This window comes from Rattus norvegicus, chromosome 13 (assembly GCF_036323735.1).
Source record: "Rattus norvegicus strain BN/NHsdMcwi chromosome 13, GRCr8, whole genome shotgun sequence".
Lineage (NCBI taxonomy): Eukaryota > Metazoa > Chordata > Mammalia > Rodentia > Muridae > Rattus > Rattus norvegicus.
The window spans coordinates 34,883,350-34,955,438 of NC_086031.1; the positions used below are offsets into that span (position 1 = coordinate 34,883,350).

Consider the following 72,089-nt stretch of genomic DNA (forward strand, 5'->3'; position numbering starts at 1 on the left):
AAGTAGAGGTGACTTAGATCACCAGTAGGCAGACCTAGTTAGCTTTGGTGAACAGATGTCAGAGTAGGTGGTAAATACATTGATCTGAATTTCAGTGTTTTGCATGCAGTTAGCCACAGTGGAACCAAACATGCAGGGTCAGCTCCACTATTGGCCTGAGTTTTCCATTCAATCCAATTTAGCCAAAATAAGTAGAATTTCAATAACCAGACAGCCAATTTCTCCAGGATAAGAGTTCATGTTTTATTCACATAGCAAGTGAACACCACCCTGCTGTACACGAGGTGCTCACAAAATGTCTGAGGCAGGTTGAATTTAATCACAGTAGAAATGTGCCTGCCAGGTGCAATACACAATACCCAGAGTCTACCAGACCCTTGGGGAGGTATAACTCATGGGCCTGAATAGATAGGAATGGCCACATAATCAATACAGCCTTCCTGGGCTGTGTAGGCTGATCTCCCTAGGCCCTGCTTATCCCTGCTGTGGGTCTTCCCCATGCTGGCTGTCTCCTCACAACAACCACCCTCTTCTCATTTCTTTAACCAGCTCCCTCCAACCTGGAAGCCTTAAATCAAGTCTCCCCACCATAAAACTTGTTTCCAATTCTGGCTAACCCACATGGATATCCCTTTCCTTGTTATCCACAGCACACAGAGATCCTCTGGGGGTGTCCAACAGCCTGTGACTTCCCCACCCTAAGATAGTGTAAACACTGTGATTTTAGCTCTTCCTGAGAAGACCCCTCCCACTGCTGTTTAATCTGAGTCAGAAAGTCTTTAGATACTGGGACGAAACAGCCAGAGGCCAGGTCCTCCCTGCACCACTGAGTACGTGTTACACATTGATCACATTAATACCAAGACAAAACCACTAAGAGATATGGATGGATCAATGCTTGGATACGAAGGGAGGAGGGTAGATAGTTAGACTGACAAAATAGATACATACATGGATACACACACACACACACACACACACACACACACACACTCCCCACTGCCCTACACAAAAGGTAAAGAGATCTGGGTCAGGGGAGGTGAATCAGGCCCACCTCCTGTCTGACCGTGATGAACTGAGCCCTCAGAGCTGCATCCACATGTGCCAGCTTTGCAATACCCACTGCCTGCCCCATCCTCGATTCTCCTTGCTAAACCTTACACGAGTGTTTTTCTCCTTTGCAAAATTTGCTTAGTCTAGCCAAGCTGAGACATTTCAAAGCCACTACAACCACACAGGCTTTTGTGCCTCGGACAAGTGGCTTTCCAGAGATTTCGTTCTCCTATATCTAAAACAGAAATAACACAGCAAAACCTGTCATGGAAATGAAATAGGATTTTAACTTGCCACATTTCTAGCGCTAAACTATGTTGACTGTGCTCAATAAACGTTAGCTATTGAGATTAATCTGGGTTCACTTCTTATTCTTGTAGTTTAGCTGGAGACATTAAAACTTCATTTTATTCAGGTTGGGGAGATGGCTCAGTCTGTTTCAAGCATGAGAAGTTGAGTTCATTAAAACAAACAAACAAACAAACCACCAAAACCAGGAGTGGTGTGCTCCTGTAATCCTAGTACACTGCGGAGGTAGAGATGGGCACATCATCCCTGGCACTGATTGGCTACCCAGTCTTGCCACTCATCAAGCTCTAGCATCAGTTGGAAATCCTGTTTCAACAAATAAATTATACCAACACACCCAGGAAACAACCTCATAGTTGGCCCCTGGCCTCCACATGCACACCCATGAACACACACAGGTACACACATATCCTGTCCCACAAACCGATTCTTCATCAATGCTGATTACTTTTGAATCAGCCTCGAACTCTGCCTAGTTGCCCTGCTCTCCTTCCACCCTCACCACCATGCACTAGTGTAGAGCGCTTGCTTTATGGCTAGCACAGAAGCTTAACTTCCTTCTTGTTCCTCCAACCCCGCTTGATCTTGCCCCCATGCAATCACACTGACATTTTTGAAACAAATCAGAGGCAAATGTAACATCCCATGCTTTAGTTTGCAATGGGCTCACCTGCTGCTATCAAGGCCAAATTTCAAGGTCCCCACGTGTTATCCTGTCTCAATGCACAATAGATCAGCTGTGGTCCTTGACTCATAAGATTCTTGCACTTGTCTATGTATAACACAATTACATTTTTCACTTATTGTGTGTGTGCTCAGCTAAAGGGAAAGGTCAGCCTCAAGTGTCATCCCTCAGGCACTATCCACTTTGCTTTTTAAGAAGACACGTGCTCCACTATGCTCATAGCAACCTTATTTATAATAGCCAGAAGCTGAAAAGAACCCAGATGCCCTTCAACAGAGGAATGGATACAGAAAATGTGGTACATCTACACAATGGAATATTACTCAGCTATCAAAAACAATGCCTTTATGAAATTCTTAGGCAAATGGATGGAACTGGAAAATAACATCCTGAGTGAGCTAACCCAATCACAGAAAAACACACATGGTATACACTCATTCATAAGTGGATATTAGCCCAAATGCTCGAATTATCCTAGATGCACAGAACACATGAAACACAAAATGTGAATGCTTCACTCCTTCTTTAAAAGGGGAACAAGAATACCCTTGGCAGAGAATAGGGAGGCAAAGTTTAAAACAGAGGCAGAAGGAACACCCATTCAGAGCCTGCCCCACATGTGGCCCATACATATACAGCCACCAAACTAGATAAGATAGATGAAGCAAAGAAGTTCAAGCCGACAGGAACCGGATGTAGATCTCTCCTGAGAGACACAGCCAGAATATAGCAAATACATAGGTGAATGCCATCATTAAACCACTGAACTGAGAACGGGACCCCTGTTGAAGGAATCTTAGAAAGGATTGAAAGAGCTTGAAGGGGCTTGAGACCCCATATGAACAACAATGCCAACCAACCAGAGCTTCCAGGACTAAGCCACTACCCAAAGACTATACATGGACTGACCCTGGGCTCCAACCTCATAGGTAGCAATGAATATCCTAGTAAGAGCACCAGTGGAAGGGGAAGCCCTTGGTCCTGCCAAGAATGAACCCCCAGTGAACGTGATTGTTGGGGGGAGGGCAGCAATGGGGGGAGGATGGGGAGGGGAACACCCATTTACAAGGGGAGGGGGAGGGGCTAGGGGGATGTTGGCCGGGAAACCGGGAAAGGGATTAACAATCAAAATGTAAATAAGAAATACCCAAGTTAATAAAGATTTAAAAAAAATAAAGAATAAAAATAGCTGGGTGTGTTGGAGGTAGGAGGACTTGGAAGTTGAGAACCACCGTTACGTACGTAGGAAGTTTCAGATAAGCATGGTCTCTCACTGATTGGAACTTACCAAGCTGGCTAGGCTGCCTGCCACCACCTCCCTAGGACTGCAATTGTCATTGCTTGCCACCACACTGGCTTCGTGATTTCTCAACATGGATTCTAGGCATGAAACTTGGATCCTCATGCCTGCCAAGCAAGCACTTTACAGATCAAGCCACTCATCTTCTCAGCCCCTCCAAGAGAGTTTTCTCCAGGGCCCTTACAGCTATAGGTCCCTGATGAAGTATTATTACACAGGAGATGCAACTACTGAGATTTGTTTCAGCGATGACTTAGATGGACAGGAAGTAGGTGAGGTCATTGGTGAGTCAAATAGGTGTATCATTGCAGCAACAGGGTGATGGGGACACAGAGGTTCACAATATGGTTTCTTTTTATGTGTTCTTGAATGATCCGATAACAAAAGGCTTATATTTGTGTGTGGGAAGAGTAGAGGGTTCTTATGTGCTGTTGCACATGTGTGTGAAAGAGTGTGCATGCACATTATGTGTGGAAGAGCCATAGGCCAGCTTTGGAAGCTTTCTACCTTGCCATTTGAGGCACAGTCTCTAATTGAAATCTGGGGTTCACCGATACATCTAGGCTTACCAGGGAACACTGAGAATCTACCTGGCTCCACTTCCCAAGCACTGGAATCACAAGTATGAACCCTGTCCCCAGTGTAAACTGGCAGACAGCCCTGGCCAGAAACATCACACACACACACACACACACACACACACACACACACACCACACACACACACACACACACACACACACACACACACACACACACACTATCCTCAAGTGCACAAGGAGGGCATTGCCATTTTTGTTGCTGGATGAAATGTGAGTTCTTTGGGGGAAGAGGTTACATGAGGAGCCTACTGACGACCCCAAAACTCTTCATGTGACTTTGTTATGATGAGTTTCACTGTCAATGCACATGTGAACTGGCCCCTGAGGGTAAACCTACAAACGTGAGAGTGGACTCAAACCCTGAAACATAATGACAAACATTTTCAAATGGGGTTTGTACAATAACCCTTCATTTCTCGTTGAAGATTGAGGAAGATGGCAAGCCTCCACTTTGGTGTCTCCATTGGGTCAGCCCTGGCCAATTGGCCATTGATGGCTGTGCTCTCTTCTTACAGTTATGCCCTTGAGCAGAAGGAGGAATCTTCCTGGGTGTATCTGACACATGGTTCCTAGCCAGGAAGAGGGAGGGAAAGAGGGAAGGCAAGGAAGACAAAGGGAGACAGAGACAGGTTTGAGAGACCATGTTCAACAAGAAAAGTTGATTCAATTTGCACTGAAGGTTCCTTGACGCCCTTTAAGTCCAAAATGTTCAACAAATATTTATAAAGATGTGGGTTTTATCCTGTCTTGTGTTAATTGTTAGCAACAATAACACCATCAACTTGTTTCCACAAAGATTTCCTTGCCTGGTTCCTAATCCTGAGAGCACAAACAGGTAGCGCATAGAACTGCCATTTCCCAAGTCCTTCATTCTGTGATTATTGGTCATCGGGCAGAGACGTATTTCCAGGCAGTGGTTTCAAGAGAGTTCCTTCTTGCATAGCTTTTCAATTTTATCAAGAAAGACAGAAGACAAGTCAACAAATGACTCAGGATGAGGTGGGGCTGGGGATAATAAGAAGTATAGAATGAGGGGAACTGAGTCAACATATCTCAGAAGACCTTTTCTGTGGAGCTAATATCCAACCTGAATGAGGTCACAAGGAGAGCTGGGCAAAGGCTCAGAGGGACACATTCTGCGGACTGGAAAGTATGTGTGCCAATGTTCTAGACCACCAGTGAACTTGGCTGATCTGCCTTGTTAGAGCCTCTGAGTAAGAGCTTGCTGAGAGAGGCCAGCAGCAGGCATGGGATGAGGGCCTTGGAATCATGAGGAATACTTTGGATGTGATTCAGGACCAGATGGGAAAATTTGGAGGATTTTGAGCAGGAGGCAGAAGCATAGTTAGATGAAGAAGCTTGAGAATGAATATGACATGACTCATAGAATCTACAGGAACACGCTTTCCCAGGGGAAATGTAAGCAAATGCCTAATCCTGTCTTATGGGTTCTAACCCATATGGTTATAGCCCTGTCCGACCAAAGCCCAACTTGGGGCACAAATTAGTTTCTTGGCTTGCTTACAGAATATGGGTAAGAGGTTACTTACAGGAGCACAAGTGACCTCAAACCAGAAAAATCTCACCCAGAGTGCATAGCTGCAAAGATGGAGTTCCTCTCCCATTTCAGTTAACCCTGGACCCTCTATGCAGTCTTATACTCCTGGAGACCACAGGGCAATGCACGGTTGGGGCAACATTGTATACAAATGGCCAGGAGGTACAAGAAGAAGCAGCCAAAATCTCCAAAGACCCTCGGTGTCTATTAGGAAATGTCAGCAACACGGGTGTGATCTAGGGCACATTTTCCAAGATACTACAGAGGCTCTGATGAAGGTCCTGGCTGTTGTAATATCAAGTAGCAGAGTCAGAGTTCAGTGTCCGAGATGCAGGGTCCTTGTCTCTTCAGGGGCATGACATGGGAGCCTCCCTCCTCCCATCAATGGTCTCTTCATGCCACACTTACTTCTCTTTGCCCAAGAGGCCCGCTCCCATTATACCATGGTGGGAAAATGTCGCAAGCTGAGGATGGGCATCTATTTTGTGCAGCATTTTGGCCAAGATCAAGAATGGATGGGTCCTCCCATTCATTATTCAAACCTAGGAGCTGAGGAGATGGCTCAGTTGATAAAGCACTTGCTGCACAACCGTGTGGACACGAGGTGAGTCCCTAGCATCCAGGGGAAAAGCCAAACGTCATCATTTTCAGTCCTGGCACCAGAGAGGTGAAGATCAGAGGATTCCCGAGGTTTGCTTTTCAACCAGTGTAGCCAAATGAGTGAGCTCCATTTTAGTGTCTCGAAAAATAAGATAAAGAGAAAATAAGAAAGACAGACAATATTAACTTGGAACCTCCATGTGCATAGACACACCACACACACACACACACACACACACACACATTCATATATACGCACACTCAAATTAATAATTAAAGTACATGTATCATATAAATCCTACCATAAGAACTTGCATGTGAATGCAGCTTTGTCAACCAAATTACTTGACAACCACAAATGTGCCTGCATTTAAAAGAACCCCAAAGAAAGCCTTATTAAGAAAAAAAATCATCTTGTAATACAAATCACACACAAAAAATTTCCTTCTCACCAAAAATTAGCATCTCTGTACATGGATTTTCAAAATGTAATTCATACTCAATTGTCACTGGCAACACCATTGCAAAATATAATTACCACTAGTAAGATAGATACATTACAAATATCACAATAACGGTTACATATGGTTAACTCACCATCATCACAGAGAGACGTCAGTAGCACCAAATCTGGAGCTTATGCAACCTGTGTAGATTTCAGTTCTCTTCTTTCTGTCATATTAATGAAACGCTCCCCCAGGGATGGTGGGGTAGATTTTTTTTTTGTCCTATATATGAGTTTTATTTGACCAACAGAACCAGCCCTCAACTCCCTAGAGGATCCCCACAGGAAGCAAATGTAGGTGTGTTCTGAGCACGCCAATGATCAAAGAGAGAAGCCAACTCTTGTGCCAGCCACTCTCTTGATTATTCAGGGAAGGATGATCCAATTTGTGGATTAGCTGGGCCTCTTGGCCTTTTCTGATTTCACTGATCATTAGCCCATGCCCCCCTCGGGCCAGGAAGATAAAAGGAGCCCGGCAAAGCGGTCCACTGGCTTCTTGGCTGGTGTGGTAAAGGGGCAGAACTGGAGGCAGTCATTTGCAGTGGGGAAAATGAGGTCTGGGGATTATCTGGCTTTCAGTGAGTTAGCTTTTCCATAGCTCCCTAGACCCCCACCTGAGTGCCTAACATCGAGTAACAGACAGTTTGCCTTAGTTGAGTGGTCTACAGAGGCAGCCTATGGGCTTCAAATGTGATCCTTCAAAAGCTGGAGGTGGCGGAGGTGTGCCGCTGCTCTCAAAAGGCAGAGTAAACATGGGCGCACCAAACTCCCACCACCTCTGTGGTGGACTGGAGTGTCAGAGCAAATGTCAGAGAGCAGGTGTGAGCTTTAATACCACTCTGCACCTGGGAAGAGATGTGCTGCTTTAAACCCTGGAAGGAAAGGCCGTTCTCTGGCACAGCACTTTGTGGGATTACAAAAACTGCAAAGGGAGAGAAAGCGAGGAAGGAAATAGCAAGAAACAGGGGTTTAGGATTCAGGGGAAAGGAGAGGTTTTCAGTTCCTCTGAGTAACTCCTCAGTGACCAAGTCAGACTGTGGAACAGAAGTATGAAGGTTATATGCCTCACCCTTCATTGAAGCCATGCCATTGGGAAAGAGACTGCCAAAACCTCAGTGGAAGCTGAAGTAGGTCTTCACAGGCAAGACCTGCCCATCATCCACTTGGGTGATCCATCTCAGAGCCTTTTTTTTTTGGTCCAATAGCAAAGACAACAGGAGTATAGAAGGTTGAGAGAAGCAATTGAGATTCCCTAGTATAGAACCCAGTGAGGTGTGTGTCTATAGAGTGTTCTGGGTGATGGATAGAGTCAGGAGGGAGCTGTGAGGCTAAGCCACACGTGTAGGACTAAGCCTCCCTCCATCCTGAGTACCTTCTTCTCCATCCTTCATGATTTAGTGTCCTCCATGCAAGGGAACCAGAGCATGCCTCAGCTTGTCCCAGAGCTTCCTAGCCTCATATACTACAACAAAGATCTGACTTAAAGAACGTTGAGGTCCAGATCCCTGATGACACTGCTCACCACGATTGGTTCAGAATTTGCAGAAGACCTGAGGAAGACCAATGGGCAGCATCCCAGAACATCCATGTGGAGAAGTGATCTCGAGAAGAGCTCCAAAGAGTGCTGCCCAGGTGCCAGATGCATTAAGGGATGAGTTTTTAGACAGCTTTTGTTTCAGAATCATCTAACCCTGTCTTAAGAATTCCAAGCAAGAATAGCCTACTTGATGTGATCAGTAAAATGCTTATCTGAAAGCACGAGTACTTGGTTTCACACCCTGCCACCCACACACACAGATTGGGTGAGGTAATGAGTAACAGCCATCCCAGTGCTGGGGAGACAATAGAGACAGGTGGGTCCCTTCCGATTTCTGGCCATCTAGCCTATTCTAATCATCAAACTGCAGGTCAGTGAGAAAAAGCTGTTGAAAGAAGGAAAGAAAGAAAGAAAGAAAGAAAGAAAGAAAGAAAGAAAGAAAGAAAGAAAGAAAGAAAGAAAGGGAGAAAGAAGGAAAGAAAGAAAAGGAGGCAGATGACCTCTGAGGAACAACATTCAAGTTTGACCTCTGGGCTCCACACCCATACAAGAGAACCACCCAATGAGCCCAGTTATCCCTCTGATCCAATGATTGTGAGTTTTGGGCTTTGTTTTGGGTCTTCTTATTGTGGAACCAGAAAGGGACAGAGTTGGCTATCTATTAATCACAGGATTAAAATTCCAGAGGTTAAGCTAGAACAAGACGCCACTGAACACAAGCTTACTTCCTCAGCTCTTCATTTTAAAGCAGTTGTCTCTTCGAAGGTTCAAGGACATACTATCACAATAGAGTTTTCAAGGACATATCTCACAACAGAGTTCTGATAATCGTGATTTCCTTGAGCTTCCTCCATGAACTTGTCATCCCAAGGACAGCATCCGACCATCCTATTGAGGTACGAAAACAGAGGATATGAACAATGACTTCAAATGATGGAGCCAGGCCATTTAGTATAGGGAAGTATAGCATTATGTTTTCCTGGAAAGGTGTGAGCAAATGCCTGTTTACCATAGATGGGGTTCCCAAGACAAATCAAATAACTCATCCTACCAAAGTTCATCTTAGCCAACTTTTCTTCTAGGGACTTACATAACTGAAAAGTTGCTTTCAGGGCACATAATTGACCCCAAAATACTTACATCACTATGACATAATAGGCCATGGCCTCATGGAAGCTGAATCACTTATCCTCTTTCAGTCAATATTCTACTTCCTACGTACTCTCTAATGCCCCAAGATCGCTTGTGGCTAGGGGAGGAAAGAGGAGCAGTGACTGGGATTCCAGGTGAGGTGTGGGACCCTTCCCACTTTTGTCCACTAGGGAGTGTCAATAGTTCTGTTTCTGCTACCACAGACCCATACCATCAAAGTTTTCCTACTCAGTTGCCATGGTCCCCTAGACAAAGTGTTGTCTCTTCTAAGATGGCAAGGGGACAATCATTTTATCCCCAGAAGAAAAACACATACTATTGCAGGAAGAAAGCAGGATGTCAAACTGCTGTGCCTCCAACGGGCTACTATGGGACATTGGGTCTCTGTGCTCATGCCTCATATAGGAGAGTTTTAGAGAATTCTCACCGCTGTGACCTGTCGTGAGAAAAAAGTTAAGCCATCACACTGCTACAGGAGCAGAGTGAAGTTTGGTGTCCTCCATTAGATACAAGATATGGTTCTTTTTGGGGCATAGTACCAACATCATTGGCTTTTTGCTTTTCAAGTGTAAAACCTTTAAGGGACAAAACTTCTCTAAAATTTCTTCAGGATCCAGAAGCCACAATAAGTGCTCAATCAATATTTGTTGGCAGCTTGCCTGGTTTATGTGTGTGTGGGATGGGGGGGGGTGTGGGTGCATGAATGTGTACCTATGTTCCCGTGTATGCAGGTGTGAAGGACAAAGACCAATACACTTAACTGTGGTATCTAAGGTACTGTCCACCTTATTCTATATTCATTGAGTGTGTGTGTGTGTGTGTGTGTGTGTGTGTGTGTGTGCGCGCGCGCGCGCATGCTTATGACATACATTCCTGGAACATATACAGAGAGGCCAGCAGAGGATATGGGTGTCCCTCTGTATCACTTTCTACATTATTCCCTTGAGACAAGTTTTTCTCACTGAAACTCAAGGTAGTCTGGCAAGCCCTTGTTGCCAAAACTCACAGCTCTGGGGTTCCCAAGTCGCATTTAGCCAGGTCCAGCTTTTTATGTGGGTGCTTGAGTTTTAAACTCGGGCCTGCACCCCTGCTCTTATCCACAGAACCGTCTTCCAGGCCCTACTTTCCCACGCCCTACTTTGCTATTGTTCAGACAGACTTCCATTGGCCTGCGGCTCTCCAAGTAGACTACACTGGCTGGCCAGCAATCCCCAAGGGGATTACAAAAGTACACCACCACATCTGGGTTTTTTACATGGGTTCTGATCTAGGAATTTGAACTCAGATCTTCATGGTTGCAAGTACTTTACTGACTGAGCCATCTCCCCAGCCTCATTTTTTTTTTTTTTTTTTTTTGGTTCTTTTTTTCGGAGCTGGGGATCGAACCCAGGGCCTTGCGCTTCCTAGGTAAGCGCTCTACCACTGAGCTAAATCCCCAGCCCCTTATTTTTAAATTTAATACTGTAGCCTTCTATTTCATATGGGAAGGGCAAAGAGAGCTGCAGCAGCCAATACCTTTCAGCAATGAGATAGAATCTTAAGGTACATATGAAACAGTGGTTAAAGAGAGAGGCATCGCCCGGCAAACCCTGTGAGATTCCTTCAGGATTTAGAAAGCATGGAGCTGTGAGACTTGAGTTTGAATTTGAACTCAGCCATTGAGTTGGGGGCATTCTCTATAAAGTGGGGTGCCAACACCCTTGAGGTTGTGATGATTCAAAGTGAATTTATTGGAAGGCAGGCAGCATTGACACGTAGAGAGCCTCTGTAGACAGAAATGATTATTACAGTTGTACATGAAGGGATAAACTCCGGGATTATGCATTTTCTTTGACAATCCCATGGATCAAGTGAGAGTGGACTGGATGAAGCTTTCAAAATATTAATAAAGTTCAATGCAAACAAAGTTGTCAAGAACCAGACTGAAGGCCAGAGAGATGGCTCAGTGCTAACGAGAGCATTCTGCTGTTGCAGAGGATCTGAGTTCAGTTCCCAGTACCCTTGTGTGGCAGTTAATCAGTGCTGGTAACTTAGTCCCCAGACATCAATCCTCTCTGTACTCCATGGGCATCTGTGCTCACACACTCAAATACACACCCATAAATAAAAATAATGAAAGGTAACCAAAAAGTAAGAACCAGACTAAAAATAACCTGCCAGATGTAAATATTGATTCTGTTAATTTAGGCAAAGCAGACACAGAATATAAGAAACTTGGGGCTAGGAGATGGGCTCAGTTAATGAAGTATTTGTTGTGCAAGTGTTAGGATCTGAGTTAGATCCTCAGGACCCAGGTCAAAAGCTGACTATGATGATGCACATGTTGAATGCTCATGACAGGTAGATTCCTGAGAGTCACTGGCTAGCCAACCTAGCCTACTTGGTGAGTTCCAGTGAGATATCCTGCCCTCATAAACTAAAGTGGAAGATATTTGAGAAACATCAATCTCACAGGCACATACATGCATGCATGCATAGCTGCATAGTCAAACGTCATGCATACACACACACACACACACACACACACACACACACAGAGCACAATGTCAATGGAACAGTCATCAAGAGCTAGGAATAACTTTGCTGGTCATCGAGCTTAGTTCATTCTTCAGAAGGGACAGTAGACTAGCAAGGTCCCCATAGGAAGATGGAGACCAGGAAGAGAAAGCTGGACCCACATTTCCAGGCAGATACTCCTCATTAGTCTCTATATTTGCTGAGCCATGACCCAGGCAGGTGCCCTTCACATCATTGACAAATGTGAGGGTGTATGTCTTAGTAATCTATTGCCGTGACGGGATACCATTATATACCATTACCATGGCAACTCTTAACGAAGAAAGTACACAAGTGGGGCTTGATTACAGCTTCAGAGGTTAGTCCTCATAGCAGAGAGCATGGCAGTGCATAGGCAGATGTGGTAGCTGAAAGTTCTACATCCAGTTTAGAAGGCAGCAGGAAGATAGTGAAACTGGGACTGGCTCGAGCTCGTGAAACCCCAGAGCTGATCCCCAGGGACACACTTCCTCCAGCAAGACCAGGTCTACTCTAACGAGGCCACATCTCCTAATCCCTGTCAAGCAGCCCTAACGAACAAGCATTCAAATATATGGGGAGGAGGGCCATCCTATTCACACCACCACAGTGCATGTAAAAGTGAACGGGTATACATGTGTGCACAAGCATGTAGAGTCCAGGGGACAATCTTGTGTGTCATGGCTTGGGTGTCATCCACCTTTTCTTTGAGACAAGTCTCTGACTGACCTTGAATGCACCAAGTAGATTGAGTTGGCTCTCCCAGAAGTCCCAAGGATTCCTCTTTCTCTGTCTCCCCAGTCTAGGATTACAAACGCATGCCACTCTGCCTGGCTTTTCCCACATGGATCTAGAGATCAGACCTAATTCCTCACACTGCTGCAGCCACCTCCCAATCCTAGGTCATAGCTTTTGAAGTCCATCAGAGGTTCAGTCACAAGGCCAAGTGTCCATTTGTTTGACAAAGGAAGGGTCTATGCTGTGAGGAAGCCCATCCACATAGAATCTGTGTTTCTGTGTCATCACGAGGCCCAGACACGCTGTGCAAAATGCTACATTCAAATACATTAAGTAATATTCAAGTTCTTAGGTCATTCTCTAGCTACCTAAATCACCTTTGTCTGCCTATTGGCTCATAGCTCTGGATTCTTTGGCCATCAGCTGTTGCCTGGGATGGTTAATCCCAGTTGTCAACTTGAGATCTCCTGGGCATGTGCCTGAGAGGATATCTTGATTAGGTTAATTGAAATGAGAAGACCCACCAACTGTGGGTGTCACCATTCCCCTGGCAGGGGTTCCTGAGCTGCATGCAGTGAGCAGCTGCATGTGTTTGTTGCTCTCTGCTTCCTGATTGTGGGTGCGATGTGACCAGCTGCTTTGAACTCCTGCTGCTTTGATGTGATGGACCGTGAACCAGAATAAACCCTTTCTCCCTGTAAATCACTTTTGTGAGAGTGTTTTATCAGAGCCACAGCAAAGGGAAGTAAGACATCATCCATCGTCCTATCTCACCCCCTGAGCTGGCTTGCAATGACCCTCACCGTATCTCATCGGCACCATAGCCGTAGCACCAAGATGTCAGAATCCAGGTCTTCTCCACTGTGACACTATTCTGGGAAGACATGAACGAGTATCTGCTCAGCTCAGATACAGCCCAAAGTAACGATGTCACTGAGGTCCCACTTGGTGAGCCAATGAATGTGTTGGGTTTATGGGGTATGCGTGAGACGTGGCTTATAGGACATGGGTGACTCAAAGGCAGTTGCATCACTGAAAGGCCACCCCAACATTAATGGTCACTCAGGGAAGCTGAAGACCTGGACCTCTGCATGGGCTCCAAGCAATTAGACACGTGAGTTGTCTCTTCCAGACAGCTCAGCTGCTGTCTTCACATCAGCCTTTCCTGCTGATATAAGCTTGGGGAGGGAAGTGCTTTGTGCATCTCATCACTTTCAGGGACTTCCTGAGACTCCCAAGTTGCTTATTTCTTGTGTCTTTTTTTTCTTTTTTTTTTCAGAGCTAGGGACCAAACCCAGGGCCTTGCGCTTCCTAGGCAAGTGCTCTACCGCTGAGCTAAATCCCCAACCCCTATTTCTTGTGTCTTAACAAGTCTCCTTTAGATTATCCCAAGTCTTACTGAGTTGTGAAAGAAAATGCTGCACAAGAGCTTTACAACCCTACATGTTGCCATTTCTAAAATAACCCCAGGTCTCCTTTCATTCCAACCTTGGTCCCCCAGTTCTTCTCTCTCTCTCTCTCTTGTACTTCCAGAAACTCACAAGCTTTCATCAAAATCCCAGATACCCTTCATGGCCATGGTGGTGGCCTGCTTGGTGGCCATGCTCCTTTGCCAGAGTCCCTTCCCATAACCTCAGAACACATGTCCATACACGTCTGCTATCGACATCTTTGCCTCTCACAGGCCCTTCTAGGAAGATATTCTCTGTGTGCAAAGAATCTAGTGGTTTAGATTCGTCCAGCCAGTGGTCCAGAGACCATGTGCATCCCACGATAGCAACCCACCTAAAATTATAAATAGAATTTGAAAAAATGATGAGAGTTCTTTTGTGATTTATTTTTTATAACTTGTCTCTGAAGCTCTCCAGGGCGAGCTATGTAGATGACGGTGTTGTCTCACAAACTCCAAGACGTAGGCACGTCTGCTGCTGAAGACAGAATTGTGCATTCTGATTCTTCCCACAGAGTCATTGAGAGAGTTCCTGTTGTTGTAAAAATATAAAAATAAAACGGTAATGTTGGTCTTTTACCCCGCTTGGTCCTGCACCGCCGTGCCCAAGATATCTGCTAGATATCTTGGCAGAAACACATCCCAGCCGCACACTTTCCTACACTCAAACCCTCACATAAAACAACACACAACACAATAATCTTTGACCCAATTGGTAAGATATAATTGCCCACTTAAACATACAAAACCCGGTACCATCCATCCCTTGAGAACATTAATAACAACCTGTAAATATACAGAGCAGAATCTTAACATCACCTGCCATGTTGTCCTGTCATGGCTTCTCCCCTCTCTCCTCTGTCTTGTCTCTTCCTCTCTCCCTTCTGTTCTAGTCTCCTCCTCTTCCTTCAAACTTCTCTCCCGCCCATCCTTCTCCTCCAATGATAGGCCCTCTTCTATCCTGTACCTGCCCCTCACCTGTACTTTACAACTTCAAAGGCAAGGTTCTGGTGAAGTCACCTGATTCCTGAGTATGTGACTAGGCAGCTGTCCTTGGGGCAGTGGAATGGGCATCAAAATACAGATAACTTCAGGGCAAACCACAACAAGTTCCCATGGCCTCAGTTTCCCTAACTGTGACCACATGACATTCCTCATTTCACAAGGTAGGAATGTTCTGCTGGTCTTCGTGTGTGTGTGTGTGTGTGTGTGTGTGTGTGTGTGTGTGTGTGTGTGTGTGAATACGAGGGAATATGATCACAGGTGTGAGTGTGGCACTTATGTGAAAGCCAAAAGACAACTTCAGGCATCAGGACTCAAGGTCTACCTTTTATGAAACAGGGTCTCTTTATCACTCATCACTGGTAGACCAGGCTAGCTCCTCCTGACCCCAGCTTTTCAGATCCCCCCTTCTCCATCACCTTGGAGGTACTAGGATTAGAGTCTGCACCATCATGATCAGTGGTTTAAAAATCTGGGCTCTGGGGATCCAAACTCAGAAAGGTAAGCTCTATACCCACTGAGCCATCTCGCTAGCCCGGCCATAGTTTGTTTTTAAGCAAACTTGTGTACAGAGACCTGGGAGATGCTGTTTGGAAGAGAAAGACCCCAGAACTTCTTAATTTAGAATTCATTGCCAGTCCAAGGGAGAAAGAGAAAGGGTGAGACAGCCAGAGGGAGGGAGGGAGAGAGGGAAGGATGGAGAGAGGGAAGGAAGGAAACACACAGTGAGAGAGAGAGAGAGAGAGAGAGAGAGAGAGAGAGAGAGAGAGAGAGAGAGATTCTCTCTCCAACCAGAAAGCAAACAAACAGCTGTGGTGACAGATGTTGGTGATCCTGATTACTCTGAGGCAGTTAATGTTTAGGTTACCCAAGTAGTCTCCCTCTCCCCTTCTCCTATCCTCTCTGTCTCTCTGTCTCTCTGTCTCTGTCTCTGTCTCCCTCCCTGCCTCCCTCTCCCTCTCTCTCTTCTTCCTCTTCCTTCCCCCCACCCCCACTCCTTCTCAGACTAGTTCCTCCCACTCCAGCTCAGCTGGCTCCCCAGCTTAGAGGCCTATAAAGAAAACACCCACGGGTCTTCCCTCCACCCCACCCGTGCCCACACCAAGTCATCCACCCACCCCATGCATGTGTGCCCTCCTTGTTTCTCTCTGAACACAGAGAACAGGAGGACGAAGGAAGACTTTCATCCTTTGCCTCAGGTCGGCCTGTGCATTTTGTTCCTGTGGGAAATCACATTCAAGGTCAATGTCTCCCAAAGACAAGTACACTTCTGCGCCCCCTCAAGACTTTATCTGAATACCAAAAAGGGGGTGCTTTTGTTCCCTCTAAATTCATTCCGAGATGGTTAATAACGAATTAATGATATCACTCTTTTGGGTTTTTGTTGTTGTTTGTTTTGATAAGGACAGGAGAGGAAGAAGGTCTGTCTGTTCTCTCTAAAGTAGACCCGGAGTGTTTCTGGGATTAAAAGTTGTCTACCCAAACTGTAAGGGCCATGTATATGCAAGCAGTTAGGAGTTATTACAGGGCCCCAAATAGGAAACCGTTCGCTTGATCTTTCTCTTCAATCCTATTAGGGGCCCCCTGTAGCTCAAGAGAGATACCAGCCTGTCATGTCCCGGTTGCTGTGACGACCCTGTCTTTATAGAACAAGAAAGGGAGACGGTAGTGATTGGCAGACCTTGCTTGCCCCCGTATGTACAACAAAGGGCGACAAAACGAAGAGGAAGTGAGGCCCTTCTGGGCTTCTTAACCCGACCCCACCTTCCACCTGGCTATCTCGCCCCCCTCCCCTCCTCCGGAAAGGACAGCACCATTGCCTGTGTACAGATGTCAAAAGATCATTAATCGTGAGGTGGTGGGAGGGGGTGCTTCTAATTGCAAGGGATGCATTTTTTTTAAGTCAGACTGTCTAGCATCAAGTTCATTTAGCTAAAGCGATGTGGTGGGGAGCTGAAGCAACGAAGGGGGTGCCTAAGGCGTTGCCCTGCGGGTGACTGCCACCCAGGGCCCTGTTGGTGTAACGTTAGGGAAACCGGGAAGCTGGGGGGAGGTGGCCCAGCCTGAAAGTCCCACCATCTGGTGCCACAGTCCAACTCGCCAGTCATAAATAACAGCCTGTCTTTTCACGTTTTCTCTCTGGCCTCCTCTCAGACTCCCTCTAAAGGGGCTGCAAAATGCAAAATGGAGTTGGGGTTCAATTTCCCTTGCTGTCTGCGCGGGAAGGAGCAGGCGCGTCCGGGGCGGGCACCAGGGGAGGGGACCACGAAGCCTGTGGAGTGGCCACGACAAAGGCCTCGGCGTCCTGGGGCCCAGCTTTCCGCTGTGAGCCACCCAGCCCCAGCCGGAGCCTTCGATTGCAAAAGTAAAACCGAAGGAGCGCGGGCCGAGATGGCAATTTCATCTCTTTCCGTTCTCTTCCCTAAAGCCCTCAACCCTTCTGGGACGCGTCCCGGGTTAGAACTGCGCGGTGCACAGGGGTGCTCCTAGCCGTCCCTGAAACCTGGAGCTCGCGGATCCTTGCTTACACTCTGTGGACACAATTGCCTCTTTTAGATTTGCAACACTCCCCGGCTCTCCGCACACATCCACTGCTGCCAAAATATTTTTCAAAGGTCCTCAAATAAAATCAAACCCTAGTAGTGGCGGAGGCCCGGGATTGCCCAGATAATGCACAAGGAACAGAAGTTAAGTCGACTCATGGGCATTAAAGGCTAAGTCGGATGATTTTTTTTTCTTCTTTCCCTTTCCTTTTTGGAGAAATCGAGGGAGGAAAAAGGAAAAAAAATGTTAAGGAAGAAAGTTTTTTTTTTTAAAGAAATAGTAAAATAGGAAATGAAGACCTACCCTGCAGCGTAGCTGCGAAGTAACGAAGTAACGCTGTTTAACTTTGACATGTGCCCCACTTAAAACAAAACTGTTATCTCCTTGAGCGCCGAGATCCCCCAAACCTCGTTCAGACTCCGACAGAGGGAAAGATGTCGTAAATAGGCGAATTTTGTTTCCCAGTGGGTCTCTCTGCCAGCGTGAGCTATCCAGGATCCGCAGACAAAGCGGGTGCCTTGAAGCGGGTGACTTTTCCAGGTGAGCCTAGAGACTCGGTTTAAACTCCAGGGCTCTCCATGAAACCGGCCAAGAAAAAGTTGCTTAAGAAAACCCACCCAATCCTCCCAGGAAACCCCCCACTTTCCATTCCCAACCCGGATTCCTCTCTCAAATGAATTACCATCCACTCTCTTCCTAGCCAAGTCCTCTCAGCTTCATAACCAAGCCCCCCAAGATTTTAAGAAATAAACTTGAGGTTTGGAATTGAGAGGACCTGGCATGTGATTCCCGGTCGCCCCGACTTCAGTGTTCTTGGTTCTCTTCCTGTCAGGCGTGATAAAACAAAATATTTTAACTACAACCTACAAGTTTGCTTTTTATTTCATTTTTCTCCCTTTTTACACATTTTCTTCTCTTAGGAGAAACAGATCAAGAGAGACTTATTACAAGGCACGGTGAAGAAGTCGAATGAAAGTGGCTCCCATCAATGCAGAAAGTAAATTATTTTTTTAAAAGCTAGATTTTAGTTGGTAACAAAAGCACATTATATTTAGTAACATTTACTGAGATTAAGTTCAATCTTCAGTTGGGATATGAGGACTAAGCCCGAGGTCACTTTCTTAGTTCGAATTTCCTTAGAAATTCTAATTTGAAAACATCTTTGAGACCACTGGTTTGCTTTCTTCATAAGAAGCTTTGGGAGTATTTTTTTAATTATCATTTTGTTTTTTTTTTTTCTTTTTTAAAATAGACCTTTTAGCTTAAAAAAACCGCTTCCAGCTAGAATATAAGAAATGCTTTTTGGTTGGTTTGGGGTGTTTGGTTTTTGTTTTGTTTTACAGTTCTTCAGTTGGTAGGATCTTTCACTGAAATAAAAAAAAAACTAATCTAATCTAAAAAAAAAAATACTTTCTTCTTGGTGACTATCCAGTCCCTAAAAATGTTTTAGACTGTTGGGAAAGTGTCCACTAACACAGGCATCTGACCAGCTAGTTCAGGCAAAGCTTGCAGCAGGAGTTACCCTCACGGGCCAAGGAAGAAGATTTTGTTATTCTGGTTGGCATTAATGGTGGTGGCTTGGGGGGTTGGGGGGTTGGGGGGTTGGGGGAAATCTCTCCTTTTGTGTCTATGAGCGCACTGGCGCATGCCTCGTTTGCTCTAGTAACATTAAATTTTTTTTTTGGAAAACACAGAAGGAAGTTCCGTAGCGTCTGGTCTTCTATGTTCTAAAGATGTCCAAATACCTAAATATCACGAGTATTTTCAAATTAAAACGCAACATGTGCCCGAAAACTTCTTTATTTATTATGTTTATTAGAACCTTCAACATAAGCCATTCCTGAATATGGTGGTTCTTGAACACACGAAACGGCTGCTTAAGTTTCTTACACAAAATGCTGGGAATTGTCCTCCGCAAATCTTCATCCAGCGCTTCTTCGGCTTGTTTGACTCTCATCAGATGAAACGTGCTATAAAAACGTGGATGATTGCAACCTAAGAGTGATTTATTTTTTACAAAGACGAACCTTTTCGGGCCATTCGTTTATTTTTAAATAGAGAACGGTCTTGGGTGGCTTTTTTTGTTTGTTTTCTTTCTCTCTGTTTTACTAGACTCACAGGGCCGGGGCGCACGAAAAGAAAGCCTCGCTTCTTCTTCTTCGCGGTTTCAACGGTGAATTTGCGCCACCTTCTGGTAGCCTGGAGAACGAAAACACCAGACTGGTTCTATAAAAGAATTCTTTTATTCACAATTCTGTGTCCCATCGGTATCTGTAGGCGGAGCGTCCCTCCGCTTCTCTAAGAACTCCTGGCAGATTCCCTACAGCCTGGTTTTTATAAAGATGCTTTAAACTAGGAAACGAGATTTTTTTCTTTATCTCATCTTTAAAAGAGCTCTCTAAAACGAAAGCTGCATCTCTATATGATAGTTTACTGAAACGCCTCTTCCTAGTCGAGCTTCAGTAAAGGATGCATGTAGACTAGTCCTAGACCATCCCACATGCGCAGTCCTCTGGGGAGTGCTTGCAAACAAAATGGAGCCCATAACTGTAGCAGCAGAGAAACAAACGCTTTTCTTTCTTGGGTTCCTAAGACCCCATTGCCCACAATTAATCACGATGACATGTTGTATTCAGGCTTTTTGGTGACGTCGGCTAGGTGCACATACATCTGGTTTTTCATAGATTTCAATCCCTTCTGTAATACGGATTTCACAATGTTAAAACTTGTTGGTACAGCCCCTGGGTGAGCCCCTTCCCTCAAAAGTTATCAGTTCACACACACACACACACACACACACACACACACACTATGAGTTCAAGCCATGTTGGTGGCTTTGAACTTTAACACAGACAGATCTCTCTGAGGTCAAAGCTGTTCTAGTCTACATAGTGAGACCCTGTCTACAAAATCAACAAAACGAAACAAGCTAGCAGTGTGGAGAGAGACAATTCAGGTGAGAATTGCCACAAAGACAGAGGTTGATACTTAGACCCTCAAGGCAGGCTCCCTTAAAAATGTGAATGGATGGCGCCGAGCACAGGGCAGGGTTGGTGGGTGCTCACTTAGTTGGCACTAAATTCTGGGTTTCATCCTCAGTACTGCATGATCTGGAAGTGGTGGCACGCACCTGTAATTCCAGCACTAGGGAGGTGGAGGCAGGAGGATCATTCAAGGTCAATCCCATATTCATAGCTAGTTCCAGACCATTCAAGGAATACACGAGGTAGGGTTTCATGGGAGGAAAAAGGTATATTCAACCAAACCACATTGGCATGTATAGCCCCACATCCCCCTTCCAGGAAGGCCTCTGTACTGCCTTTTAAAGACTCTGTGGAAAAGTGGGGATGGGAAGGCTTTGCAGCAGATAAAGTACTAAAAGCTGCACAAAGACCCCAGGTTTCATCATGAAAATCCACATTTAAAAAAGAAGTCAGTCGGGGCTGGGGATTTAGCTCAGTGGTAGAGCGCTTACCTAGGAAGCGCAAGGCCCTGGGTTCGGTCCCCAGCTCCAAAAAAAAAAAAAAAAAAAAAAAAAAAAAAAAGAAGTCAGTCACAGCAGCAACTGCTTGTAATCTCAGGACTGAGGAGATGAAGATAGGGGCTTGCTGGCCAGCTACCCTAGCTGCATTGGTAAATTTGAGGCTAGTGAGAGACCCAGCCTCAAAAGGCTGAGTTGATGGTAACTGAGGATCCACACCCAAGGCGTCCTCTGCCTCCCGTATGCAGTCACACATACATGCACCTGCGCACAATGCACATGCACACCTTTACACACAGAAAAACACACTCAACAAGGAGTGAAAAACGAAGACCTTGCTGCAGTCTTAATGGGGCTCCAAATGTTTTCATTTGCCAAGCTGTGCTCAGAAAAATGGGTGCTAGATTGGGCTATCTCAGTGCAATCATTTTCTCCATTATTCATTCGCTATTTATGAGAACTATCCAAGCCCCAGTGCATGCCAGACCTGTGAGGTTAAAATAGCCCTGCAGACAGCCTTGGGAGGGCTGCACAGCACATGGCATTACCCCATGCCTGACTTAGCAGGGGCCTCTCCAGAAGAATCACGCTGAAGGCATCTGTCCAGACAGGACAGGTGGCTACTTGTATGACATGAAGACAACCCCAATAAGAGAGACCAATAATTATTTTGTCATCAGCGTAATCTCAAAAATCTTTATTGCCAATGCAAGCAGGTTGTGAGGAAAGCTCGGATGAAGACTACATAGTTTCTTAAAGAATATTCAAACCAGGACACGAAGGATGGAGAAGAACACTTACAAATTAATAATGTTGGGTTGGGGAGGTGATTTAGTGGGTAAAAGGCTTGCTGCCCAATTGTGAGGAACCTGAAGCCAGATTCCCCACCCCCACCCCAGTCCTCACACTGTAGCATGTGTCTGCAATCCTGGCACGGATATTGCGGGATAGGAGGTGGAAACAGGGGAGTTCTCAGAGGCTCATCAGCCAGCTAGGATATAGCAGTGAGCAACATGAGACCTTTCCTCAGACTGGCTGGAAGAGCATCCTTATCTAAAGTATCCTTTGGACTACACACATGAGACACTGTGCACAAACACCTACACCCCTGCACACGAACATGCACACACGTGTGTGTGTGTGTATATGTATATGTGTATGTGTATGCATATGTGTATGTGTATGTATAATGTATGTATATACACACACAGGCATAAACCGTCAATGTTGGGTAGATTTCAGTCACCAAATTAAGAGTGTGTACACCAATAAACTGGGAGCAAAACAGGTTAGGAAGGAATTTGACAAAATAATTCCAATAATTTACAAGAATAATGTGTTGAAGGCAGCCAAAGTGTGTGTGGCAAAGTAATAAAAGCTGACCTCATTATGTCACTGTCGTAACAATAACAATAATAACAAGTGGAGTGGAGTGACATGGCTATGGAAATCAGACCAAAATAAAACCAGACAAAGGATACAAAAAGGATTTTGTGTATTTACAAAAATTCAGTAAGGTAATCAAATACATGGTAGAAATTGCTAAATTTTCTGGTGTGGTTTTTCCTTTTTGTTTTTTTCTGTGTTTTTAAATTTTTTTTTACATTTATTTACTTACTCAAGAGTAGCATGTACACAACACATGTGGAAGTCAGAAAACAATGTTCAAGAGTCAATTCTCTCCCATCACCTGGGTTCCAGGACGTGGCAAGTAACTTCACCCACTGAGATACCTCAGTGGACTCTGATGTCTAAATTTAGTAGAGAGGGAATATTATGCAACTGTCATAAAGATATACATCTTAATGAAAAACAAATTTCCTGCTTCTAAAGGTCTACACATCAAGAGTAAATGTAGAAAGACGAGTAAAAGACACAAACCGCACCTCCTAGCAGAGAAAACACATACTTCAAGAAATGCTAAAATGGACTTCAGGAGAGGATAGGGAGGCTGGCTATGCTGGTAAAATGCCAGCAGTGAAACCACAAACACCTGAATCTGGATTCTCAGAAGCCATGGGTGGGTTTTTGTTTGTTTTGTTTTATAAGCAAGGCATAAAAGCGTGTTCCTATAGTCTCAGATCTGGGGCACAGAAACTGTCAGATCCCTAAAGCTCACAAGCCAATCTATCCAAACCAGGTTCAGGGGGACACATAGTATCCAACAGTAAGATTTAGAATAGTTAAGGAACTATATTGAATAAGTAGGGAGAGAGTGGCCTTGTCTAGTCCCTGATTTTAGTGGGATTGCTTCAAGTTTCTCTCCATTTGGTTTAATGTTAGCAACTGGTTTGCTGTATATGGCTTTTACTATGTTTAGGTATGGGCCTTGAATTCCTATTCTTTCCAGGACTTTTATCATGAAGGGGTGTTGAATTTTGTCAAATGCTTTCTCAGCATCTAATGAAATGATCATGTGGTTTTGTTCTTTCAGTTTGTTTATATAATGGATCACGTTGATGGTTTTAAGGGGATACAGATCGGAAAAGAAGAAGTCAAAATATCACTATTTGCAGATGATATGATAGTATATTTAAGTGATCCCAAAAGTTCCACCAGAGAACTACTAAAGCTGATAAACAACTTCAGCAAAGTGGCTGGGTATAAAATTAACTCAAAGAAATCAGTAGCCTTCCTCTACACAAAAGAGAAACAAGCCGAGAAAGAAATTAGGGAAACGGCACCCTTCATAATAGACCCAAATAATATAAAGTACCTCGGTGTGACTTTAACCAAGCAAGTAAAAGATCTGTACAATAAGAACTTCAAGACACTGAAGAAAGAAATTGAAGAAGACCTCAGAAGATGGAAAGATCTCCCATGCTCATGGATTGGCAGGATTAATATAGTAAAAATGGCCATTTTACCAAAAGCAATCTACAGATTCAATGCAATCCCCATCAAAATACCAATCCAATTCTTCAAAGAGTTAGACAGAACAATTTGCAAATTCATCTGGAATAACAAAAAACCCAGGATAGCTAAAGCTATCCTCAACAATAAAAGGACTTCAGGGGGAATCACTATCCCTGAACTCAAGCAGTATTACAGAGCAACAGTGATAAAAACTGCATGGTATTGGTACAGAGACAGACAGATAGACCAATGGAACAGAACTGAAGACCCAGAAATGAACCCACACACCTATGGTCACTTGATTTTTGACAAAGGAGCCAAAACCATCCAATGGAAAAAAGATAGCATTTTCAGCAAATGGTGCTGGTTCAACTGGAGGTCAGCATGTAGAAGAATGCAGATCGATCTATTCTTATCACCCTGTACAAAGCTTAAGTCCAAGTGGATAAAGGACCTCCACATCAAACCACATACACTCAAACTAATAGAAGAAAAACTAGGGAAGCACCTGGAACACATGGGCACTGGAAAAAATTTCCTGAACAAAACACCAATGGCTTATGCTCTAAGATCAAGAATCGATAAATGGGATCTCATAAAACTGCAAAGCTTCTGTAAGGCAAAGGACACTGTGGTTAGGACAAAACGGCAACCAACAGATTGGGGAAAGATCTTTACCAATCCTACAACAGATAGAGGCCTTATATCCAAAATATACAAAGAACTCAAGAAGTTAGACCGCAGGGAGACAAATAACCCTATTAAAAAGTGGGGTTCAGAGCTAAACAAAGAATTCACAGCTGAGGAATGCCGAATGGCTGAGAAACACCTAAAGAAATGTTTAACATCTTTAGTCATAAGAGAAATGCAAATCAAAACAACCCTGAGATTTCACCTCACACCAGTAAGAATGGCTAAGATCAAAAACTCAGGTGACAGCAAATGCTGGCGAGGATGTGGAGAAAGAGGAACACTCCTCCATTGTTGGTGGGATTGCAGACTGGTACAACCATTCTGGAAATCAGTCTGGAGGTTCCTCAGAAAATTGGACATTGAACTGCCTGAGGATCCAGCTATACCTCTCTTGGGCATATACCCAAAAGATGCCCCAACATATAACAAAGACACATGCTCCACTATGTTCATAGCAGCCTTATTTATAATAGCCAGAAGCTGGAAAGAACCCAGATGCCCTTCAACAGAGGAATGGATATAGAAAATGTGGTACATCTACACAATGGAATGTTACTCAGCTATCAAAAACAATGACTTTATGAAATTCGTAGGCAAATGGTTGGAACTGGAAAATATCATCCTGAGTGAGGTAACCCAATCACAGAAAAACACACATGGTATGTACTCATTGATAAGTGGCTATTAGCCCAAATGCTTGAATTACCCTAGATGCCTAGAACAAATGAAACTCAAGACGGATGATCAAAATGTGAATGCTTCACTCCTTCTTTAAAAGGGGAACAATAATACCCTTGGCAGGGAATAGAGAGGCAAAGATTAAAACAGACACAGAAGGAACACCCATTCAGAGCCTGCCCCACATGTGGCCCATACATATACAGCCACCCAATTAGACAAGATGGATGAAGCAAAGAAGTGCAGGCAGGAGCCGGATGTAGATCGCTCCTGAGAGACACAGCCAGAATACAGCAAATACAGAGGTGAATGCCAGCAGCAAACCACTGAACTGAGAACGGGACCCCCTTTGAAGGAATCAGAGAAAGAACTCGAAGAGCTTGAAGGAGCTTGAGACCCCTTATGAACAACAATGCCAAGCAACCAGAGCTTCCAGGGACTAAGCCACTACCTAAAGACTATACATGGACTGACCCTGGACTCTGACCTCATAGGTAGCAATGAATATCCTAGTAAAATCACCAGTGGAAGGGGAAGCCCTTGGTCCTGCTAAGACTGAACCCCCAGTGAACGTGATTTTTGGGGGGAGGGCGGCAATGGGGGGAGGATGGGGAGGAGAACACCCATAAAAGAGGGGAGGGGGGGATTAGGGGGATGTTTGCCCGGAAACCGTGAAAGGGAATAACACTTGAAATGTAAATAAGAAACACTCAAGTTAATAAAAAAAAAAAAAGAATAGTTAAGGAAGACACATGACATCAACCTTTGATCTCCACACACGTGTGCATACACATGCACTCTCACACACACGTCCTACATGTGTGGACACAAATGACAATGTGTACACATTCATATTCAAGGCAGACTGGTCACACCAACTAGAACATATTGAGGTTCCATTTCCTATCTAATAGTGCACACATACTATTTGAGATGCCGTAATTTGGTTCAACTGACAAAACCTCTTAGAAGTCTCTTCACATCAAGTGCTGGAGAAGATGTGGGACCACATGATCTTTGAACAAGACTTCTAGAAAAAAAAAAAGAGTCACCACGGAAAATGGGTTGGCATTTAAATATTATACAACTTGGCAACTCAGCTCTGATTCATAACTAAGAAAAACTTTTTACAGGTACCTAAGACGAAGTGTTTGTGAGCATTCAGAATAGTGGCAGGCTTGAGAGTGGGGCTAGAACCATGAATGAGGGTTGTAGGAAAAGATGTAGAATGGGGCACAACTGAGCATGTGCAGCGGGTAGCAAAGATTAACAGAGGATACTATTACCCAATGGGGGAGGAGCCTGTCAGAAGCCCACAGGTAGTATGGTCCTTGCCATGAGAATGAAATGGCTTGGAAGAGGTTAAGTGGGTCAAATGGTTGCTGCACAAGAATAGGTCCAGAGTCTGAACCCCAGAACCCATACAAATTCGGGTTCAGAAGAGGTTGTCTGTAATTTTAAAGCTCCTATTGTGAGATGGGAGGGAGAGACACCACCGAAAGCCGTACGGCCAGATAGCCTGATATATGTGGAGTCAAACACACACACACACACACACACACACACACACACACACACACACACATGAATGCTCATCAAACACACACAAAGATAGAAAAAATCAATTAAAAGTATTAAAACATTTAAGTAAGGTCACACTTCCTAGGAAAGCATATAGATAAGGTGGAACTATAGAAAGAGAGGGGAAAGGCAGGATTCGGAGTAGTTTCTTAAGTGATACAGGGCAGGAGGATAGTGTATTTGATCAAAGAAATTACTTCAAGGTCCTAATTACTGTGTCATCGGTGTATTCACAGATGTCTATTACTCTTGTGAAAGCAAAGCGAACGCTACACAAAAGAGGACCATTGATGCAGCCATGATGAGAGTCTGTCACAGGTGAACAGGTCTCTGCACCCAAGATCCAGTCAGAATTAAAGGGAACAAAACCGACGGATCTATAGCACTTTCTTATGGGGAAGGCTCTTGCAGACAAAACATTGGTAAGAACAGTTTGAGGAGACAACTCAATCAGTGAAATGCTTGTTCTTCGACCATAGGGACCAGAAATCAACCTCTAGAACCATGCAAAAATGTCTGACACAGTGTGGTGTGTTTGTAGCCCCAGCACCAGAATCATAGGGACAGGGGACCCACACCCACCCACCAGTGGGGTGCTCACCAGCCAGCCGGCTTTGCTAAACTGGTGAGCTCTAGGACAGTGAGAGAAATTGTCTTAAACCCAAGGTAGTCAGCTCCTGAGAGTCACTGATTTTCGCCTACACGCATGCACCTGAGTACACACAGACACACAGGCACAGACTCACAGACACAGACACACACACACACAAATAAATACATAGAAAATGTGTTCTACACAGACAGCCATGTAAGAAAGCAAGTTACTTGGAGGATGTGGCATCTGCAAGACCAGCCCCTGCACTGTTCTGGTCTTGGTCATAAATGCAGTAACAACAGCAGCAACCATCACATCCCTTGAGCCTTTACCATGTGCCATGCCTTGCCATGCTCCCCACCTACCTGTAGAACCCCAGGAGCTAGCAACCAATCCGAGCCACAATGTCCACAAGAAGAAACCTTCCACATGCATGGGAAAAGTTCCTAAGATTTACATGAGCTGCACCAGCTGTGTTCTGCTGCGGTTGCCCAGACACACTGAAGAGACTGGCATCTCTCTCTCATGAACAGTGAGTCTTTCTGCACTTTGGACAGAGGTTTCTAAAAGTGTAGTAAAGCCAGGAAGTCTGTGTCTGCCAGTTCCATTTCTAGGGAACTATGAACAGAGAATGGGTAAGGAGGGATGTCAAATGTAGTTGCAAGGACATTCGCTCTGGCACTTTCAGAGGTAAAATTATGAAACTCGTGTGTTCAAAGGAGAAGGGGTAGTTGGATAAATGGCAGAATGTTCATAGGTTAAAGATTGTCATCTCTTTCAATCTACTAAATTGTTCTAAGATTAGATGAAGATAGATAGATGATAGATAGATAGATAGATAGATAGAGAGAGAGAGAGAGAGAGAGAGATAGATAGATAGATAGATAGATAGATAGATAGATAGATAGATAGATAGATAGATAGGTAATAGATAGATGAGAGGCCAACAGACAGACATAAAAAACAACAAATCATATACTGGCTAGTTTTATATCAATTTGACGCAAGCTAGAGTCATTTTGAAAGAGGAAACCGCAACTGAGAAAATGAGTCCACCACCAGATTGGCCCATTGGCAAGGCTTTTCCATGATTGGTGATTGATGTGAGTGAAGACTATGAGTGATGCCATCCCATCCGGTGGTCCTAAGTGGTGTAGGAAAGTAGGCCTAGTAAGCCATTCAGGAAAGCCGGTGATCATTGTTCTTTTTCTTTAGTTCCTGACCCCAGGTTCATGCTTTGAGTTCCTGCCCTGACTTTCCTGGATGATAAACTGCAATCTGTATGATCAAATAAATGATTTGCTCCCAAAGCTGCTTTTGGTCATGGTGTTTTATCACATCAATAGAAACCCTAAGAAAGACAGAAAGATAGACAGATAAATATGAGTATATGGATAGATGTATTGACAGACGGATGGATGGATGGATGGATGGATGGAAGGGTAGATGGCTGGAGATCAATAGATATATGATACAGATAGATGAAGTTCAAAATAAATAATATAAATAATTGATAGAGACAATAATTGATGATAGATTCATAGAGAGTTTTGTGGTTGTGACTTGGTGGTAGAATGGATAGATAGATAGATAGATAGATAGATAGATAGATAGATAGATAGATAGATAGATAGATAGATAGATTCATAGGTCAATAGATAGGTAGATATATAGATACATAAACACATATATACATAGATACATAGATAATACATAAATACATAGATAGCTTTGTGGTTGCAGCTTGGTGGTAGAAGGGATACATAAATAGACAGACAGACAGACACATACATACAGACAGACAGACATAGGTAGATGCATAGATAGATGCATAGATACATAGATAGTTTTGTGGCTTTGGCTTGGTGGTACAGTGCTTATCTAGCATTCTCAAAGCCCTGAGATTGACTACCATTACCACATTAAAATCACAAACACAACGGATTTACATGCAGCTTAAGAAAGAACTTAAAGAGAGACTACGCACTCCTTACCGGTTCCCTCAAGACAGAACACTTTTCCAACATTACAAAGTTTTCCAAAACTTTTGTAGATACTTTCTCACACTTCTCCCTTTCCTTTAGTCCTAATGACCACTAATCTCTGTCCACTTGCATAATTCTCTCTTTCCGTAATACCGAGTAAGTGGAGTTCTATCATGTGTAACTTTGAGAACCAGCTTTTCCACCTATTACATTCCCCAAAGAGCCACCAGGTGGTTGTAACTATTTCTTTCTATAGGGAGGGTAGAACCCCACAGAACAGATACACCAAACATGTTTAACCATTTGCCCACTGAGGGGCATCCTGGCCATATCTAGTTTAGGAACAATTACAAATAAAACCACTGCTATAATCATTATGCAGAATTTTGTGTGGACAATGGTCTTCATTTCTCTGGGACAAATACTCAACAACGAATTGTTAAATTATGTGCCATGACTTCATTTTTGTTAAGAACTGCCAAGCTACTGGCAAAACGGATGCACCATTTCTGCAGTCCCACTAATGAAAATAATTCATTTCTCCTGTCTTCCTCATCAAAATTTGGTACCATCACCAAATTTCATGTTAGCCATTTTGGTAATGAGTGTTGCTATTTCATTATGGTTCCTTAGTACCTGGTGATGTTCAATGTTGATTATGTGCTTATTTGAATCTGCATACTTTGTCTCATGAAGCCATGTCTTTTGTCAATTTTCTAGTTGGATTATTTAAGGGTGTGTGTGCTCTATGTGCACATGTGTGAGCCCACATGTGCCTACAGAGGGTAGAGGAGGACTTCTGTCACGTTCTACTTTGTCTCCTTGGTTCCCTCTGTGAACCTGGAACATGGGTGACAGTTTTCCTTTGTCACTTTACATAAACTTCAGATTAAGGCTATTTCAACAACAAAAATATAGCCATGATGTGAATTACATTAAACCTACATATCAATGTAGAAAATGCATACCATCACTGTGATGACTCTTGTGAGCCTTGAACATAGTATTCCTGTCCTTATTTGGAGTCATAACTTCCAGCACACAATGCATATGGGTTTTTTTAGACCTGGGTGATAAGTTTTTGAGGGACTTTGAGTCACACTGTATTTTTAACTTCTTCCCCCGACTTACTGCTGACACCTACAAATATCATTAATCATGTTTTATAATATTGTTAACTTTTCTCATTAGTTTTAGGAACATAGTTTTGTCTATATTTTGGAAGTGTTTCTTGGGGTGGGTAAGAAAAATCAGTTCATCTGCAAACAGGAACAATTTTAATTTTTTTTTACCAATGTACATGTTCTTTTCTTACTCTATTTCAGAATATCCAACACTCTCCTGAACAAAAGTAGTGAGATTGGGCATCTTTGTTCTGTTCCTGACCACAGGAGACAAACACTTAGTCTTTCACAACAAAGCATATTGCATATTTCTTCATTGTGACATTTTAAATGTGAACATTTGGGCTGCAGAGATGGCTCAATGGCTAAGAGGGCTGACTGCTCTTCCAGAGGTCCTGAATTCAATTCCCAGCAACCACAGGGTGGCTCTCAACCATCTGTAGTGAGATTGGATGCCCTCTTCTGGTGTGTCTGAAGACAGCTATAGTATACTCATATACATTAAATAAATAAATGTTAAAAAAAAGAGAAATAGTCAGAACTAACTATAGTTTGCACTGTGAATGTTGACATTTAAAAATTACAAATATTCATTGTCAGATTAATATACTCTCTCTACATATAAATTTGTAGAATTTTTTCATGTTTCAGGACAATGAGGTGGAAAGGGGAGGGGAGATGGAATTGAGTGGAGACAGCAGGGAAAAGACAACTTTAATTGAAGGCACATTTAAGGCAATAGGAAAATCTAGTGCTGTAGAAACTTCCTAAAATATAAGAAGACAATCCCAATGACGTCTCCAAATAATGGGGAAGATGGAGCTCCAATTGGCCATCTTTTGTACTAAACAAAGCTTCTAGGACAGGGACTAGGTTACATCCAATTAAGTTTTTGGCTAAAGTGGTCCCATGGAAATCCCCAAACAGGTTGTTCTCCACAAACTGACAGCAATTCCCCATTGCTGAAGACAGCACGTACACACAGCTAGTTGAACATGGATAGTTAGAACTTGTGTCTACATAAAACCATTACTAGCCTAGTTTCTTTGTTACAGGAAGGTACTCTGCAGGCACTGTGATGGTTTGTATATGATTGGCCTAGGGAGTAGCCCTGTTGGAGTAGGTGTGTCACTGTGGACATGGGCTTTAAGACCCTCACCCTAGCTTCCTACAAGCCAGAATTCGCTAGTAGCCTTCAAATGAAAATGTAGAACTTTCAGCTCCTCCTGCCCCATGTCTGCCTAGATGCCGCCATGTTCCAGTCTTGATGATAATGGACTGAACCTCTGAAATTGTAACCCAGCCCCAAATAAACGACAGTTATAAGAGTTGCCTTGGTCATGGTGTCTGTTCATGAAAGTAAAACCCTAACTAAGACAGGCACCAAGAGAGAAATGTACACACCAACCTGGCCACAGAACCTTTGATCTACAGTGGTGAAGTGTCTGCCCATTACATAACGGAATACATACCCTAAACTGTTTGGGTGACCAAGAACCAGAGTCTAGATAGCCCAGAGATGTAGTGTAAAATCAAATAATACTGGTCTAAAAAAAGAAAAGGTAACAATAAAATAACTACTAGTGATACTCTGCTGTACTCCCAGATTGGTGCCTTCCTCCTGCAGCAGATGGGAACAAGTACAGAGACCCACAGCCAGACATTACACAGGAGAGATGGGGAGGAGAGAGGAATGCATCACTCTAAATGGGCTATCTCCATCCAACTCCTCTGTGTGGGAATCAGAGGGGATGGAGGTCACGAGGAGAACAAGGCCCTCTAACTCCACTGAGAAAAGCTCTTATGAGATGAGAGAGTGAAGCAGCAAGGACAGGGCCAACATGTATCTGTAGGAGGTCCATTATGTATATATTACAGCTTTCAGTTTAGTACTTCAATGGCAATCCCGAATGTGTGAATGAGTGGGGCTCCGAATCTTGTGCCTTCCTGTGGGGCTGCTTTCCTTTTACTGGTTTGCCTTGTTTAACTTCAAAGTGATGATCATGCTTTTGTTTGTTTGTTTGTTTTTTATCTTATCGTTTACTTTGTTAAACAAAAACCCGAGTGTATTATTGTTGCATAGCACACTCTAGAAGAATTTATTTGATCTTTAGTTCATAATCTTGTTGAGTTTTTTATTTCCTTGCTAATTTTATGTCTAGTTGTTATATTAGTCATTGAGAGGTAGATATTAAATTCCCTTCCCATTATTACCAAATTTTTTGGACTCTTAAATTTTGTATCAGGTTTTACTTCAAGCATTTTAGCTTGGGTAAGTTGTTGAATACGCTTTTGGAGTTTTAAAAACAAAATGTATATTTACTTTACCTTTAGCCGTGTGTGTGTGTGTGTGTGTGTGTGTGTGTGTGTGTGTGTCTATGTGTGTGTGTGTGTGTGTGTGTGTGTGTGTGTCTGTGTCTGTGTAACACCTACTGAGGCCGGAAGAAGGCATCTGAATCCCTGGAGCTGGGGTTACAGACAGACACAGGTGCTAAGAATCAAACCCCAGTCTTTGCAAGAGCAACAAGTGCTCTTAACTGCCAAGTCATCTTTCTGTCCAGTCACACATTTAGACTCTTCAGAGTCACCTATGCATCTTAGCACGCTCCTTTGTGTCTGAAAATTCCCTTTCTGGTTGGTTTGTGTGGAGCAGGTGGTCCTGCAGCCCAGACCTCTTCAACGTCACTGTGTAGCCGAGGATGATCTTGAACTCCTGTTCTTCCTGCTTCTATCCCCCAGCTGATGAGCTTAGGGATGTGCACCATGCTTGCTGCCATTTCTCTGATTCTGAATTATGCATACATAAAATGATCAGGTAGAACCGATACTCAGGCAGCCACTTCCGCTTCCTTCTGACACTCGTACATACATCTTTCTCCATCCTTTTACTTCTGTCCTGACTATTACACTGTATTTGACGAGAAATACCTTTAGTCTGCACATAATTAAAGTATGCCCTTTGATACACTCTGTTGATTTCTATGTCTAACAGGTATTTTTCAGCTTTTTACATTTTCTTTTTGTTGCAGATTGTTCTGCACAGTCTTCTTTTTTCTGAGTTTTTTTTCCTAGCTTCTCATTACTTGAACATTTTACATAATTCCATTTTGAGGTATTCCGTGTTTTTTAGTATAATTCTCAGTACGGAACTTTTACAGGCTACTGCACGTGCCATGTACATTATGCATATACATACATGGACATCACGCATGCATACACACACACCACACACACATACATACATTTACATACACTTACACATGCACACACATCATGCATGCATGCACACACACCAGGCACACACACATATATATATACATATACATACACACAACATGCATGCATACATATAGACTATGCACACACACTATACACATATGCATACAGATACACACATTCACATACACTATGAACACACACACCATACAAACACACCATACACACACCATAAACACACGCATACACATATATACACACATCATGCACACACACACACACACACACACACACACACACACACAAATGCCTTCATTCTCTGTACTTTAGGTCTGCTGACAACAAGGCCACTTGTCTTTCCTTTGACTCAGAACACCTTGATTCCTTCATCGCTAAGGGATGCTTTTGCTGGATTTCCACTTCATTTGTTTGTCTGTCTCTCTGTCTGTCATTCCTGAAGAGCACTCTCCATTGCTCTGGCCTCCAAGGCTCCTGACTAAAAATCTTCTTCCATTCTGACTGGCTCTTCCTTGGAACTAAGACTCCATTTATTTCTGGCTCCCTTTGAGGTTTTTTCCAAGTCCTTACAACTTTAATTACGGCATGTCATGGTGAGGGTCACTCAGCTTCTTGAGTATGTTTGTTCCTGACCTTTACCAGTTTAGGCAATTTTCAGTATTAATTTCTTCATGGCTTTTACATTTTAGACTACATCTATTTGTGTATGTGTGTGCACGTGCACACAGGTACGCATGTGTATGTGCTTACATGCACACATGCCAAGACATGTGCAGAGGTCATAGAAGGACAACTTGAAGGACTTGGATTTTCTCTTTCACCATGTGGGTCCCAGGAATTGAACTCAGATAATGAAACTTGGCAGCAAACTCCTTCCCCTGCTAAACCAGCTTGCCAGCCCTCGTATACTTTTTGTCAGTCCCACTTTTTGTCCCTCCTTTCAGTATCTGAATGACATCAACAGACCTTGTATTAGTGTGGGTTTCCATGGTTCTGCTCATCCTGTTTCTTGGCAAGTCCTGTTGCTTATCCCGTGAGTTGTGACTCTCTTCTCTGCTCCTTCTATTCTGCCCTTGAGCGCACCGATCAGCCCTTTGCTCTGGTTATAATTTCTCAGTTCTGAGGTTTCTTCTCAACTATTTTTCATATCCTTTATGTTTTGGCTGAGACTGTTCTTGGAATTGGTATTTTAAACCAGCTCATATCGTGTATATATAATTTCTCATGGAGGTGCATTTATAATAGCTGCTTTCAATTTTTTTTGTCAGAAACTTCTAATGTAGCTGTCCTTTCTGCATTGCTCTGTGTAACTTGTCTCATTGCAGTGGCAAAATACCTGAGAGCAGAAACCTACAAGAAGGCAGGCTATCTTCTGGCTTACAGCTTACGTCATGCAGGGAGGCGTGGCAGCCGGAGCATGAGGCAGCTGCTCACCCTGTCTGGAAGCAGAGTGCTAAGTGCTCAGCTGGCTTCCTCCTTCTTATTCAGTCCAGGACCCCAGCCTATGGAATGCTATTGACCATATGCAGGATGAGTCTTTCCATCCCATCCACCCCTATCCAATCTAGATAATCCCTCATAGGAAAACCATGACTTCTGTTTCCATGGTGACTCTAAATCCCATCAAATTGACCATCAATATTCATCAGTCTCTACTGATAGCCTCTTTAATTACGGCATGTCATGGTGAGGGTCACTCAGCTTCTTGAGTATGTTTGTTCCTGACCTTTACCAGTTTAGACAATTTTCAGTATTAATTTCTTCATGGCTTTTACATTTTAGACTACATCTATTTGTGTATGTGTGTGCATGTGCACACAGGTACGCATGTGTATGTGCTTACGTGCACACATGCCAAGACATGTGCAGAGGTCATAGAAGGACAACTTGAAGGACTTGGATTTTCTCTTTCACCATGTGGGTCCCAGGAATTGAACTCAGATAATAAAACTTGGCTTTAAGAGTTTAAGAGTTAGCCTGGTTACTGGTATTATGAATAACTTATTAAACCCTTCCGGTACACTTGCACAGGAAGAGACACCATCTCATTGTCCATACCGATGGCAGAAGGTCAGGTTCTCTGAACTTCAGTGTATTCTCACTGCAATGATCTCATCCTTACGCAGTGTGGCATGTGAATTCCTGCCCTTCACAGAATACATGGTTTTAGTCTCGGGACAAGACTTGCTGCCAACTGGCAGAGCTGAGAGCCCAGACTTCCTACTTGGTCTCCTGGCAATGCTCCATCACGTGGGTGTTGGTGTCCTTCAGTACAGCCCGTTCTTTACTGTCCTTTGAAAGTAGGGACTGGACACAACCCTCGCAGGATGTTTGGCTGGATTGCAGCAGTTCTTGCTATAAGTTTTCTCTACCCAGGTCTCTGTGATGGTTATCCTTAATGTTCACCTTGACAGAAGGAAAAATCACTTGAAAAGAGAGTCTCAGTGAGAAGTCGTCTATGTTGGACTTCCTGCAAGCATTCCTATAGGGGATTAAATTAATTAATATAGGAAGACCTAGCCCACTGTGGGTGTCACTATTCTCTAAGCAGGGGGAACACAGAAATGAAAACAGACAAACAAGCAAGTGAGCGTGCACGCATTCATTTCTCTCTGCTCATAACTGTGCTTGTGATGTCACCATCTATCTGAGGTTCCTGCTCCTATGGCTGCCTCATAGTAGTGCGCAGTGACCCAGAGCTATGAGCTAAAATAACTCATTTTTCCCTAGGTTGTTTCCCTGTAAGAATATTTTGCCACAGCAATAGCAATGAAACTGAGAAAGCTTCCTCTTACTAGACTAGAGAGAGCAATCTTTTGGTTTTGACGTTTGTCTCCTCCACTCACTGGTCTTTCTCTGTGTTCTGTAGCCATTTCCTACCAGTGAAACATTCCCTCCCCGAAGAGGGAGTCTCCTGAGATTGACTTGAGAAGATCCTGAACCTTACAAGGCTCAGAAGAGCCATCTCCAAAGTTTTAAAATGAGTAACAATTATTGAGGAAGAGACTCTTAGGGGAGCCATGGGCAAGTTGGACAGAAAACCCCAAGAACTTGGGTTTGTGAGTCATCACCCATGCTGGGGCAGACCGCTCAGTGATGCAGCTGCTTTTGGGTCAGCTTTGCTGCTGTATGCAATTCCAATAACCTCTGTTACGTAGGCGGAATCATTTGGTTCATCTGTCACCAGTGCCCCTATTTGGGTTGAACAGAACCTAGTTCACTCATTTCCAGGAGAAGTCACACAATACAGAGTCACTGGCTTCTTCTGTCCAAGTATTATACATAAGTGTTTGTGTTGGGGCTGGAGAGGTGACTCCACGATTAAGAACATTTTCTAGCACCTACATGGCAGCTCACGCATCTATAACTTCAGATCTATAAAATCAAATGCAGGCATGCAAATATGTAAGCGCGCGCACACACACACACACACACACACATACACACACACACAGCATTCATACATGATAAAAATAAACAAGTTAAGCGTTCTCATTTCATTTCTGTTACTATGATAAATATCCTTATGAAAGCAACATAGAAAGGGTTTGACTTCAGTTCCAGGTTACAGTTCTTCATTTGGGGGAAGGCAAGGGACTCAGGGAGTTAATCAAACCACATCCACATCAACAGCAAAGGAAGACTAAGTGCATCTTGTTTGGTGCCCAGCTAACTTTCTCTACTCTAACAGTCCAGGGTCCAGCCCATGAAATGATGCTGCCCACGTACAGGCTGGGTCTTGTTACCTCAATTAATATCAAAATAATCCTTCCCCACATGCATGGGCTAACCTGATCTAGTCAGCTTCTTAGCCATCAGCTGATCCTGGATTATGATAAATTAACAGAAGCTGATCATCACAATAAGATAAAGAAAAAGGAAACAAACAACAACAAAACAGGAACTTCTCACTGAACCGTCTTGGGATCCTGAGGGGGCTGTGTAGGCTTCCTTCTTTCCATCATTCCATTTACGTACACATGTTTTACACAGTTTTTTTTAAGCTTTTAAATCATACTGAAGGAAATAAATAGGACAACTTTTAGCCACTTTATCTTCCTAGGAGTAGAAGAGCTGTATATTTCATTAAATAGGTTTAAGAACACAATGATCGATGTTGATATTTCATAGTATGTCCATGATGTAATCAAAATCTAGGTGTCAAAGTCCTGTAGCTCCACTTCTACAAATGTACATGTAAAAGTCTAAAAGAATATCTACCATCAGCAGCAGGAAGGAAACTCCAGAGGGAGAGATCAAATCTGGATTTGGTTTTGCTTTTTGGATTTCTTGTTATTTTCTCTACTACGTAACATATAATATGTTAATGGTTTTCTATGGCATTCTCTCTATTTATGAGTTTATTTTTGTGTGTATGTGCTTGTGTGTAAGGGAGCACATGTGCCGTAGCATGGATGTGGAGGTCAGAGCACAAAGTAGGTAAGGCTCCACCTTCCACATTATCACTGCTACACTGTACTCTGGGCTAGCTGCCCTGCAAGCTTTGGAAGAATCCTGTCTCCACCTCCTATTACTTTAGAAGTGCTGGGGCCACAGACATTTGACTTTTTATGGGTTCTGACTTACAAACTCAGGTCATCGTGGCCTGGTTAGCAAGTGAGTTTACTTACTGACTTCCTGGATTTGCTAAAGCATTTGAAAGCAGGAAAAGGGAGTCTGAGGCATTCATGTATGTTAGAAACAACAGCTGTCCTCTCAGCTACTGTTTCTTGAGCTGTGGCTGTGGAGTATCAGAATAAATACTATGAACTTTGTATGCATTATTTCTTGAATTCTCACCTCTAGGATGCAGATGCCCAGCCCACCCAGAAGCTAGAGAGGAAAACCTGGAGCTGTCAAATGACTGGGCCTTTGTTTACCAAGTGAGCAAGAGCATGGATTCTAACTCAGTCACACTGGCTTCCTGCTTTCTCCTAACAATTGCTCACACATTTTGGCACTCTCTGTCTTACCTCAATTATTTTCATTTGTGTTCTTGCTTCCTTTACTCCATAATCTAAAGACAGAGTTGGGAAGGGCCTATTTTGACTCTTCGGAATTTGGTTTGTAGTTCCACCTTTAGTCACATGACTAGATGATGTCTCACCAGCTCAGTTTGTTTGACTTCTTAAAGATGCCCATGGAATGGTACCATCCAGTTACCCATAGAATGTGGGCCACTTGTCCACAGAAGACCTTCTTGTGAAGACATTGAGGAAATGGTTCTGTGTCCCCCCAGGTTCATTCATTAGATAGCAGAGCCACTGTGGGGAAGAGGGAGGTCTAGGCCGTGTCCCAAGATCCAAAATCAACCCCAAGTTCATGCTGATCTACCCCTTTCTCCCTCCAATTTCAGAGAGACAGAATGGGGGAGGGGTGCTCTGTAGCATTTTAAAAACATTTATCTTCTAAATGTTCTATTTTCTTTAAAAGTTAGCATGATAAGGTCATTGCCTTGCTAATTTAATTTTTGTATTGAACATCTCTGAGTTTTATTGAGCTTCTATTTCTTTTATTTTTGAGATTCTAATATAATTACACCATTACCTACTTCTCTTTCCTCCTTCCAAACCCTCTCATATACCTCTCCTTGCTCTCTTTCAAATTAACAAGCTCTTTCTTACTAATTGTTGTTACTTGCACGTATTCCTAAATACAACCTCCGCGCTCTGTTTGAGGTTACTTGCATATATGTTTTCAGAGCTGACCAGTTAGCTGGGTAACCAGTTGGAGTGCTCTTCCCTGGGGAAGACTATTTCTCCCCCTCTCAGCATTCCTTAGTTGCCTGTAGATCTTTGTGAGGCCCAGTACCCATGGATGTACAAAACACTCATGTACCAATTGTTCAGGGAACATTTCAGAAGAAGGAGGGGAGAAATCTTGTAAGAAGCAGAGGATCAGGTGAGATTGTATCTTCTATGACTGCCACAGGTTGCATCAATCGCATCTCACCAGAATAACTACCCAAACATGAACTAAACAAGGACAATAGACATGCCAAAGTTGACAGAGGAAAGACCATGAGGTCCAATTTCTTCTATCCATACGGCTTCATACCCCCTTCTGCTATTTCTTCTGCTCAGGCAAGCTTGAGCTTGCTTTCGTCCCCCTCCCTTCCCTCACTAAACCCCATCAAGTTCTATTTGCCATTCTTGGATCTATTTCTCTTGTTCTAGCTTCATTTCTGTTGCTGTGATAAAATGCCCTGACAAAAAGCCATTAAGGAAAAACAGGTTTATTTTAGCTTAATTTCAGGTTCCAGTCCACCTAGTCCATTACTCTAGAGAAACCAAGGCAGCTAATCACATCACATTTATAGTCCAGAGCAGAGAGAAATTAACTCATGCTTATTCTCTTGCTTGCTTGTGTTTAGTTCCATTTCTTCAGACACATTACATGTGTGTGTTCAGGGTTATATTAATTATAATCCATATATGTAGTGATAGATGGGTAGATAGATGCTACATAGGTAGATAGATAGATAGATAGATAATAGATAGAGATAGATGATAGATAGATAGAGATAGATAGAGATAGAAGATAATAGTTGATAGATGATATAGAGAAATAGATAATACATAGAGATAGATATAGATAGATATAGATAGAAGATAATAGTTGATGATATAGAGAGATAGATAGATAGATAGATAGATAGATAGATAGATAGATAGATAGATAGATAGAGGCTACACCATGTAGGTTTTCTAAGTGTATGTTAGGGTATTGAGATGTGTACAAAGACAACAAAAAGGAGGACGGTAATGGGCTTCCACGGTCTCCAGGGACACATCAAGCTTGGTGTGCAATGAGACACTGATCATTGAGTCTTCACTGCTAGCTCGCTCTTTCTTCCTTTCTTTCTTTCTTTCTTTCTTTCTTTCTTTCTTTCTTTCTTTCTTTCTTTCATTCTTCCTTATGTTTGAGACAGGGTCTTGTTTAATCCACGCTGGGCTCAAATATGGTAATGTAACATTGGGTGACCTTGAACTTTGAATTTTTCCAATTCTCTTTCCTGAGTGGAGAGATTAACCATGTACTATCATATGTCCCATCTAGCGCTAGGGATCTAACCTAGAGCTTTGCGAATGTGAGGCAAGAACTCTAGCAACTGACCTGCATCCTGAGTCTCTTCCCTTTTTATTTCCTTTTCAGTCTAAAGGGACAAGGTTAAGCTTCTGATCCCTCTCTATGCAGAATTGAACGGATTAAGGCCTCTGGATATCAGGACGGTAGCCTTCTTTGAATTTATTGAACTGCTTGATTACAACCAAGAAAATAAATGTATGAAATGCTTGGCAGATGCAGAATTTGAATGAAAAATAAGACATGAATAATGAATGAGCTTGAGTCAGTACCTTCAGCTACCTCAGGCTGCTCTTGATAGCTTTTGAAGGCTTTGAGAATTCTTAAGACATCAAGGAAGAATTTTTCTCTGTGGGAAAGAGTATCAGCTTTTTATATATTAGTTCAACTTCAGAAGTCATCAAATAACTGACAACATGTCTGAATTCCAGAGTAAAACATGCAGGTATGGAGTCTTTGCCTGGCTTTTGGATATACTGATGATACATTGGGAACCATGTCAGAGCCACAGGTTACCTCAGGGAAGCTGCAGCCGTGACAATGGCACAAACATGGAATGTGGCCTTAGCCTTGCTCCCAGTGACTGTGGGCAAGTTCTTTATCCCCTGGGTTTCATTTACAGTGGAATGGTCAGGGTCTCTCTGAGATTCAATTCTCCCTCCAACTGCTCAGATGTTGGGTGGCTGGCAGAATATGAGGCTCCAAGGGTCTTGGGTCTTCTCCCAAAACTTGTGAAAGTTACAATGATGATCTTTAAAGTAAAAGACTTTGTTATTTTTATTTATGAGTAGTGTGTGTTTCTGTGTATGTGCAAGTGAACACCTTGACAGTGGAGGCCAGAAGAAGGCATCAGGTCCCCTGCAACTGGAGTTCCAGCCAGTTGTTAGCTTCCCATTACAGCTGCTGGGAACTGAACTCTGTCTCCTGCAAGAGCAGGGAGTGCTCTTTCTTAACTGAGCCATCTCGTCTCCCCAGCGCTGCTTGAAGAACGTCAAAGGATGCTATCAAGTGGTGATCCTGTCTAACCCGAATAGGTTCTTCTGTAGCTTTACATTGCTACAGAAAACCATGCTGAAATGTAGCAATGGGCCGAGAGCAGATGTTATGAAGGCCATTCCAATGGAAGGTGCAGAAATGACTCAGTCAGTAAATTGCTTGATAATCAAGCATGAAGACCTGAATGAGGACCTACTGTAAACAGTTAGGTACAGCAGCATGCATCTGGAACAGCACTGGAAAGATGGAGACATGAGGATCCTTCCAGCTTGATGGCTGGCCAGTCTAACCACAGTGAGCTCTGGCTTCAATGGTAGACTCTTCTTCAAACAAATAAGATGAGGTTCCATTGAGGAAGCGGACATTGATCTCTGATCCCCACATGTGGGTACGCTTAGATACACGTGTGTACACACACAGACGATTTACTCAGGTGTCTGTTTACCTCCCAATTTTGCCATGTGATGTCTTTAAGTACCTTGGAACTATTTGAGTTAGAAAATTATCAACAGATTCAGCCCCTGGATCTTGAACAGGTCTCAAAAGCCAAACGTTTTTCTTTATGATTCTGGCTCATTCGAAAAACATAGAAGGTAACAATGGCAAACCCATTTAAAAAGAGACACTACACGGAGGAGGAGAAAGCAGAGTGACTACAGAGTGGAAATCAGAGCCATGCAGACACCAGAGGACTGGAGACAGGAGCCATACAGTCCTCCCTGCAGCCATTACAAGAGAGAAATCCAGCTCTCAGTGCTGAGAACAAACAACTGTTGAATGCCCAGCCACGAGTGGGACATTTACATTATCGTATTACTCTTTCTACAGTCCAGGAACATCTCAGGGGGTGAGATTGGCAAGAATTTAAGAGGGACGGAGTGTTGTGGAACATTGTTTCCCAGGCGTGGGGTAACAATACACTTGAACTCTCAGAGGCTGTGATTAGCCAAGTAGGATCACACATGACTGGGCCCATCGACATTCCATCATGGGGTGGGGAAAGGACTCTTTCTCCCCCAAAGATCTATTGGTAAGTTGTTAGCAGGGAGGGAGAGACATTTCCTTCAGTGGTGTAGTCCCTGATAAGTCGCCCATGCTACTGCAATAATCTTAAAGTAAGTAACCCTGGTTAGGTTCATTGGTTCACCCCCTTTCTCACATGTGAGATTAGCAGAGAAACCAGTTGGGAAAGAGAAGATTGTCAGGAGGGGGAGGGGCACACAAGAAGTTCAGGGGTGAAAATGATCAAAAAACATTGCATGCGTGTATGAAAGCATTGTAATGAAACCCAAACTATGTAAATGTATTATGTGCTAATGAAACCTTTAAAAATGGGATCGATGGGATGGCTTAGCCAGGAAGTCACACATGCCTAGCAGCCCTAGAACCTAGGTACAGGAGGAAACTGACTCCACAAAATGCTTCTAACTTCCACACATACCATAACATGTGTACCCACACACAAATGTCATGTACACACACATGCATACACATGTAAAAGAAGCTTTTAGAAGCTTCACAGCTCCCAGCAGCTCTAGCTTTTGCTCTAGAACCAGGGGGTGAACCAGAGCTGACCTGGAATCAGTGTAGCACTCAGGCCTCTTCAGAGAAGCTTCACTGGACAGTGGGGGGGTGGTGAAAGCAGAAACTCACAAATGGACAATATGCAGTGCACAAATGGCTGTGGGGTGCCCAGCCACAAACTGGACATTGTCATTACACCTCTCCTGAAGGCTCAGGCTATCATGGAAGATGGGGAGGAGAGACTGTAATAGCCAGAGGTCAGGGAGACCTGAGCAGAGCAGTATCTTGTGGACATGACAGGACTTCTGACTTCATGTACTCACAGCAGCTGTGACTCCTCTCAGGACCAAGCCAGTCAGATTTCTAACAGGGAGGGGAGAGGGCTCGCTCACGCGGTAGCCCTAACTGGGTTGCTATGGACGATTAATGGCATGTGCAGAAAGAAGAGACTGTTTTCTGTGAAGTTACGTCTCCTGGTATGTTATTTACACTTCAGCGGATCACCCCACATCCAGAAGTATGTGGACAGCATAAATTGGAATCTATGTGCTACTAATTTTTTTAAGACTTATTTTATTTATATAAGTACAGTGCAGCTGCCTTCAGACACACCAGAAGAGGGCATCAGATCTCATTACAGAGAGTTGTGAGCCACCATGTGGTTGCTGGGATTTGAACTCAGGACCTCTGGAAGAGCAGACAGTGCTCTTAACCTCTGAGCCATCTCTCCAACCCATGTTATTTAATTTTAAAGAAAGACATGAAGTTGGGGATGCAGAAGGGATCTAAGAGGAGTTAATGGGAAGAGTTGGGATACATATAATCAAAATATATTCTATGAAATCCTCAGAGAAGAATAAAAATAATATTTTTTATTTCCTGGACTTTATTTAAATAGTTTTTCAAACCTGAACAGTCCTTCAGCGATTAGAGGGCCGTGCTTGCTTCTTTGGTATCCTTCGTTTACTCTGGCTCAGACAATCCTTCCATGTATTCTTCCACAGGGTTCCCTGGGCCCTGACGGGGGGATTAGGTAGAGATATCCCATTTAGGGCTGAAGGTTCCAAGATCTCTCTCTCTGTACATTGACCATCTGTGCGTCTCTGAATTTCTATCATCAACTGCAGGAGGAAGCTTCTCTGACGATGGCTGGACCAGACACTGATCTATGAGTCTAGCAGCAGAATGTCATCTGCTGTCATTTTCTGGCCACATTCCCGTGGTACAACAATAGTAATTGCTTTTCCTCTAGCAGCACGGCCTACCTGGTCCATAATTCTGGGCCGCCTGAGGAGCGTCTGGGATGGGTTCCTTCTCAATCTAATCAGATATGGGTGGGTCACTTCCACAAGATTGTGCCACCATTGCACTTGCAGGCAGGGCGCCATTGTAGATTGGAGGTTTGTAGCTGGGTCGGTGGTTACCTTTCTCCTTTGGTAGCATGCAGAGCGCCTTCCAGTGCCATGAACACTAGTCCATGGGCCTGAAAACTCCAAGCAGGCCCCAAATTGACTTCTCCATGTCCAATGAGGTACGTCGGTGCTCAGCAATAGGGCCTTAGTTTCAGTGTGTAGAGACTAGCCAATGGCCTGAGATGTTCAGAGGTCCCCATGGTACCATTTTGAACAACTTTTGCATCCCATTCCTGGTACTGGAAGCTTCATTTGGTGACTTACAATGTTCAGATGGGGCTACATCTTAGCTATTTGATAATTTCAGTTAAATTGCCTTCATATACACATATATTTTGTTCTCATTCCTGAGGAGACCCAGCCCTCCTCACAGTCCCCTTACTGTATACTTAACCTCTGTAGTTATATAGATTGCTGTTATAGAAAACTTACCAGCTAACATCCACATATAAGTGACTACATTCGTACACTGTATTTGTCTTTCTGGATCTGAGTTACCTTACTGAGGATGGCTTCTTCTTGCTCCATTCATTTACCTGAATATGTCATTATTTCACTTAAAAATATTTTTAAAGGAAAAAAAGTTTATAGAAGAAACAGTTCTGCTGAGACCTTGACCTCAACCCCATCAGACTCATTCAGACTTCTGGTCTCTAGAACGCTTTTTCTTTTTAATATGTTTTTAATTCTTCTCTCATTTACTAAATCCTGACACACCCCTCCCCCCCCCCCAGCCTTGTCATCAAAGACCTCGAGTGGAAGGCTGGGTTTAGCACTCTGTTACTGCTGCTACTGTCGCTGTTACTCTTAGTGTTCAGGGCGCCTGGCCTTCAGGTACTCAGGAAGACCTGGCTGAATGAGTGAATGGCTGTAGCTTAGTTCTGCTAAGGAAGGAGTAGCGGGATCTAATTCCAGTGCCTTTTGAAGACAAGCAGGTAATGTCTTTCACCTCCTCTCATTAAGACTAAACTATTTGTTGTTTTAAGCTTCTCCATCAATGGTGACTTAATAGGAAAGTAATTCACAAACACTCACCAACCTTCCAAGAGGCTTCATGGATGGGGCATCTGGCAGCCTCTTTTAGTCTGCTTTGGAAGATGTTTCTTGTCTTCTTCCCTTAGCAGAACTAAGCTATAGTACTTGTTTACCCATTACTCATTCAGTCATGTCTCCAAGTACCTGAAGACCAGGCACCTGGAGCTACTAAGAATAACAGCAACATAGTGTTAAGCTTAGTCATCCACTCAAGGTTTCTGCTGACAAGACTGGGACAGTGAACAGGCTGACCCAGGCGGACAGAGGTGAGTGGAGGGGCCAGGTGCTGTTGATTACCATGTGAGGGCTCCAAGAGAGGGAGGTGGCCCTAGGTCACAGTGTTTCCTCATCTTCCTCTTTATCATCATGGGAAGGTAAAAGCCCAATTCTGGGCCCAGCCAGTTCTCCAGAATCCAGCCCCCACCCACTTGTCTCCCAGACCTGTTCCAGGACAGAAGCTCAGGTTGCCTCACATTCCAGAGCTTTCTCAGAATCCTGCCTCTGGGTGGTTTCAATTAGAGACTTTCAAACTTAGAGTCATGCCTCGCTTGGAGGTTGTGAAATCTATTTATTGGGTCACAACTAGCCATGAGGAAGTGGTATGAAACTTAATAGAAAGTGTTCGTATGTTTCACGTTTCATGTTGATGATAGAGATACTGCTTTGGGAAAGTTTAGTTTGGAGAGAAATATATATATATATATTCATACATATATTAATTTAACTATATGTTATATGTGTATATATATTATATGTTAGATGTTATATACTATGTACTATGTATTATGTATATGATGTAGTATGTATTTATTATTAAGTTGTGTGAGTGTGTGTGTGTGTGTGTGTGTGTGTGCGTGTATGTGTGTGTGATTGTTGAGGTCAATGCTGAATGTCAGTCTGACCTAAGAGACAAGCCTCTGTCCACATCTGTGGGGGAAATTATAGACTGAATTAGCTGAGGGGGGAAAGCCCATCATGAATGTAAGTGGCACCATCCTCGGGCTGAAATCCTGGAGTAAATAAAAAAAGAGAAAGGACTGTGCACCAGCGTTCAGCTCTTTACTTCCCGACTCTGAATACAGCGTGATCAGCTGCCTCACCTTCCTGCTACCAAGACTTCCCTGACATGGGGGTCTGTACCCTCAAACTATGAGTCAAATAACCTCCCTTCTCTCCCTTGTTAGATAATTTTGTCCCAGCAAATAAAAACAGGGCAAACGTCCAATGAGAAGTAAACTGTATTTGTTCCTGAGGTCTCGGATCACACAGAAAATGAGCTCCTCACTGAAGTGTTTCGAAATGAGACAAACTGTCTCGATCCTCTCCGGATAAACGTGGCCAAGTGGTGCCCATTACAAACCTAAAAATCAATGCTTGTGGTAAGAAGTGAGTGAGGCTGTGCTTACACAAACCATCTTCAAAACACCAAGTCGCACTTTGCCCCTTATGGTGTCTGCAGCTGTGTCCTAGGCAGACTGGGAGACGATACCAAGACCTCAAGTTTCTGGTTAGAGAAGACGCACCACAGCCACCCAATGAATGCCAACTTAACCAAAACTAAGTACGCACTCTGAGCTTTGACGGTCTCTAGATCTAGGCCTTGCACATGTGCTCACCTGTTCAGTCGTGTTTGGACTAGCCCTGGCTAGTGTAGAGCTTGTGAAGGCGAGCTGTGGAGGAGAGCACGGCGTGGATGAGGATGGCGCAAAGGGCATCTGTGGTGGCATCATCGTGGTGGCAGATGTGGTGGCACTATCCCCTGCTGTCTCTCCCAGCAGCCTGATGAAGTTCCTCAGTCTTTCAGGTACCGCCACCAGGGTAAAACTGGATTTTAGCCTCAATGCATAAAAGAATTCCAGGATGAGGTCAGTCTAAAGCAATGCTAACATTTATCTAAAATGGAAAGAAAGGCACCTGGGGAAGAATAAGCTCCCGCCACACACACACTAAAGAGCATGGATGCAAACGTCTCCATGAGGAGTCACAGTTGATCAGGCATTTTAACATAGCATTTAAGCAGAGGAATTATGGGAGAGGCATGACAAGTATGGGTAGGGGCTTCTTAAAAGACAGCCTTGCTTCATTACCCCATCGTGACGACATACAGGAATCCCTATATGACTACACATGAAATCTCGTTGTTCAGAAGACATCTAAGGGACCTTCCCCTCCTCTTTCTTGATTCCCTTTTATGATAATTAAGAGTATAGGGCGGTTCTGGAGTACCTTGGACAGGGTTAAAATCAGATAAAACCAGGAGCCACTGGAGTTATGCAAGGGTATCAGGAAGCATCGTTTTAGTGTACAGGGGGTTTCTGGTGAGATACCTATGAAATTGCAGGTTTGGAGTTTGGAAAGGAGGGCAACCTTGAGCAGGCATTAACTGTGCTGGAATTTTTGCTTCTCTCATGGGAGAGGCTTCAGCCAGAGTCTTGGGATGCCGACCAAGAACAGTCTTGCAGAAGGCCTTTGGTAAACCAGTAGCCGGGTGTGACCGTATATTTCTTGTTTACACAACAGTGTGAATGGCTACACCTCCCTGGGTACCACTGTACATGACGAAGGGACAGCTAGAAAGATTCACTGAGACCGACTGTCCAATTCACCCACTGCCTCCCTCATCCACCGCTTTCCTGAGCCCGGAGCGTGTGGCTGTTGCTGGTGTGAAATAACTCATTGGATGAGCAGTGCCCAGCCCTGTAGTGACACAGAAGTTCAGAGAACAGACTGCCTGGTAGGACTTGGAAAGAAAACAGTGTATCGCTGAGGACAAGATACGGAGCTGAACCTGGAGGATGAGTTGTCCTTTGTCAGGATCAAAAATAAAGGGTCTGCTAGCAAAAACCAAAAGCAGACCAACCCATTCTGGGCAGCACTGTGTTCTCCTGGTGCAAAGAGGCACCTCCTTGAAGGCTCTTGGGGAATCTAAAATGTAGTCTTTATCCGTTCGCATAGAGGTGCCATCTGCTGGCCAACCCGTGTGCCTACAGGGACAGGTCTGCCCAGGTAAGAGTTTAAGAGCGTTCCTCTTTTCCTCTTCCTCATCCTCTTCTTCTCCTCCTCCTTTTCAAATTTTAATTCATTTTTTGAGAATACCATACATGAGTAAGAAATTTATTTACATCATTTTACTCCTTGTGTTCCCCTTCCAATTTCTCCTGTGTCCCCCTACTCCCATTCAAAGTTGTGAATTAGTCTTTACTTATTCTGTCTCTGTGTCTCTGTGTCTCTGTGTCTCTGTGTCTCTGTGTCTGTCTCTGTCTCTGTCTCTCTCTGTCTCTCTCTGTCTCTCTCTGTCTCTCTCTCTCTCTCTCTCTCTCTCTCTCTCTCTCTCTCTCTCTCTCTCTCTCGTGCATTTAGTGCTGACCACGTGGTACTAGGTATCCTCCTATCAGGAGGCTGATCTGGGCATAAAGCTGATTTCCCCTCTTATCAGCACAGCAAGCACTGGTAAGCTTAGCTGGTAAGCTTAGCTGCCTCACTAGCCCCATAAGCCTGCATTTCTAGCAGCTTCTAGAACATGGAGGCCACGCCAAACCCTGGACCTCATTTCAGGAAAAAGATCCTTCTCTCCTTCCCTCAGCAGGGCTCCTGGATTACCATGCCCACCTTCCGTCTCCCTCTTCTTCACTTCAGACTTCTATCCATAGTCTAGGTCTGGCACTGGCCAGAGGGCTCTCCCTGTCTTTCTGCTTAACATTACATCGACTCCAACATACACTGAAGTGCTGCTGTAACCGTGTATCTATGGGGAACATACTCTAAGCCCCCCAGCAGATGCCTGAAACCATAAATAGTACTGAGTCCCTTCTATATTGCACATACCTTTGATAATGTTAATTTCTCACTCAGGCACAGCAAGACACGAATGATAATCATCCTCAAAATAGAACAGTTACAGTGATATTGTAATAAAACTGTGAATTTTACCTTTCTCAGAATATCGTGCTTTCTTCTGTCTTTTATATATGCATGTATATATTTTTGCATGTGTAGGACATGTGTGGGGTGTGTACACATGCATGTGCATGCATATGTGTGCCCGAGGTTGGTCTCCAGAATCATCCCCGATCTCTCTTTCGCCTCATCTATTGAGGCAGGATCTCCCAGTCAAATCCAGAACTAGTTAATGCGGTTCATCTCTGTAGCCATTTTGCTCTGGGTGTCTCCTGTCTCCATCTCCTGAGACTAGAGTTACAAGCAAGTTGTGACATTCGCCTGGTACGTACATAGGTTTCTGAGCATTTGAACTCTGATCCTTTCAAAACTAATAAATGCTTTGACCACTGAGCCATTTCGTCAGCCCTCTCAAAATATTTCGCAGCAATAGAATAAAAAGTACCATTATGACCATTATCTTAATAGAATTAAGAACCATTATCGATTATAATCATATTATATGATTAAAACATGTGAATTCTAGCCCTCAAGATCTTATACTAGAACGGCCTCAGTGTGTTAGAGGTATTTATAATATGGTAAGATGAGGTGAAGTATGTAAGTAGACAGAGAAATAGGCTGGTCTTGAACTCCTCACATACCTCAAAGGTACCTGGGAATCTCCACATACTATTTCTGTATTAGGTAAATAAACCTCAGGGGGCAGAGAAAACAGATTAATGAGGAGGACTCCTGTGTGCTCTGTCCCTCGGTGTATACAGCATGTCCTTCCTCCTCTGCAGAACTGTTTATGTGGTTACCTCTGTGGTTCCACACAGCTTTTCCTCACCTCTCTTCACTCCCTTGGTTGCTTCTTGGGCAAAAGAAATGTAAGCCCTGTTCTCTGTGGCATCCTCTCTGCACCACCTTACCTCAGGTTTGCCCACCAGGCTTGTCTCGGTACCATGGATTTCCTTGAGATCAGGGACGTACTGTGTCTTTATATCATATGTTGCTCTGCAGACGTGTAAGGGACAAACAGAAGAAGCTCTATGGAGGCATTCTTTCACGGAGGGGAGGGAGATAGAATATCTGAAAGAGCAGCAGAGACTGTTTTCACAAGGGTTCAGATCATTGCTACGTGTATGATCTCACTTTTTAAAGCTAATGAGATTTCTGCCAATATTAACATATTTGACTATGCCATTTGCTTTGCAAAGGGTGGATAAAAATGCCAGATGTTAACTGGCATTAAACAACTTCTTTTGGGGAGTGAAGTGAGCAGATTAAATGTTTTTACTCCACAGCTTGCTGAAGAAATAATGTTCCTTGAAGACGCTACAGCGTAACCTCTACTCGCTATTATCCCCGTTGGTCTGTGTTTGGGAGACGGTAGTGGGAACTACCTGAAATATTTGACTAGGTAGGTAGGTGGATAGATGGGTAGACAGACAGGTAGAGAGATGGCGGGTAACTGGATGGATAGATAGATGACAGGTGGGTAGATGAATATGTAGATAAATAGACTAACGTTTAACACATCACTGAGGATAAATATTACACTATAAATGATAACTATAGTTTATTGAACACTTATTTGTTCTTTACCCAAAGCAACACTAGTTCTTCATATCTGTAATCTCATCCACTTGTCTAATTAGCCTGAGATGTGATCAATGCTTGCTCCTTAATATTATCCTCTATACTGACAGAAATGCCAAGACTCAGAGACTAACCTATCATTGGCCATACAGTGGCAGGTGCAGGACTGCCACTAGTTTTCATTGCCCATAACCATTAAGTAGAACTGCCACTTGTCAAGTGTTAGTGGTGCTCATGCATATTGCAAAGTCAACCAGTGACTGCGTAACATGAAATACAAAGGAAGTGGACAGCTGTACCCATTCTACATGAACTTCAGCCCCTTTAAGGTTCCATCCCACAGGCAGTTGCGACACCAAGGATGCCCACGCTGTTAGATGAGAAAACATTGAATGTAGCCAACTAGGACAATACAAAACAACCTGCCTGAAGAAAGAAAAGAAAAGTGTGTGTGGGGGGGGGAGGGCAGTAGAGTTTCACGTGTATGTGCTGACATGTGTTCTTTAAGACATCATCTTTCACTTGCCTTGGAGTAACCCAATAGGCTAGGCTGACTGGCCAGTGCATCCTAGGGAGCCACCTCTCTCTGCCAGCTCTGGGATTACAAGTGGGCACTACTACACCCAAATCTTTTTGCTGTTCTTATCGTTCTTTTATTAGTGGAGAGTTTCATGTGTGCATGTAATGTGTTTTTATCAAATCCCTTCCCTTCCCTTCCTATTCCTCTCATTTCCCCGCCACTGCTCTTCCCTCCCAGATTTATATGTTGTTTTTCCTTAAATCACGGAGTTCACGAAGTGCTATTAGTAGTCTGTGTGTGGCTGTAACATCTACTAGAGTATAGGTGCCACATCCAAGAAGAAAAGCAATGTCCCTCCCACCCGACCCTAGGCAATTACCTGTTGGCAGTGGCTCCTAGATAGGGGTGGGACTTCCTGGCCCCTCTGTGTCAATAGCGCCTAGCTAAGGGTGGGACTTCCTGGCCCCTCTGTCAATAGCGCCTAGCTAGGGGTGGGACTTCCTGGCCCCTCTGTGTCAATAGCGCCTAGCTAAGGGTGGGACTTCCTGGTCTCTCTCTGTTCCATGCTGGAGTTATGCCTGGCCCCATGTGTGCTATTGAATTGATCTGCTGATATCCTGACAATGAAGAGTTGAATCACCCCCCAAGGAACTACTTCTAGATAGATCCACAACTCCCTTTTCCTATTAGCCTTCTTTTTCTCCTACCTCTGGTCCTTTAAGTGTTTAGGAACTCTAAATAAAGTAATGTAAGCCTAGAGGACAAGCACGGCAGAGAGCATGGTGCAGCCTTCTTCAGCATGATGGCCTGAACCCTCAAACTGTGAATCCAAATAAACCCTTCCACCCTTAAGGTGCTTCTTGGCACTTGGCAATATGGAAAGTACAGAATAGGCACAACCTCTAGGACAAGCACTCCCGAGGAGAGAGGGGGGCTTACACTTAGGAGACAAAGTCCCTGACCTTAGGGCCTGGATAAGAAAAGCGCCAAATGAACAGAAGAAAATATAGATGTGGGAGCAAGAGGAAAGGCAGTCAATGAGAAGAAGAGAAATCGAGGTTCTCAGACAAGGAAGCGGCCAGGAAAGGGTGAGAGGAAGGCAGCAGGTGTGAGGAAACATGTGTATGCGCCCTGGGTGAGTCAGCATGTGCCCACATCAGAGACCAGTGCTAACCGGATGCTGGTCTACTATCATCCCTGATATTTTGATAAAATACTCTTATCAAAAACAACTCAGGAGAGGAAATGGCCTATTTTAGCTTATGGATCAGCTTCGTACTGCACAGAAGTCAGGAAACAAATTCAAGAGAGCTTAATACTTAATCAAGTTTCTTATAAAACTCAGAAGTACCTGCTTAGACAGATACCATCCACTGTGATCTGGGCCCCTTTACAACAACAGTCAAGGGAGTCCCCCATAGACACTCCCACAGCCAATCTGATCTTAATTGAGAGTCTCTTCATAGATGACTCCATGCTGTGTCAAGAAGACCGTGAAAGCTAACTAGGACATGTGTCTTCAGTGCCAGGCACTAAGATAACCACATGGTGGATACGCTCTCACCAGACTCTCAAGGTCGCCTTAGAAGGTGATCTTCATTATTCTCATTTTGCAGATTAGAAACTGGGGGCTGGGAGACACTTAGGAAAGTGTTTGCCTTGTAAGCATAAAGGTTTGAGTTCAAATCCCCATAATTCATGTTAAAAAGGACGAAAAGCCAAGCCTGATGGTGTTATGCTTAGAATCCTAGTAGCAGGGAGGGAGGCAGAGACAGAAAGAAGCCTAGAAGTTGATGGTTAGTCAGAGATGCTGTCTAAAAACAAACAAACAAACAAACAAAAAATCAAAACAAAAACAAAAAAATTTAAAAAGAAGTCCATGGTAGATGGACATACTTGAGGTTGTCTTGTGCCATCCACGTGCATAGATAGGCACATACATGCATGCAGACATGCACATACACATGAGTGAGCATTCACACACATGTACACACATACACGAAATCCTGGATCTCAGCTAGAAGAAAACCAAATGGCTTGGCAGGTTTGTAAAGTAGCCCAGACTGACTCCCGTGCATCACAGGAGAGGTAGGCTGCCTTCTGTTGTTGGCCAATCCATCCTTTGATTCCCCATTGCATCCTGCCCCAGCCTCAGCCAAACTCAACAAATTCCAAGCACCTACTGTGGAGGAGGTTAAAGTGGCTGTTTGTGGAATCAAGGTTGTTTCCAGGACAGTGTCCAGAACCTCGGGGAGATTGCCTGTCCCTCACAGCTCAGGTACTCAGACCCTCCTAGTCAGGTTAATTAGACAAATCTAATCATGGAACTGAAGTGAGCTAGGTGCTGGGCCAAAAGCACTCAGCTCCACTTTGCTGACGATTGTCAGGAAATCCAATTAAGATAGAACTGATCCTACCTTGTTTCATAGGGGCAGGGCGGGGGTTAAGGGGAAGCTAAAAAAGGAAACCATATCTTAATATCCATTAAATCAATCTGCCTTTGTGTTTGCTCACACTCGTGGGAGCGTGGAAGGAAACAGAGGACAGCCCTGGTGTCTCTCTCAGGCTTCCTTCCCCTCCTCCCTTTTAACAGGGTCCATCCGTGGCCTGGAGCTTATCAAGTAGGCTTAGCCAAGGATCCTCCCGTCACTGTCCCCAAGTGCTGTTGGACTTTTACTTAGGTTCTGGGTGTCCAAATTCAGGTCCTCAAGCTTGCATGGAAATCCCTTTGTGGACTTTGCCATCTCCCCAGCCCCGAGTCTTTCTCTTCAGCAGTGGTGTGGAGGGTCTACGCTGGATCACGAAGAGAAGTAAATGGGATCCAAACACAACCCTATTCTCCTTTGACATTGTCCCAAGATTCTGTTTGGGAGGCATGTAGCATGCATCACACAGACAGAAGGACACGTCATTTATGCAGCCAACCACCAGGACCACAGAGTCCCAAGGTCAAACACAATAGAGGACTTGGCCTTTGACCTTATACATAAAGAACTGTAGTGGAAGTCCGACACTAGGTCAATGTCACCACAGAGAATGACAGGGAAGACTCGGGGAATCATGGAATTATGTCCTGCACAGGAATCTGAGAAAGAAAAAACGTCTTCCATCATAATGAGCTGTACTTTATCCCGAGAAACAACATGCAGGAAACCATGCGCTGCTCACTAGGACAAGGCAGGAATTGCTCCGTCATCATCTGCCCATGCGAACTTCATTGAGCACCTGTATGCACCAAGTTACAGGCATAGATAAATGTAGTCTGTGGTGCAAGAGAAGGAACTGGGTCTAGAGAGAGGAAGAGATGGGGAAGAAGGAACTGGGGCAGGGGAAGAGGAAGGGAAAGTGGGAAGAGAGATGGAGATGGAGGAAAGGAGGAAAGCAGGAACTCAGGAGAGAGGAAGGAAGAGAGGAGGGAAAGAGGGAAAGAGAGAGAGGGAGCCTAAAACAGACAACAGGGCCAGACATTGGTGCTCCACAGCGCTCCCAGAGGGGGATGAGTAGAAGTCTGTGGATTTAACCCTTGAGGAAATTAAACCAGACAAGCTTCTGGGGCCAAAAGCACTCTAATGCCCTTGTGATAAGCTCAACCATCCCTATAGAGAGGCAATCCCCAAAGCTAGGAAGTCCTAGGCAGTACCGAGTCAGTCTTCTGGGCTGGGCCAAGACAAGCAGGGCATAGACTTTTAAAATTCATGTTAAATAGTTTGTTTCTTTATTTATTGTTTTTCTATATTAGGGAAAACAAAAACGAATAGTTTACAGACGATAACTTTAGAGAATTTGCTTGAATTTGTGCACGTTTAATTGGTCTTATTGAAATACAGTGCACGTTTAACATGGTGCACGGATTTTAGTTGTGCAACTCAGTAAGTCATTTGTATCTGGGACGTGCTTTAAGCTGGAAGCTAGACAGCAGGGGGCCATGCAACAAAGCCTGGACCTCAAAGAGCCAGCTATGCTGTGACTGTCCAGGATGGTCCAGGCAACCGGTCAGTTTGGTAGAGTATACACCATGTGGGGAGCGGGAAGAGAAGAGATGAGCACGATTGATGAGTCGCGTGAACCTGTAGAGGAAAGAGGAGGGATGTCAGATGGCCATACATGAGCCTGGTGTTGGGACATTGGAGGCTGGGGTTTTATGTGAAATAAAACTGAACCAGCCATGGCCAAAGACAGCCAAATAGTTGTGAAAGGACACGAATGCAGGAAAGGAAACTGCTTCCCATTGCAGCCTTCAGCTTCCGGTAGCAGCCTTCAGCTTCCGGTAGCAGCCTTCAGCTTCCGGTTGCGCCTTCAGCTTTGATTGATGGAGAATTTACAAGGATACACTTTGCCCCCTGCTCTTCCTTGATCTCCTGAAGGAAAAAAAAATCCTTGGAAGGCCGTTCTGAAGAAGAACGTGTCCAGCTAGAGTAAGTGGGGCTGGGCCTGAGGCGCTAACTGGAATGTCCCCTTGGTTAAGTACCCTGACCTACCTGCCATCTCCGCAATGCAGAAGATGCTTCCCTGCACACAGCAGGAACCGATGCAAGGCCAAGCACGAGCCTGCACTTTTTTTCCTCTAGCCTTCTTGCCAAGCAAGACTGTAATTCCTGATGCTTTCTAATATTATCCCCAGCACCACATGCAGACCCCCACTGAGCCACCTTCCCCTTGCCTTTCTTCACCTCTCACTGCAGGTATCCCTTAAGTTCTGAAGCAAAGGAACCACCGATACCTGTTAGAGGAGATGGCATTTTAATAATTTTTAATTAGCACACTCAAGCTGCTGTAAATACCAACTCCTGCATCTGTGCCCCTCTCCCAACGTCTCTGCTCACCCCCAGTTATGTACATAACCAGAAAAGTCTCTCTGATCACCGTCTTGGAGGCTATGCAACCTCCAGAGCTTGGGCTCATTGGAAAGGTCTCTCTCCCAGATAACAACAATTCAATGTGCCTTGACATTTTAATAGCCTGCCGTCCTGGTGAACACAATCGAGCAAGGCAGTGAAGCAAAAATCATTAGGTAAGCAAGATAATCTAAACGGAATCTGCCGCCAGCACCGCTCACATCTGGGAGAGGCTGGCACAGCTGGGCGGGCCACAAAGCAGAGATCGCCGTGATCCACCGTGTCTTTGTCTGTCAGCACACTTATGCGCTTGAGTCCCTGTGCATATCTCTGTGCACAGTCGTTGAGAGATAAGCACCCAGGCCACGGTAGACCCCTTGAGGCGCCGATATGAAATCATATGAGTGCGAACAACTTATAATGAACAAAGATATTTTAGACCTCGCTAAGTCATCACAAATATAAACTAACAGATTACAGTATAGGCTTGCCATGTCTCAGAGAGGAGGGTTTGCCAGAGTTCTTGATGCCTACTCCATAAGGGGGTTCCTGTTCATGTGTATTCATTCACATAAAGATTTTGAATATAAAGTCATGCCATACTCGTTTCTTTCTGTTGCTGTAACAAACACAAACATCAAGCAACTTAGTTAAGGAAAGGATTTATTTCACTTACACTTCCAGGGCACAGTTCATCACTGAGGAAAGTCATGGCAGGACCTCAAGCAAAAACTTGAAACAGAAATCATGAGGAATCCTGCTTGCTGGCTTCCTCACATGCGTAGCTAATTCCTTGTATGGTACAGGACCACCTTCCTGAGGAATGGGACCACCCATAGGGGTCTGGGTCCTCCTACATCAGTTAATAATTAAAGCACCCCCACTACAGACATACCCACAGGCTAATATGCTGGGGTAATCTCCCAACTGAGATTCTCTTCTAAGGCTGTGTCAAGTTGATAGTTAATTCTAATCTGGAAACGTGCAAAGTATATAATTTAAGCAGAACTATAGAACATGGAAGTTTTATATTTGTAAATTCAAGGCTCATATTGACTAATCCATCTAATCTTTGAAATGCCAGTGTTACTATGTTCCCATTTGGAGATGAGATGATCAAGGCACAGAAAAGAAGCTCACTCAGCTCATCTCTCTCACCAGCAGAGTCAGCAGGAGCTGACTATAGTAGTCTGCCTCTATAATTTAGGCGGTCTTCATACTATGCTGGCTCGTTAAAACATAAATCCCACACAGAAAAGTGCTACCTGTTTTTTTTTAAATAAGTGTATTCCTTTCTTTTTTAATTAGTATTTCTTTAACGTATATGAATACACTGTAGCTGTCTTTAGACACACCAGAAGAGGGCATTGGACCCATTACAGATGGTTGTGAGCCACCATGTGGTTGCTGGGATTTGAACTCAGGACCTCTGGAAGAATAGTCAGTGCTCTTAACCACTGAGCCATCTCTGCAGCCCAGTGTATTCCTCTCTGAATGTGTGCATTTACATGTGTACATGATACACACATACCTGTGTGAACGCTCAAAACAAGCAAGGCACTATAAACCACGTCTTTGTGTGCTCGCATGCATGCCTGCATGTTCCTCTGTGTGTGTGTGTGTGTGTGTGTGTGTGTGTGTGTGTGTGTGTGTATTTTGTAGCAGTAATAGGAGGAGGAGGCAGAGAAAAAGGAGGAGGAAGAGGAGCCAGCAGTCAGAAGTCAATGTTGGGTATCTTCTTTGATTACTTTCTAACTGATTTTTTGAGATAAAGTTTCTTATTGAACCTGGGGCTTACCAATTCAGACTGACCAGCAAGTCCCAAAGATTTGTCTGTGTTTTTCCCAACACAGTACTGGGGTTCCAAGCACACATCACAATGCCCAGGTTCTTATTTGAATACTGAGGATCTGAACTTAGGTCGTCGTGCTTGAGCAGCAAGCGCCTTACCAACTGAGCCAATTCCCCAGCCCATGATTATTTTCCAGTGCAAATGCTTACCTTCACTTATGCCTCAGAGACAGCCATACACAGGCACTCTGTGAATCCCTAGACTGTAACTAGGATATATAGGATATATACAGATATGATAATCAATTAGACATAGCCCTTCAACTACCTCATAGCCTACAGAGAAATGAAACAGGAAAATAGGTGGCTAACCTTGAGGGTTAGAGGCTGGGGATCACTAGGAGCTATGGAGGTTTGGAGTGCCCACTCCTGACACCTACTTCTAAGCCTCATCCCCTCCCTGTCAGTCTTCCTGGAAAGCCACCCACTTAACGCCATCATAACAAACAATAGGGGGCTCCGTTTGAGAACTGCTTTGAAGACCATGTTCTAAGATACACAAGAAAGATTAATCTTGTTACTCACTGATGACACAGAGGTACCCACGCTCGCACCCCTTTCTAAGAAGGGTAGCAGGAGTGACGTCACAAAACCCTGGGAGCAAGTGACTGACTGCAGGCAGTTCTCCTGTTGGAGCCCCACCCTTCCAGCTGTCCCTTGCCCTTCCCAGCACAGAGCAGTTTCCCTGGTGCTGACTTGGCAAGCTCCTCACTTTATGAATATGACCCTCGGCGGGGAGAGTCCCTCAATGCATCCCCCAACTATGTTATCACCATTATTAAGGAGCTTAAAAGAGGGCCTGGGAGGACGAGACACTGCTGGAATTGCAGGCTGATTGTGATTGATGTGTTCCTATTAGTGCCTCAGTGTTATCTCTCTGGATGGCAAGAACAACCAGTGAGTTGTAACACAACAGATTACCTGAGTTCCCAGCCTTAGAAGGGTGTTTAAATAAAATATAGTCCCTCTTAGCAAGAGGCTCATTTTCTCTGCGGAGCTCCCGGACTATGTCATGTCAGCTCTGATTCGCTGCGCCTCTCCTCAGTAAACATGTCTTATCATTAATAATTCCTTACAGGCCCCGTCTCTGAGAGTCCTCTCTCGCGCTCTCCCCCCCTCACTCTTCCTCTAGGTGGCTGGATTCAGACACATCACGCTCCGGCTTGGGTTCCAAGGTGCTTCTCTCTGGATTTTCACCTGCCTTGCCAAAAATGATGGATTACGCTGGGCCAACCGGGTGTCCGGCAATACCCAACAAATGACTTTGGCCCCTAACAGCAGGCCTTGGCCAGATAGAAATCAATATTTCACCATTAAAATCTATCAAAGAAGAGTTAAGGCACCATCTGTCCCTGCCGCCTCTCTATGGTGTGTGAACATTAAATCCGACACTTGTACCACACGGGTAATCAATATATAGTGGTTCACAGATCATTTGTGGTCCCCCTTTAGCAGTGATGGATGTCTGGAATCGTTGTGATTCATTTTGTCAGACCATTAAACAAGATTCTGTCCAGTTCCTTCCTGATTTCATTTAGAGGATCATTCTTCACAGTTCATAAGAGGGAAACGGTTTTACCAATCTGCTTCTATTTCAATAAGTCACTTTATAGAGATTTTGTGTCCTGCAGACTGTAAAAATTCTAGAGAGATAGTACAAACAGACCTCTGAAGCTATTCATGGCATGACATATGCAGAAGGTGTGGAGAGAGGAATGTAAATATGTTTACCTCTTCATCTGCAAATGTTGGTTTTAACCCGTTCCTAGCTGGAAGTCTGAGACTCTCAGCTGCAGCCAGAGGATGAAGCTGCATGACACTGCGCTTTATTTACATCGAAGGAGCTGAGGAATCCACTTGGGAGCATGGTCAAAAAAAAGAAAGAAAGAAAAATAAGCGCCTTTCAGGAGACTACAATTCAAACCCAGATTTGTGTGTGTGTGTGTGTGTGTGTGTGTGTGTGTGTGTGTTTGCATGCACATGTTCATATTAATGTTGGTGTAGGTACAAGTGTGCATATGGATATACATACAGCCAAGCAAGGGTGAGCCTCAGGTGCTGTCCACCCTGCTTTTTGTAACAGTGTCTCTCATTGGCCTGGAACTCACCAAGCTGGCTACGTTGGCCCCAGGGATCCACCTGTCGCCACCTTCTGAGTGGCAGGATTACAAGCATGGGACACCACACCTTGTTTTTTGTTGTTGTTTTTGTTTTGTTTTGTTTTGTTTAATGTGGCTTCTAGAGATCAGACCCAGGTCCTTGTGCTTGAAGGAAAAGCACTTTACCAACTGAGCCATCTCCCCAGCCTAAGACCCTGTTTTTTACAGTCAAGGTGATCTTGTCCCTCACCAAAGAGATGGGAAAATGTTTCTTTGTACTCTGGTCAAGCACCAAGAAAGAAGGTGCTGGCTGTGCCCTAGACCTCTAGGTCTGGATGAATATGAAGGACCTAATGGCATCGAGACAAACATTTGTGGAACACCAACCTGTTGTCCTCCATGTGTGCACAATTCTCTGCTTCAGTAAGCTACAAGGTCACTATTATTACCTTCACTTTCCAGCAAGCAAAGAGACATTAAACTTCCTGCCTGAGATTGCTGTTCTCGGACGATGTAAATCCGACTCAAGTAGGTCATCTGGTGGCTTCACTCATGTGAACTGTGGACTGTGCAGATAATTCCAGGCTAACAGAAGTGAATTTCTTCAAAGTTTCTAGACTCGTTGGTGACACTGACAAACCAGTGCTTCTAGGAAATAAAATTCTGTCTGATTATTATTTCAGTTAATAATTATGATCATTATTTTCCTCATGTTCACTAGTTCATTAAGAATTTTATAAAACAGTCATTTGTTGGGTGTGGCCAGACACCCAGTTGAATAGATTTTGATCATATTTACCCCTCCCCTAACTCTTCCCAGATCCAGCCTCCCTTCTCTAACCTCCCCACTTTGTGCCCTAAATGGGACATTTAGGTAACATCCCTTCCCCTGCAAGGTTCAGGTATCATTGCAGAAAGGGAGGCAGAAAATTTGTAAGGGTCAGAGAAAGTGGGTGACCACAGGGAAAGAGCACATGAACTCAATGGAGTTGAGCCAGATACACAGGACCTTTCACAGGCTCAGACCACACAAGACTCCAGTCTGGAGATGGAAGGGAAGCAGCCACTCCCACCCCAGGCTCTCCTGGCAGTAAATGGCTGCTGGGAAAGGGAAAGTCTGTTTTCTTTAAAAGTGCAGCCCCTGGTAGGTTGGTCACTCTCCCATGAAGATCACACATACAGAGTGTATGGGAGCACAAACTGTACTGGGTGGGTTTTTAAATCTTTTTAAAAAGATTTATTTACTTATTATATATAAGAACACTGTAGCTGTCTTCAGACACACCAGAAGAGGACGTCAGATGTCATTACAGATGGTTGTGAGCCACTATGTGGTTGCTGGGATTTGAACTCAGGACCTCTAGAAGAGTAGTCAGTGCTCTTAACTGCTGAGCCATCTCTCCAGCCCAAAATACATTTTTTTAAATTCAGATATCAGACTGCTCAGTGGGTTGAACCAGTGAATTCAGACCCAGGAACCAAATGAAGAGAAACGTGATAGTTTGTGTGAAGCACTAAGCAGTTCACCCCACAACCGTGTAATGGGTTTAAACTATTTGCTGGTGCTGGGCCAGATGCTTATTTGTGTAGTTATTGGTGATGTTAGTAGAGAGAGGTAGACTTTGGCTTCGATATTAGCATAAGCATAAATTCATATGTGGATAGACAGTATGCACTAATATAAACATATAATTAATATAAAACTATGGTGCTACATAGTACATGTAAAACTTGAAAGACCTTAGAGGTAATGTAATGTATTCTTTCCTTTCCTTTTGGAATGATTCATTTTAGGTTAAACAAAAGTAAAATTTGAGCTGGGGGGATGGTAGTGGGTAAAGCCCTTGTCACACAAACATAAGGGTCTTAGTTTAGATCCCCAGAACCCACTTTAAGCTGGGCGGAGTAGTGTGTGCCTATAATTCAGTGCTTCTACTGGGATGGGAGGGAGAGACAGGAAAGCCCTAGAAGCTCACTCCCCAGTTAGTCTGGGCACACAGTGCTGACCAACATGAGATCTGTATTGAACAAGGTGGAAGTCAAGGACTGCATCTGAGGTTGTTCTCTGACCTTTACATGTGTGCCCTGGGCATTCGTGTACCCACACTTACATACATGAACATATGTACACATGACACACATACATATATACGAATTCTTACATCCACCCTACTCACTCAGTATCAGGTAACCCTGACTAAATTTAACCCATGTGCGCCCATGTGCTCATGCGCATGCGTGCTCAAGATGCACATGCGTGCCTTTTTGTGTTGAGATCAGAGATTGATATTGAATGCCTTCTGCAATCTCTCCCCATGTTATTTTTAAGCAAGGTGAACTCAGAGCGCATCAATTCAAGTAGGCCAATGGCCAGTGGGCTCCAGGGATCTCCTCCTACAAGGGCTGGGGTTATTGGTACGTGTCCCTGCACTTGGCTTTTACATGGGTGCTGGGAATACGGACTCAGGCCCTCCTCGTGTTTGAAAGGAGTCACTTTACCAATGCTGCCTTCTTACTCTCCATGTTAGATTGTTTAAGAAATAGTGGAATCCTGTACAATGCCAGTTTAAGGCACCGGAGAGGTGTGAGACATGGGCTAGATCTTTAAAAACCTAGGCTTTGGTCACATCTGTGCTCTCTCAGACAGGCCTTTCTGAGGTTTGTTTGTAAGACTGAAGCTTGTTGCAACAAGGTAATTGCAAGCATAACATTAGACAACATAAACTCAGGCACAGGTCCAGAGTTAGTACCTTGTTTGTTCCTTTTCTTCTTTCCTTCTTTCCTCCCCAACTTCACTCATGAATACGCACCATACCATACTTCAGTCATGTATAAGAATCTGGGATGGATTCTGCCACACCAGGATTTATCTCAGCTCTCTCTAGTTCTAGAAATATGTGGCCTGGGAATCAAAGCAAGCCTTCAGGTCCACCACCTGAGCAGCCTATTTCTCCCCACCTACTAGGCCATTCTCAATAACCAGGGTCTCTGAGTGTCTCAGGAGCAGAGCCTCTTCACTGAGCAGTGTTCTAATGACCAATTTCCTGCTAAGCCAACCCCGTGTAAATGCTAGCCATTAGCCCCAGTCATAATTTCAACCCATAACCACCTCATGTTCCGTATAATAATTTAATGAAATCAAAAGAAATGTTCCCTTTAATTGTGTTAAAACTACCTCTTTGGGGCTTTCTTTGCCATTGGACTGGACTCCACGAACAGAGACAGTGACAAAGCTGCCTTTGAGGTTTCGTTCTGTGTTTTCATAGACTGTGGCCATGAAGGTGTTTGTTTGCCTGTTTGACTTTTATTCTTTTTCTGAGTCTCCCCTTTGGTCTCTATTTCTCTTTAGCTTTGTCTCACCACTACCCCTTGAAACCCAGAGCTGCCCGGAACACACCCATCTCTAATACCTACTTCCATTCCTGTCAATCATTTCTTCTTTACTACTGTCCTCCTTCTTTCTTTTCATCTTTTGCAGTGTAACCTTTTCCCTCCAGGCCTGACCTGGTCACCCTACTGTCAATTTGGAGCAGAGACTACCTTGGCCTGGTAGCCATAACAACAAATTGAGTAGAGCAGTAGGAGAGCTAGTAGACCTAGTAGAGCTAGGTCAGGGCGATAGTAATGAAGCTGACTACGATTACTAGTAGCAGCGGGGAATGGACGGTCACAGGGGCCTCACCTGGCAATCCAGACCCCCGTCCTAACTACAAGTGAGCTTGAGAAATGCTGGAATATATAGGAACTGAAAGATTAACTGAGTGGGATAGAGACTTCATAATGCAGGTTCCAGGAGGTCACCATCCACCATGTGGTAAGATGTGGTTTGTAATGATACAGCTATTGAGGGGCCACTCATGCTCCTGTAGTAGCTCCTCACACATATTGTGTAAAAATGTCCCATAAACTTACTATTTCTCTAAGCTAGCCTTGGGAGGAATTGTTTTTTTTTTTGCCCTATTTGTGGTAAATAGCCATAAAGAGGAAACACACCACTAACCATTTTCCCCCCATCTACACCCCTTCCATCTATCTACCCTTCCATCTATCTACCCTTTCATCTTAGAGGTACCAATCAGAGAAGGACAATCTATTCTGGAAGCCCAGATAAAACCTTTACAACAGAATGAACCATCTTTTCAACCACCTTTCCAGTCTCACAAGGCTTCCCAGCCAAGGGTATCTGTTGTAGCTCTTCCTGGAACACTCCATCTTCTGTTGTAGCTGTTATCATTTTCAAGATCACTCAGTCACTGGTGTTAGCCACCTGTAGGCAAGCTCCTGTCTTCACCAGCTCCCAACAGCATGGAACGGTCTCTCAGCTGTCCCAAATATTCACACATTCAGAGACAGAGTTTATTCCCCCCACCCTACATCCTAGGCATTCCCTAAAGGTACACAAAACTGCTATAATCTGTCTAGGTTATTCAAGACAGAGATCGTCCTGGCAGATGATTATTTTGTGGCTCTGAAGTTCAACCTTTGGGCTTCACTCAGCTCCAGCCTTCCAAGTCTCCTTCATAGATAGATTGTGGTGCCACCATGTTAATACTTTCTTGTTTGTGTGCAGAACTCTGAGTCTAGTGTATCTGACCATCAGTACATACAAGCTCTGAATCAGAGTATGCTTGTGGGGTTGGAAAGAGAGCTCAGTGATTCAAAGCACTTGCTGCTTTTCTGGAGGATGCAAGTTGCTCTCCCAGCACCCACTCAACAATCACCTGTAATTACAGTCACAACTGCTCAATACCACCTTCTTGCTCCCATAAGAATCTGCACACATATGACATACACGTGCGTGCACGAGCACACACACACACACACGCACACACACACACACACACACAAAGAGTAGCTTTGTTAGCCATGCTCTCTAGGTTCTAAGCAGAGAGGGCTGTGAGCAACATGGAAACATACACAGCCCCCTGCCATCCAGAGGCTAGAGGCAACCCGTCTGTTGATACATTGCATGGATCATATACACTGATAAAGACCCAATCTCCTAGCCAGAGAAAGAAAGACCCCTGACATATAACCCATTATATATAACCTGCTTCTCTAGGTCATGTAGAACATACCCTATACAAACTACGTCTGCTCCCTCTTCATAAAAGACCCTTCTTCCCTCAGAAACCCTTAAGTCTAGAAACCTTGCTTTGTCTAGTGAGACTGGAGCTTCTTACTACAGATCCCATCATGATTTGATGACTGCCTGCTCGGATTAATCAATGACTTCTCTGAAGGACAATTAAACTCAGTGATGCTTTCCCAGAACCCTCCTATCTCCCTCTCACAAATCTAACAGTCTCTACACTGCCTCTTCTCAAACAGTCATCTCTGTGAATATTTGCCAGGTCCAGTCACAAGTGCATCCTTGACCTAGAGGGACTGCAGCCACATTCAGTCAGAAACGCAGAGCTCCCCACCCACTGCTCCTACACGGTTCATAGGGTATATGGGGGTGAGTGTAGCCCATCTTACAATAGTGAGACCAACCTCATGAAGCTGGAGGTCTGAAACCTTCTGTCTCCTCTTTCCCCTCCAATCTGGTCAGGCATCTCCAGAACCATTTCTAATGGAGTAGGTAATATATTCTCAAAGATTTCCTAGAATTTAAAACATGATTACTCTCTGTGCCAGTGTAACGTGATCTGTTCCCTCAGTAATTTCTTGAGAACTAATTTCAGGCCATCTTACGGTAATCAAAACCCATTCTGGAATTCACAGCTGGTCAAAGTGCAGAAAGCAAGTGCCAGTGGGGCATTCAGTCATAAATGGGAATCCATATCACAATCATCCTGCCCAAGGCTCAGGGATCACCACAGGAGATTGGGCAGAAAGTTTGTAAGATCCAGAGTTTGGGGAAGACTTTCCAGCAGCTATGGTTGTCCACACAAGACCAAGACAGTAAACACTCCAGTATGGATGGGGGAGGGTCTCAGGAGCCCCCATCCCTAACTGAGAGCCATTGGCAGTCTATGGCACAGATAAGAAAGAGTCAGTTTTCTTTAGGGGTGTGGTCCTTGGGAGGTTGCCCACACTCCAGTGGACGGCCCCACCCCCATACATATTTGAGAAGTATAAATCAGCCACAGTGGGCTATAAACAGATTTTTTTAAAACCCATGACGGGAGGGGAACATGGGGAGGCTATAAGGGGCATTTAAGGAAGAAAGAGAGTATTCTCAAAAGAACAAATCAAAATATTGCATTATAAGAAACATTCTGGGGCTTGTGGTTTTTGTTTCTTCACAAGTTTTTCTCTTATCCTAGAGGTTTTATTTCAAAATTTTCTCCATACCCAGCCTCTCACAGTTGTCCCTTCTCATAGAAGTAGATGAAAAGTTGAGGCTCTGAAAGGCTTAGTGTGTCCCATAATGTCACATAGCTCATTAATGGCTGGAACAAGAAGTCTGGTCAGACCCCACAGACAGAGCCACTAAGCACTTAGCTATCCCTTTGTCTAAAAGCTAGTTTAATGTATGTATTCATATCTGTGATATGAGTTATAGTGTTACAGAGAAGACTACAGGCCTCATTAGAAGCCTTTCCATTAGATTACTTCTACCCAACTTAGTCTCCCACTGATCCATTATGTAAGCATAAATAATAAATTTATATTTTTATGTGTGTATGTGTATGTGTGTGCATTTGTGTGCATATAAGATGAGTCAAAAGTGAACTGTGGGGCTTGTTTCTCAGGTGCCAGCCATTGTGTTTTTGAGAAAAACCCTGACTTGCCAAGTGAATCAGGCTTCTCGGCAAGTTAGCCTCAGAGATCTGACTCTCTCTGCCTCCTCACCTTTGGGCTAATAAGCATATCCTACCAAATTCAGACTTTTATGGAGGTTCTCAGGATCAAATCCAATTCTTTAAAATGTTTGCAAAACAATTTACCTACAGAGGTAAAAAACCCTGTTCTCTGTAAGCACTCTACTCATTGGGCCATCTCATCTGTCCTCCCTCCTTCCCTTCCTCCCTCCCTGGTTGCTTACTTGATTTCTTTCTTTCTTTCTTTCTTTCTTTCTTTCTTTCTTTCTTTCTTTCTCTCTCTCTCTCTCTCTCTCTCTCTCTCTCTCTCTCTCTCTCTCTCTTTCTTTCTTTCTTTCTTTCGAAAGTGTCTTATGTATGCTAGGCTAGTCTCAAACTTACTGACTTGGAGGATAACTTTGAACTCTAATCTTCCTGCCGCCAGACACCAAGTGCCTAGATTTGGGACATGTGTCATCATGCCCAGTTTATGGGGTGAAAACCAAGGCTTCGTAAATGCTGGCCTAGCTGCCCTGCCTCCTAATCTGAAGTTTAAAAACCCAATATGCTGTCAGATCTGAAATGCTTAACGCCCCAAGATGATATCACAAATGGAAAATTCCAGGCCTGACTTCACGTGATAGATCACATTCAAAATCCAGGTGTACTAAAAATACTGTATGAAATCACCTTCAGGCTATGTGTGCAAAGTATTGCTGGAGCATGAACTGAATTCGTGTTTAGACTTGATTCTTGTCCCTAACAGCTCTGTTGTGTGTCTGAAAATCATCTGAAACATTCAAAGAAATCTAAAATCCCAAACTACTTCAGCTATCCAGCATTCTGAACAATATATACTCACTCTTTATAACGTACAAATGAGGAAATTCATTTATCTAGGGGGTAGTTCTTTAAAATGTCTAAATGCCCTTGCCAAAAACCCCAGTGACTTGTGTTGGAGTTCTGGGATCCGAGTGCTGGAGGTAGAGGACCAGATAGCTGCCTTTTGCCTTCCAAACACACATGGCAGCTCACAAACACTCTACACAAAAGAAATAAAATGTAATCGACATTTTTAAAGTGAGACATAGTGATACATGCTTATGATACCCATGCTGGAGAGGTAGATATAGTAAGGTCCCTGGGGTCTACTAAGCATCAATTTAACAGGATTATCCATTTACAGGGCAATGAAAGACCTTGTCTCAAAAAGCAAAGTGGACAGCATTCTGAAGAGCAACGCCTAAGGTTGACATCTATCTTCCACACACATATTCATGCATGTGCATGTGCACACAGTAAAAAAAAACAAAATAAAATAAGAAAGAATGGGGCCTGAGAATATGGCTCACTGGGTAAAGGTGCTTGCTGAGAAAGAATGAGGACCTGAATACCTTAGGAATGTCTGTATGTGCATAGCAGAGGCTCATAGGGACTTGCTAGCTTCCAGCCTAGTCAGGCTCAATGAGAGACCCAGGCTGGGGGCTGGGGATTTAGCTCAGTGGTAGAGCGCTTGCCTAGGAAGCGCAAGGCCCTGGGTTCGGTCCCCAGCTCCGAAATAAAGAACCAAAAAAAAAAAAAGAAAGAAAGAGAGACCCAGGCTGAAGGGAGCACACACACACACACACGGTAAACTCACACAAATACACACAAGCTAAACAAACACACAGGTATGTGTGCACAGACCATATATTACACACATATATAGACACATACAAAAAATAAGCATGGAAAGAAAGTACCTGGCACATAGTAGGGCATCAGGAATTGGAAGCAGCTGTGAACTCCCTTGGAAACAGATGGTGTGGCCTTGCCTTGGATGCCAGGCTAGAAGATTCCATCACCTCAGAGCTACCATTCTACCACTGTCAATCTCTTTCTCCTCAAGATGGGTGGGGCAGATGCAGGGTGGGGGTAGCAGACTGGGGGTTTTCAGGGTAACAAGACTAATCAGGATTTCACCATCAAAGCAAATATATCCAATTAACAGCTATTAAAGAAGCATTTTCCGGCACTGTGCGCAGTGAAGGCCATTCTATCTAGAAGAAATTAATCTTAATTATTGGTACCTGCATACATACATGCAAAGGGAAGCAAGTCACATTAATCTACATTAAACTTAATAGCAGTCCGTGTATTATCTATTCTGAGTCAAAATTGACTGCTGGCCCCCGCGCAGATATCTGCTGTGCTAACTCAAGTAATTACTGTGCAGTGGGTCTCAAAGACACAATTTGTTCCCTATATAATAAATCAGCTGCTAGAAGCTTTTTATAATTAAAAACCAAGGGGGAAAGATAGAACTGTATAGGCAAATGTCGTTTTCTTCTGAGGGAAATAGGTTTTGTTGCCTAGTTGAGAAGACAGAATCCCTGTCATTTTGCATTCCTAAACAAAGACAGAAATCTTGTTCAACTTTGGTGACTGTGCAAGAGAATGCTTAAGAACCCCAACTCTTAAGATTTCTCAGACTCCTTAACTTCATTTCCAAGGAGAGTAATAAGTCTATCAGGGATAAATGGCTTCCATTAATTGGAATTTTCAATAGCATTGGTCAGTGTGGAAGGCCAAGTTCAGCTTATTAAATTTCACTTAGCAGGACCCTTTCGCATGGACCACGAGGGAAACTAACTACGCTCTCCTCCTCTCTGCTGCCCACAGCCTTCCCATTAGGACACTTTGCAAGCACCACCACAAATCAGTGGTGTAGAAGTTACTCTTCAACGATTCTCTTTCAAGTTTCTGTATTTCCAAAGACCCTTGTCCCTCTCTCTGTCCAAGTCCAGCTATCCCATTTTAGTTAGAATATCAACACTGTGTGTGCTTGTGTGTGCACATGTATATGTATGCACATGTGTGTGTTTACATGTGTTTGTATGGATGTGTACATTTGTGGAGGCCAGGAGTTGATATCAGGTGTCTTTTCTAATCATCTCTCTACCTTATAATTTATTTTATGTATGTATGTATGTATGTATGTATGTATGTATGTATGTATGTACTGAGACATGGTCTTTCATTGCGCCTGAAGCACAAGAATCCCTCAGTGCCGGGGTTACAAATGCACATCATCATGTCAAGCTTTAACATGGATGCTGGGGATCAGAACCCAGGCACACATGATGGCACAGCAGTGACTTTACTACCTGAATCATCTCCCCAAACTGACTTTAGTCAGGACTCTTCTCTATGGTTAAGGTCATATATTTAGGATTGTACAATTACACCGCAGGCTGGTTGTGGTGGTTTAAATGAGAATGCCCCCTTAGGTTCATATATTTGAATGTTTGGTACTAGTCCGTGGAACTGTTTAAGAAGGACTAGGAAGTGTGGCCTTGTTGGAGGAAGTGTGTTACTGAAGTGGGCTAAGAGGTTTAAAAAAATTACCCCATTCTCAGTTAGTTCTCTCTCTCTCTCTCTCTCTCTCTCTCTCTCTCTCTCTCTCTCTCTGCCTCCAGCTTGCAGATCAGAATTTAAGCCCTTAACTACTGCTCCAGCACTCTATTGCCTTCCTGCTGCTGTGTGGCCCGCCATAATCATGGACTCTAAACATCTGGAACCCTGAAACCCAGCTAACATTTTCATTTATAAGTTGCCTTCGTCATTTTGGTGGTTCCAAATAAGAATGACCCCAGAGGTTAAGCATATATCTGTATGCTTAGTTACCAAGGACTGGAATTGTTTGACAAGAATAGAAGGTGTGGTCTTGTTGGAGGAAGTGTTTCACGGGATGGGCATTGAAATTTAGAAAGCTCAAACCAGGCCCATTGTTTCTCTTTATGCCTAATCAGGATGTAGGTCCCAGCTACTACTCCAGTGCCAAGCATGAAGCCATACTCCCTGCCATGACGATGATAGACCAACTCCCTGAAACGTTAAGCAAACTCACAATTAAATGTCTTCATTGAGTTGCCATACATGACCTTGTAGTTTTCTGGAGGGATGTGAAAGACTTTTTGAAGTCTGGGTCAGAAGGTGGCTGAACGCTGTAGGTACAGCTTAATGGGCCAATCTAGTAAGAGTTTGGAAGACAGTAGTGCTGAGGGTAATGAGGACTATAGAGACACAGCTCAGGCGGTTCCAGAGAGGAGCAATACCATCAACGGGACTACAGACCATTCTTGTGATATTTTGCCTAAGAATATGGCTGGTTTTTGTCCTTGTCCTAAGAATCTTCCTGAGGCTAAATTTGGACTGAATTTGTCTGAAGCTATGAACAACTTTTTTACATGGGTGTTTGGGATTCAGACTCGGGTCCTCATGCTGTGCAAGAAGGACTTTTACCAACCTAAACCATTTCCCTAGCTCCTATTGCTTTATTTTAATTAAGACATAATTACATCATTTCTCCCTTCCTCTTTCCTCCTTCCAACTCCCAAGCTCCTCCCCTTACTCTCTTTCAAATGCATGGTTTCTTTTCTCTTTGATTTTACACACACACACACACACACACACACACACACACACACACACACACACACAATTGCATGCATATACAAATAAATAAATATATAATGCAAACCTACTGAATCTGTTTAGTGTTGCTTGTGTGTATATGATTTTAAGGCAGAACCCCGATGCTGGATAATCAATTAGGGGGCTCATTCTTCAGAAAGACTAGATCTCCCTTTCTCAACAGTCATTAGTTGCCTGTGGTTCTTTGTCTAGGCATCAGGCTCCATGAAATTTCCCCTTCTACATTAGT

The 72,089-nt window shown here is 43.8% G+C and overlaps 1 long non-coding RNA gene across 4 annotated transcripts; it reads right to left on the reverse strand.

Annotated features, from left to right (window-relative positions):
* Positions 1–14,389: 14,389 nt before the first annotated feature.
* LOC134481621 (uncharacterized) lies at positions 14,390–52,292 on the reverse strand. Of its 4 annotated transcripts, none has more exons than XR_010057324.1 (4): positions 52,230–52,292; positions 50,661–50,820; positions 47,466–47,685; positions 14,390–14,555 (listed from the first exon to the last, which is right to left on the reverse strand). It is a non-coding gene; the product is annotated as an uncharacterized LOC134481621 (long non-coding RNA). The 4 variants fall into 4 exon arrangements; XR_010057322.1 differs by having other exon boundaries at positions 47,466–47,742; XR_010057325.1 differs by having other exon boundaries at positions 47,466–47,742; positions 50,661–50,745; positions 52,230–52,291.
* Between the last annotated feature and the right edge of the window lie 19,797 nt (positions 52,293–72,089).